Here is a 72089-nt window from a genome sequence, read left to right as displayed (position 1 = left end):
GGCCGGTCTCAAGACCTTTCTCTTTGACCGTGCCTTCAGCTCCCCTCTCGACTCTCTACCCCTCCTCGCTCCCTCCCTTCCCTCTCCTCACCCTGACCATTTCCCCCTTGCTCGCGTCCTGACCCAACTGTACAGCGCCTTGGGACGTCCTCCCGACGTGAAAGGCGCTCTATAAATCGAATCTTATTGTTGTTGTTGTTGTTGTCTACTTTGCCGTGGATACGGACCAAGCTTTCAAGATGTACATGCACCCTTTAACCATTAATTATTGACAGAAATATAAGAGAGTTCACTCAGACTGGGAAGAGTTATGGGTGACAAATAACACATAATTAAACCAAATGTTATCTCCTTAAAAAAAACATCAGAATGGCAGGAGAATTTAATAGAGTTTTTTTATGCTGACCAAACAGTGGCATATTTTCCCCAACTACATTAGGTATATCAGCAGCTATTATAAACACACTGACATTGAAGCCGTAAGCATGTAGCAGCCTCACTGAATTCACACACAACTCCGGCCTGATCCGACAATCTACTCCAAGCCCATGTTTTATGAAGGAGAGAATGTGCGGAACGATAATTGAAGTTTTCAAGATCATTAAAGGGGATTGACAAAGCTGATGTAGGCAAATTGTTCCCGATAACAAAGATTTCACATACCAGGGGATGCAAGTCAAACATTAGAAGGTTAGGATTAAGGAAGGAAGTTAGGCAGAACTCTCTCGTTTTTTTAAAACCATACAAAGGGTAATAGACTTGCAGAATATGTTACCATGACAACCTATTGAAGCAAAACAGTATAAAAAAGGTTCAAAAGACAACTAGGTGAGTTTAGGGAGAGAGAAGAGATTGAGGAATACAGTGAGATAGCAGGTGGGTGGAATCAGGTGGGTGTGGGGTTGCTGACAAGCTTGTCGGCCAAGTGACCTCTTCCTATTGTTGCAGGTCTCATTTGAAAGCCGCTTTGTTTATAGGAAACACCTATATTCCTATTGTAATAATATTCCTTACATTCGCTATAGCAGCTTTTACAGCAGGACACATCAGGAGACATCTCGAAGAGCTTCACAGGGCTTACTTTGGAGTGGCTGTGTATTTGTAGGCAAACAAGGCAGCCATTCACGCACAGCAAAGTCCATGAACAAAAATTAGATTTTAAACGGCTCGGTCTATTCTGTACTCCAATCGAGGAAGAATAACTCTAGCCTCCCCCCACCCACCACACTCCCAAGTTTAAATAGATAGTGCATCTTTTTCAATACAGTAAAGTGAAAAGATAGCATGGCTGAAGACTATGAAGGTTTAAATTTGAGTTCAAATCCACTTGTCAGCAACCACAAAGATTTATTTGAAGACTGCACTATTTAAACCCTTTAAATTCGGTAGTTATTAATGGTACAGCAGACTCACAGCCTAGCACTGTATTTACAACACCCATTGTTGAGTTTATGCTCTCCCCACCAACAAAAACAACAAGATTGCATTTATAGAGCGCCTTTCACGTCGGGAGGATGTCCCAAGGCACTGTACAGTTGGGTCGGGACCCGAGTAGGGGGGAAATGGTCAGGGTGAGGGAAGGGAGGGAGCGAGGAGGGGAGCTGAAGGCATGGTTGAAGAGAAAGGTCTTGAGACCGGCCTTGAAGGAGGAAAGGGAGGAAGCAAGGCGAAGGCACTGGGAGATAGAGTTCCAGAGCCTAGGGGCTGAGAGGCTGAAAGCCCGGCCACCGATGATGAAAATGCATCTTCAATTCCAGCATAAAACACACCCTCCGAATTAGGAAGCTCTCACTCCTGCAACAAGCACTGAAACACTGGGGAAAGCATGATTGAATTACTGACCTTTTCTGAAATCTATCTTTCTTAGTCAGATGCCACAGGAATGTTGTGGCCACATCACAGTTCAACTGTGGCTTCAAAAATGATAAATATCTCCTGAATATGTATTCTAAAGCAAAACTATAATTAACCGTAAGAAATGGCTCCTTCACCCACCATTATCTTGTTGAGTTAGATGAGAATGTCTATTATGAATAGAACTATTCTGCAAGGTATCTCGTACCAATAGTACATTACAGTACTCCTTTGTCTATGTTTCCAAGAGATCCATAATCAGAGTTGCTTCACTGTCACTTTAGTGTCCAAATACACAAAAGACCTTAACCAAGAAAAGAAAATCCACAACAAAAAAAATTAAAATGGTGTTACAACATAAATAAATATTGGGTTAAACCACATACCCACAAGAATGAAAAGAAGTGACATTTAAAATAAAATCATCACCCCTGCAGAAACAATTTGAAACATATACGCTGAATTGGATGATTTCATTGACTCTATTGAACAACATACATTTGGCTCAGGTTGGTGACTGCATTTCAGTTCATCTGCCTTAATTATGAAACAAAGACAAACTGCTTCTGCATTCCCCCACAACATACACACAGTCACTCCACTTTAGAGTATATCCTGTGAAGTGCTTTGAGATATCCTCCTAGCATGAAAGGTGCTATATCAAATATAAGGTTGATTATTATATTTGCAAGAACCATTTGGACTCCAAGATTTATAGGGTGCTATTGTATTTACCTTGAATACTGTGCACCTGATCCTGAATATTAAACGGGCGCAAAATAGCTATTGAATTAAGGGTCAATTTTTTCTCGTGCTTTGTGAACTCACCATTATGTGTGGGCATTTGTCACATGTATGTATTGGCCATTTCCTGCCCCTCCACAGCATTGTTAATGATACATATATTAAACATATTAAATGAGTATGGCGCCTAATGCGGCTGCTTTTGCAATCGCTCCATCATTAGCACACTCTGAGGAATGGCTGCAGGGTGAGTTACAAGAAGTTTCTTTTTTTTGAACAGACTTAAAAATTTACACTAAATAAAACTAATATTTTCAACCCAAAAAAATTGCACTTTTGAGATTGACAGGAGATTGACTCCTTCCTGCCTTAGATCTACTGTAATGGAGTCCACATGCCCTCAAAAACATATTGTGTTCCTATGGCAGAACAAAGAGGCCACTCAACAAAGGGAATACCTGTTCAAAAGAAGCAAGTCTAATTTATGCACTGACTGGCCCCAATTCCGCACACAAGCCACCTCACCCATACCCTTTCAAAAGGTGCTTTACCTCCATATGTACATTGTAGAGAGGGTGTGAGGTGCTTAAGCTATGTGAAAACTGGTCTTGTGTTCAGCTGGGGTGGGGGTGCAAGGAGAAAGGGAATCTATCTGCATTGCCTGCACTTGCTACACTTATAAATACTGCTTTTTTGCACATGTGTTTCAAAAATAAAGGAAAAACATGATTTTCTTCTCTAAATGACACCAGTGTCCATGAGTTTCCAGGGTGCAAATTAACACAGGATGCTGACACTGGTATTATTGCTATTTACATACTTGAAATACACTGGCAAGAATTTGCATAATGTATTGTAGCTATTTACTCCTGGGAGTTGCATTCTAACATATTGGTGCTTAATGAACTCTGAAAAAATTAATTTTCCACAGAGTAAATTAAGGAATGCATTATAGCTGTTAAAGCAATCTTAAGGGAAATCTGACGTTTCCACTGCAACGCCATGCTTGGTAAGTAATAAATTACATGTTATACTTATTTGCCTTAATTCATGCTAATTTTGCCCAATTAATGTATCACAGTAATTCAGAAGCCTGTCACAGGAGAGCTAATTATTTATTGGATTTTTGTGTTCTGCTCCCTGGGATTCTACCAGCAAACAAACTTGGGATTGTCTTTCAGCCAAAGCCACAGTGACATTCCTGTGTGCTCTCCTGTGTCGGTGAATTACTTACTTCCCCTGTTTCAAGCAATTCATACCAGTCTGATTAACCAGACTGAGCTTTGTTTACAAGTCAGTGGTGTAATGCTGGTAGACTGTCATCTAGCCCGGTTTGAGTTTTAATAGCTTTGCTTTGAATTGTGTCTTAAACTACTGTAGATGTTTGTCGCTTCATTGCAAAACGACAATCAAGACCAGAGAGAGAGAGAGAGAGATAGTTCACTTACTCACAATACCTTCACTCTATTGTAGAGTCTGATGTAGCACATGGTCCTTAAAGTAACTCAATTTGTTAATCGACAAAATTACCAGATAAAGTTGAGTTTGATGCTAACTACTCAACATAAAAAAAAGGAATGTAGAAATTTACAATAATAAGTCTTGCATTTGTTATAGTGTCTTTCACTCCAGGAGGATAGTGCTTCACAAGATTTACTATAAAGTGCAATGGCTGTAATTTGTAGGCGAACACGGCAGACACGTTGCACACAACAATGTCTCACAAACAGCTATGAAATGAGGGATGCGTTTTTAACCGAGGATAGCCCATTTGCTGAATTGAGCTCACACTGCCACATTCCTCGGGCCACACACTTCCTTAAATCCCCCTACTCTCTACCAGACCTCTTAATATTTTTAATCAACAAGAATCAATCCAATAATTCAATTAGAACCATTACATATATAGAACTAGAGCACAACTTTGCATGGAAAACTGCCAGGTAGGCAAGAAGTTTCGAAATGTTCAGTACAAAGAAAGAGGCCACTTGGCCCATCATGTCTGTGCCATGTTATGCAAGAAAAAAGAATCAAGAGGAATGCTGACCCCATTTCACTGGAATCCACGTGAATTCCTTTACTGGCTTCATCAGACAGTGCTTAAAATACGGTTCATAAAGTATCTTAAACATTTTATTAAAAAAAAGAATAATAATCCTTACATTTGATAAACTGTTGGAAGGACATTTCAATGTGCGTCGCAGGAATTTTTTTGTAAAGTGTGTATTTTGTAGGCGAACGCACTTTAAGGCACTTCAAAGCAACATTCGACAGACAGATTAACGAGCACTAAATGAGGAAAGGATGGAAATTATTGCCAGTTACACTGGAACAAAATTTAAAAATGCTACATTCATTTTATTTTTTAAAAACAGCAAGAAACAGACTTTGTTAGAAGGCAATAGTTTTGCTTAGTAAACATGTGCAGATTGGTCCAAATTTTTTGCAGCACTTACTCTAGTTATCCCAAGCAGTGCTGCTTTAAGTGAAAGTTTCCTCAGAATGTTGCTGACCAAACAGCCAGGCATCGTTATGACCAGTTTTCTGGTCCCCCATAGAACACAAGCGGTTACAGTCGTACAGAGTCTGATGCACTCGGGCACCAGCCTGACATTCCCGAAATGATATTCACACTCTTCATACTTGTGTGAAATAGGGTAAGGATAGTGCAGGGATTTATTCAGAAGTAGCACTGTGATGCCTCTTCAAACAGGATATTGATAAAGAGCTGGTTTGCTCTCATGCCAAACAAATTAGGGTGACGTTACTACTGAGGCATGGGGCTTAGTCAGTGCAGTTAGACAAGAGAAATAAGCAGTGCAGCCTTTTTGTCAGAGTAATCTATTGTGTTTACTGTAAATAAATTCATGGTGGGGGCAACAAGAACATACATGAGATTCCCATGACAAATCATGGGTTTCAAGTGTCACCATGCTACCGACCCTCATCAAAAGCCAGGTGTTCTTTTCCTCCAGGGAATTACCAACCATAAAGATTCTCAAGTGGCCAACAATCACTATTGATACTTAAAGAGTTGACATGCTCCAAAATTATGCAAGTAGCATCCTATTTATACCGCTATATGCTGGTGCATGTGAATGAATGTGTGCCATATGTGTACCATAATGCTAGCTATATCAGTGACTTGGATGTCACTGCTCCCTGTAAATTTGATCAATGAATCCTAATCTAGTCATCTAAAATATCATCCCATATGTTGAGGGAGAAGGTCCAACATTCTTTGTTTCTGTAGGAAACTATGCATAAAGAACATCACTATGGGGATAATAAGATACAATGAGAATAACTATCCCTATCCCTCCTAGTTGCTGTAATTACCTTGGGGATCAGGGGAAATAGAGAGATGGCACAAGAAACTCCTATTGCCGTAAATGCACTGGGATTGCGTATTCTGTAAAGGCATTGGCACAACAAGGCATTTTCATCAACAACAACAACTTGCATTTATATAGCGCACCTTGTGCGGGGTAGCTTCCTGGAGCGCTTGACAGTGGCGATATCTGACCCCGAGACAGGGGGAGGTGACCGTCAGCACAAGCAAAAAAGTTTTTTAGGTGGGATTTTGAAAGTGGGGAGGGAGGAGGCAAGGCAGAGGGAGAGAGTTCCAGGTTTTGTGGCATGGTGGCTGAAGGCACGGCCACCGATGGTGGAGCGGAGAGGATGAGAGACAAACAGAAGGCTGAAGTCAGACAAGCAGAGGCAGCAGGTAGTGGAATGGGGGGTAAGCAAATTGGATAGTTAGGGAGGGGCGAGGGCATGAAGGGATTTGAATATTCTGTAAAGACATTGGCACAGCGAGGCATTTTCATCAACAATACATCGTGCCCTTCATGCGGGATAGTGGGATCCAAAGAACATGGATATTCCAGCTTTTCTGTTCAGTCATTGAAGCTAATAATAATATAATATTACTACTAATAATAATAAACCCTCTAGAACAAACCTATTCTCTGACTTTTGTTTCAAGAAAATCCACCACCAAGTGAATGGGTGCCTGAGCCTGGGAATCAATTTGACATTGGGACATAAATTCCTTCATGAATAGGCTCAAAATGATAAGAAACACATTATCCGTTAAAAGACCATCATACAAGCTGTTAGTTCAAGGTCAGGTAAGATGCAAGGTGGAACTATAGGCAGGGACAGATTCCAGAGTCCACTGACCCTGCAGTGAAGCACTCCAATGTGAGCCATGTCATCACAGGCTGCAGAGAGTGGCATCCAGAGGTTCATTTTATCCCACAGATTAGCAGAATCCATCTGCTGAACGCTTTGGGCTAACCATGCTGGTAATACCTGGGCAGCAATGGTCTTCAGAGGCTCAGAATCATTCAGGTTTATGAAATGCCATCCACCATTCCTGCCAAGACTGTAAACATGTGGTCAGACTTGAATCTTGTCCTCTGGAAACACTGAAAAGTACCTCTCACCAAATGTAATTCTGTGCTCTGTGGGAGCTGCACCTGAACCTCTGGATACATTTGGAGAGACATTAATTACCTGTACGTTTGCATTTATTTCACCTGGAACTCTGTTTCTTCAATTTCCTCTAGAGCGTGCAGATGCTTCCCCAAAAAGGTGCACAAAAGATCATCGTGGTGCCATTCCAACAGCAGTAAAATGCCAGCAGGCTTCAAATTACAAGGGAGAAACATGTCCTAAAGATTCTGGATGCAAAGACACAAAGGAAAAGAGCAGAACCCGCCAATTACTAGTTATTAAGTGATACAACATAACTGTCCAGTACCTCCTGATGGGTTGATAATGTGCCGTAAATTAAGACGGCTGTTAAGTCAATCACACTGCTTGGATAATCCAGGGCAATTTATGTAGACTCATACAAATGGGGTCGAAGCCTCCAAAGTTGTGGTGTAGCAACAAAGAGCCACATTTAACGCCAGTTTTCCCAAATGCCAGTGTAAAATGTCAAATGGGATCAAGGTGTTTAATCAAGGTGTTAAAATCTCAGTTCACAAAGTCAGCCTGGCTCAGTTGACAGAACTCATGCCTCCGAGTCAGAATGTTATGGGTTCAAGCCCATATCAGGACTTCAAACTTCCCCACAGTCTATGCTGACACTCCAATGAAGTGTGGGGGTGTGCTGCATTGATGGAGGTACTATGTATTGGATGAGACATTAAACTGAAGTCCTGTCTTCCTGTTCAGGTAGATGTTAAAGCTATTCAAAAAGAGAGGGGAATTTCTACTGGTCAACAATCCCCCATATAAAATTGTCTGTTTGTGGGACATTACTGTGTGCAAAATTGGCTGCCACATTCATCAACAAATACACAGTTGCTACTCTATACCTGTAAAATCCTGTGAAGCACTTTGAGATATCCTCCTGATGTGAAAGGTGCTATAACAAATCCAAAGTTTATTCTTATTATTATCTTAAACCCAGTTTATTATTCTTATTATTATCTTAAACTCAGAAAATAAGAGGCATAAAAAAATCTTTCCTGGAACTCAGCATGATGAATCTAGTTTATTTTTTCTTTGTAAACTGAGATCAAAATTATTTTTGGAAAGTTATAAATTGATTCTAGGTTAACAGGTTTGGAGAGCCAAATGGAAAAAATGTATCCAATCCTTATGACTTTTTCCAAAATAAACTACACAAGCCCACTCCCAGGGGATTGTCAACTTTTTTATAAGCACAGAGTACTCTTTCCACCCTCTTTAATACAATGTCTAACTTATATTAATATGTTAATAAGTGAGGAAACTTCTCAGATCTCAGGCCAAGACAAAGATGAAATATTAAGTTGTACATCCTTGAAAATGTTTGAATTCCTATGAATGAGAATCTTGTTTCACCTTTCCCTCAAAAATAGAAAAGGGATTAAATTAAAACCCTGTCCAAAATGAATACTGGATGTGCAAAGTTAATTTGTGCAGAAAGAGCTTTTTTATTGATCAATATTTGAAGCATTACCCATATACACCAACAGAACATTATTCCTTGCAAATAATGTTAACCCTCAACAGGGAAAACTGAATCAAAAGTATACAATTCCACAAAATAAGGCTGTCTGAAGTCCTCCAATCTCTATGGATTTCTCGGCAAGCAGATTGCTGGTGGAATGTTTCTGTTTGCTCTCATGGTTGAAATCAGCAACCTAAATAATATGGGTCAAGAATCTGCCGCTTTGATTTTGGTAAATGAACTGTGTGTGCATCAGTGTTTTGCCACAAATGACATACATTAGCTGGAACTTGTTTTGAAATCAACCACATATCATCTAGTCTGACTCTGACAGAGTCAGGGAACGCTGCATTGTCAGAGGTGCCGCCCTCGGTTGAAACAGTGAACTGAGTTCCCATCTGCCTGCTCAGGTCAGTGTTAAAGATCCCATGGCACTATTTGAAAAGAAAAGAGAGTTTCTTTACTGAATCCCTTTATCATTTTAAACACCTCAATCAGATCACCCCTCAACCTTCTAAACTCAAATGAATGTTGTGGACAACCTTAGCAGCAATCTGAAATCAAGGATACTGCACTTTAAGCAGTGCACTTGGCCTGACAAATAGCCTGTGAATTAATATCCATCACTGTGGATTTTTTAAATCTAACCACCATTTTTAAGTCACTAAAGCAGTATTACCCCCAAGTGTAACTTTTGTGTTCAAATGTAGTTTATGTCACAGATTATTAATAACAAAGTCCAACCTTTTAAAAAATGCATTAATCGGGATAAAATATGGTTACCTTAGTTAGCTTCTCAGCTACAGGTGGTCACATCCTGTTCTTTCAGAACCGAAGCAGCTGTTAGGAGGTTTCCGTGGTCCGAACCTGGTAGCATGGGTTTTGAAACAACTTGACCACCTATAAAGGGAGACTCACAGAAACCAAATGCACTTAAACAATCAAAGTTAGGACTGAAAGCAATGTCTGCATCCTAAGTGAACTTTGGTTATTTAACATCAATTGAAGCAACCTAGAATTATCAGCTAGCAAATCCCCAAGTGTGTTCTGCCATGTACCCTTTAATACACATCCATCGCAAGGTTCCTTGCTGCCCCCATTTTGAAAAGCACTCCTATTTGCAACAGCATACAATTTAAACTGATGTAAGCATTTTTGAACGCACATTAGAAAATAGGACAAAGTTTATTTTTAAAAAATGCAGATAAAACATTTGGCCCAAGCATTGTCACACCCAATTAAAGTCTTGAGGTTGTAATCCCCATTAGGCATTTCGAACCAGCTCACAACTGGGAATCTTAATGGAGGTGCTCCTGGAATAGATTAATTGGGTACGACACCAGATAAGACTCATTGCGAAATGTACCCTGCTGACAACTTGTAATATAAAACTTTCTGAAATAGACATGAATGTCAAACAATTCATTTGAACCTCAAAATAACATGTTTGAGTGAGTTTTTTTTATTATTTTGTCACTCCTACATTGCTAACTGAAAAATAAATTTCATGTTTTTGATGTTGAGCTGATTTTAAATGTCGCTATATTTTACTGCCTTGCTTTCAGCTTTTCTGCCTCCCTCTCTCTGGAACTCCATCCCAGCATTCCTCCGACTCATTCTCTCCCTTCCTTCATTCAGGGCTGGTCTCAGAATGTACCTCTTTTTTATTACGGTTTCGATCAACTTCCTCCTCTCCACCCCAGCTCAGAAGCCCAGCCAGCAATGACAAGCGCTTTGAGACGTCCTCCTGATGTGAAAGGCGCTGTATAAATATAAATTGTAGTTAAGCTGTGCATTCTGACACGTTTCGCAGCTGTGTACACAGGATAATTTCACAACTGGGGAGCAGTCCATCGAAATTCATTATGTTGCAATCTTACACTCTCAGGATTTAAATACCAACCTAATAATGAATCCATTGCAAATGGAAAGTGTGGTTTGCTGCAATTCTGTTGGGAACACTCCCTCTGAATCCACTGCACTCTGATCTGGCAGTCTCAGGGTTTAAAAAACAAATCTAACGAGGATTCCACTGCAAATTCAATGTTGGATTTCTGAAACACTTTCAAACCCAAGCATGGCAACACTTTTATGGATCCAGCAGCTTGAAGGTTTTTTTTAAGAAAAACAGAGATTAATGACTGTGCAAGGAACATTTTCATAAACCATGACAAATTGCAAAATCCACTCACAAAATGAGTAACAAATTCATTCAATAGCAATAACTATCCTTGCATTTTGTACAGTGCCTTTAGCATCATGAACCTCTCAACGTTTTTGTAAAGTGAGTGACTGTACATATATATGTATGTGTGTAACTATATACACACATATATTTGAATACCCGAGTGTCCTATTAGTATGCCTAAGAGTATCAAGAGTATCCAAACCAGGCTGAGTTCTACACACGCATGCCATCTACGCATGGAAATTCCCTTGGATCTGGAATGGCTCAGACACCAGTCTAATAAGACCATCACAGAAGGTTGACTCAATTCCAATTTTCCATTGCTAAGCACATCATCCAGGAGCCAGCACAACCCTAAGAACACTTCATGTATCTCCCTCTCAAGGAGGTTACTTTGCATGTATAGATGAGCTCAGCAGCCAATTTGTGTACATCAATCTCCTACAAACACCTCCGAAGTTATAGGACTATGGTTTAACATCTCAACTGAAGGAAGGCTCTTCCAACAATTCAAGGCTCCCCCCAGCAATGAGCTGCAGTGTCAGCGTAGCTTATGAGCTCAATGCCCCAAGTGGGGCCATTCGTGTACTGTCCCGCACCAGGCTTCGCGATCACATCACTCCCACCCTCGCTCGCCTCCACTGGCTCCCCATCCCCCAGAGGATTGATTTCAAGATCCTCATCCTCACCTACAAGGCCATTCACGGCCTTGCTCCCTCCTACCTCTCCAACCTACTATCCCCCTACCTACCTGCCCGTACCCTCCGTTCCTCTGGCTCCGGTCTGCTCCACGTCCCCCGTCCCAACCGCCCTACCATCGGTGGCCGGGCCTTCAGCCTCTCAGCCCCCAGGCTCTGGAACTCCATCCCCCAGTGCCTTCGCCTTGCTTCCTCCCTTTCCTCCTTCAAGGCCGGTCTCAAAACCTTTCTCTTTGACCGTGCCTTCAGCTCCCCTCTCGACTCTCTTCCTCCTCCTCGCTCCCTCCCTTCCCTCCCCTCACCCTGACCATTTCCTCCCTCCTCTCTCCCTCCCTTCCCTCCCCTCACCCTGACCATTTCCCCCCTGCTCGGGTCATGACCCAACTGTGCAGCGCCTTGGGACGTGAAAGGCGCTCTATAAATGGAATCTTGTTGTTGTTGTTGTTGTTGAACCCACAATCTTCTGACTGAGAGTTCATGATGCTTTAGGTGCTATACTAAATGCATTCCGGCCCCTACCCATCCCTCCCACCACACTTTCAAACTTGCCTACCCCTCCTCTCTCACCACCATTACGACCCATTTGAAACCCACCACCTATTCCTTCGACCCACTGGCACTGTTCCCACCCCCTTAAAACAGCCATCATCACCCCTATCCTCAAAAAACCTTCCCTGAACCCATCTCTGCTCTCAAATTACCACCCCAACTCCAACCGCCCTTTCCTTTCCAAGGTCCTGGATTGAGTCGCTGCTTACCAGCTTTGCTCGTTCTCTCCCACCACTCCTCCTAAGAACTCCTCCAAGCAGGTATCCTTGCCGCCCAGAGCACAGAAACAGCCTTGGCCAAAGTGACAAATGACATTTTGTCCATCTGTGACCAGGGCTCCCTCTGTCTCTTTGTCCTCCTTGACCTCTTTGTTGCCTTCGACACCGTTGACCACTCTACCTTCCTCCACCGCTTCTCCTCTCGCTTCAACCTTCATGGTCCTTGTCCTTGACTGGTTCAGATCCTACCTTTCACACCGTCTCCACTTTGTCTCCACAAACGTCTTCTCCGTCAGTCCCCGCACCATCTCGTCCAGCGTTCCTCAGGGCTCTTTCCTTGATCCTCTCCTCTTCACCTGTACATGATCCCTCTTGGTGTAATCATCCGCAGGTATGGGGTCAACTTCCACATGTATGCGGATGACACCCATCTGGATCTCTCTGCCTCCACCCTTGACTCCAGGACCACTGCTGTCCTGACAGATTGTCTGTCAGACATTGTCCTGGATGAGAGCTAACTTTATCCAGCTGAACGTAAGACACTGGCAGCATCACCATTCAAGGATGCACAATCCACCTTGCTCGGCCAGTCTGGAACTTTGGTGTCTTGCTTCATTACATCGAGGCTCGACTATGCAAACTCACTGCTTGTCGGCCTCCCCAACTCCTCCCTCCACAGGCTGGAGATCATCCAGAACTCTGCAGCTGGTGTCCTCTCCCGCACTAGGCTCCGCGACCCTATCACCCCCATCCTTGCCCAACTGGCTTCCTATCACACAGTTCAAGATCTGTACCCACCCAAACTCCATCCCGCAGTCCCTCAGTCTCGCCCCCTCCCTCGCCACTTTTAAGACCCACCTCAAGACCCTCCTCTTCGACCGTGCTTTCGATCTCCCTGCTTCCCCCCTGCCCTCCCCCCCACCCGACCCTCAGCTCGGGTAAGTAACCCTGTCTCTCCAGCGCCTTGGGACGTCCTCCTGATGTGAAAGGCACTATACAAATGTAATTTTGTTATTGTTGCTTGACCCTTAACTGTCCTTACATCCTGCGACTTCGAAAATCTATTCGCGCCGTGACCTGCTCTGCTTTCCCCTAACTCCGCAACATCGACCGGTTCTACCACTGCCTCTCCCCTCAGGCCAGCGAAACCCTCATCCACGCATGCATTACATCTATCCTCGACTATGCCAACCCCCTGCTTGTTGGTCTTACCAACTCTTCCCTCCACAGGCTGAAGATCATCCAGAACTCTGTAGCACATGTCCACTTCCGCACCAATCTCCGTGACCTTATCAACCCACCCTTGCCTGGCTCCACTGGCTCCTCAGATGATACAGTTGAAAATCTTCGTCCTCACCTTCAAAGCCTTCAACAGCCTTGCTTCTTCCTACCTCTGTGACCTGCTAATCCCACATCGGCCGGTGCACTCCCTACATTCAGCAGGCTCCAGCCAGCTCCACGTCCCCCACCCAGCCCGGCTACTATCTGCACTCAGGCCTTCAGGCTCTCTGCCCCCATCCTTTGGAACTCCCTTCGCCTGGCTCCCTCCCTTGCCTTCTTGAACGTCTCAAGACACTCCTCTTAAGACAGTGCCTTTGGTCACCCTCCTACCCCTACCCTCCTCTCCCTCGATCCCAACCCCTTGCTCAGGTCCAAATCTCTGACTGTCCAGCAGCTTGGGATGTCCTCCCTACGTGAAAGGCACTATACAAATGTAATTTGTTGTTATTGCATGGAGAGTTGTTATTACTATTGAATGCAACCAACTGAGCCCAGCTGATGCCTAGTACATTCCCTTTTCCCATTTCTAGCAGTAATATTTGGATAGAATTTTGGAGGCGCAGGTTGTAAGAGGAAACAATACATTCCATATTATCATATAAGTTTTATTTTGCAGCATGTCCTCACTCTTAATTTTTAAATGGTATGATGAAGGCCACCTAAGCTGTAAAACCACTCATTACATTACCAATGCGATGTGCAAAACTCTGGATTTTTCTTTCCCCCTTCGAATTCATGCTGGGGTCATAATTTTCATATAAATACAGGTTAAAGCAAACAATACTGAATCTCTTGCTTCCTTCTCTTTTCACACATCGCAGTAATTTTCACACGTAAAACTAGTTGTTGGGAACAAATTCAAATTTCATGCACAAAGCAGTGCCAGTGTGAAAGCCTTGCGTTTCTTTTACATGCACTGTGAGCAGTTAAGCCCCTAAATCAAATTCACGTAACTAATTTCTTGCAGCACACTGTTTTGTTATTCATAATCTACACCCATCCCCCCATCAAGCATCAACAGCTTGAACAAATAAAATTCTGTTTGTCTAGCCAAGCTGCCTTGATCACAGACATGCACAGTTTTCAGTTATACTTGCGCCTCATCAGAATATAATCTGCAGAGGGTCACAAAATTTACATTGGAAGACTCAACTGTGGCTGTGTAGCTTCCAACTGACTATATCGAGTGAGATTCCAGTGTGCAACTGCCTTGCGAACAATGGAAAAATGATCTTCAAAGTGACCAGGAAGCAACGAACAGAATTTGATTCAAGTACATCGCACGATCTTCAGCAAAACACAAATGGATTCTAATCGCTTTTATTTTTATTTAGTGTTGATTGGTTTAGTACATGGCATAGACCAGTGCTCTAGCCTGTAAAAATAGAGAAAGTTATTAAAGCTCACTCTCAAGTACAGACACTCACACACACATATATATATGAAATGACTGCTTTGGCTAACTTTGATCAAAACGGAAGTACAAACAATTTTAAGAACACAAACCTGACCTACAAAGTAAGAATCATAACCTTAGTATGTACTGTATTGCCTCAACACCTTTGTTCAATTCATCGTTCAATTCATTGACACCTTCACACAATAAGTTGTTTACAACCAGATAATGCACTATTTTTGGAAGCAAAAATAAAGATTTTAAAGTTTTTAAATTAATGAGATAAATGAGAATATTGAAAGCACCTCCCACTTTCCCCATGCAGAAATGCTTGAGTGGGTTTTCAGTTTGCAGCAAAATATGGGAAAGGGGATAGTTGGGGGCAAAGCAGAGATGAAATATTTGTCCCTATGTTTGGAACACAACAAAGAAATAGTTCCTAAGATTCCAAATACACTTAACAGTAGTTTACAGTAAACGTGCGTGTTGAGATGTCCTCCCGACATGAAAGTCACTATATAACTGCAATTTGTTATTGTACTAATTGTACTAATAACCTAATACAGCATTTGCAATACAACATTACAACATCAAAAAAGCGCTTTTCAAATACTAAGGGGTAGCGCAAGCAAGACAGGAGATTAGGGTGTGTTTGCGTGTGTGTGTGTATGTGAGGGAGGGTGTAGGGGGGAGTGGCTGAAGGCGCAGTCAAAAGTGATAAGTTTTTAAGATGGGTTTTGTAAGTCAAGAGGGAAAGGGGGTGAAGTGGGGGGATTTGGAAAGAGTCAGAGGGCATGAGAAAACTGGCTGAAAGCTAGCTACCAATGGTGGGCCAGAGCAAAGGAAACAACATGAAGCAGGCTTGAGTTGATAGAAAGCAAGGTAATTTCCCCTATTTGATTTCAGAACAAAGAACAAGAGAAAAGTTTACGAAACTCGACTGTAAAATGTGGGTTTTAGCGTATCATCCAATTTTGCTTTTGTAAAAGAAAATATACTCATTTTTAAAAAAAGTTATACAACAAAAGAAACTTGGTCTGCACAGAATAATAAAGCCATATTTGCAAGCTTTGGAATTCCAACACCAGTTACAAAACAAATTGGACTGCGAATTTTCAGAAGGCAAAATGATAAAAGGCACAGTTCAGTTCCCGAGATGAAATCAGTTTCCCCACAGTGACTCTTTCTGTTTTGCAAAAAAGGAAAGTATTCAAAAGTTAAAAAGTGTGCAGTTGCTTTGGTTTAAAATCTCGACACCGTTGAGTAGAGCTATGTTTATAATGCTTCTGAATTTCGGCAGAAGAAAGGGCAGCATCTCCAGTTTTTTTTCAGTAAAAGTCCTGTTCCTTTTTTTAAAAAAAATGATCACGATGGAAAGCAAATCCCGCAACACTCCATGCAGATTTCCAAGCAGTCCGAGGACTCGCAGCAGGCATCCATTATGCCACAGTCCAAGTCACAGGGGCAATTGCAGTCATCCCCAAGGTCTTCTGCCCCACAGCAGCAACAGCAGTTTTCAGGAGTACAGATGCCACAAGAAGCTTGTCCTAGGATAATGTTGCAGAAGGTGATGAACTCACAAAACAGGCAGGCAAGAATGCAGTGCACACAACCATCTTCCAAAGTGTCCCAAAAGTGAAAGTTGTCCCACGTACAGGAGGGTGGAAGATATTGATATTGAGAAGGGAGGGGGGAGGAAACAAAAAGAAAAGTACAACGTCAAGAAAAAAGATCACATCAGTATGAAATATGTTCCACTGAGGAATGATCCTCACCAGAAATACAGTACATTTACCGCTAAACATTTGAAATGAAAAGTGCTATGAAAAGTAATCGAGAAGATCAGTTGTAGTTAACAGCAAGGCTGAGAAGATTTAATATCTCATTTCATTCAGCTAAGTTTACAGTGGAGCAAATCCAACATGATCTGCACTACAAGGTAAATTTAGCAATTTTTTTTACTTCTCTCTTCTCTTTCCTGAAATAAATAGCACCAGGATCATTGTGCAGTACAATGAATATGAGCATGATCCAGGCAACATTCAATTTCTCCTGTGCTTCATCTGAGCAAATGGTGTCCTGTTAACCAGAAATCACTGCAATGCCAGCTTTTTCTTCTCTCAAGTCCTATTGCAATTACAAAGGTTTGCAATATTGCATGTGCCCAGGATCCCAGAATGACTCGTAAAGTAACTCCACGTATTCATGTAATTGTGGTACAAGTTGTCAAACTTGCAGTTTTCAAACTTTCTGTCTTTCAAACTTGTTTTTCTATAAATACTGCTCAAAGTGATCCAGCAAATGTTCTCAACCTTTGTATCTTTGAACGTGCATTATGTGATATATTATGACCATTTCCATCAATTTTTCTTTCTCTCTTCCTCGCTCACTCCGCTTTTCTTTCTTTCTTTCTTTCTTTCTTTCTTTCTTTCTTTCTTTCTTTCTTTCTTTCTTTCTTTCTTTCTTTCTTTCTTTCTTTCTTTCTTTCTTTCTTTCTTTCTTTCTTTCTTTCTTTCTTTCTTTCTCACTCTTTTCTTTATCTTTCTCTCTTTCTTTCTTTATATCTTGAAACCAGTACTCATATACATTGGTAGTAAAGAGTGAAATCATTTAGACAGAACAGCTTGGGATTTTTTAAAAAAAAAGATAATGCATACAAGATGAAGAGAAGTTACTGTATTTCAGAGACTTTATATGTAAAAATAAAAGGTTAACCTTGATTTACTGCTAGTTATATTCCCAGCTCGATTTTCATAGTTTCGGTTTAAATTACATACATAAAACAGACAATATTCTGCAATTAACATATTAATCTTACTTTTCTTACACATCCCTAGAATTTGTACACAGGAGACTTGCATTAAAAATAAGATAGAATGCTATGAAAATAGATGAGGCAAATCCAAAGTTTAAAGACTTGCATATATCTGAATTGCATGGAAGTGGATTTAACTGTACAACTTAAGGACATGAAGCCATTACCTAATGTGATCTATGCACTGTCATTTCTTGCTGAAGCCAACACTATTCAAGATTCATCCTAAGTAGCTAATCTGACAAAAAAATCGTATTTGGTACATTGTTAAACTCGCTCACATGAATGTGGACCTCGATTCAGCTCCATTTTAGCTGGCTCTACTGGCAGAGTTCAGAGCACTCGACACAAATTCAATCGACTCACAGCAAGGATCAAAAGAGGGCACAATTGAAGTCACAGAGATAGTTGAGGTCCTCAGCAGGGGTCTCCTGGAGGCCCCTTACTACAGGCACAGCAATCACAGCAGACATTACACACACAGTGCTGCCCGAAGGAGCAAGGCCAAGGGTGAGCTCAGTGCAATGACAGAAGAGACAGGCCAGAGCCAAAGTAGCACAGAAGCCTGACACGGAACAAGAGGTTGAAATGAGCCAAATACGAGCCAATAAAGCAAGGAAATACAAGGTCAAGGAAAAAAAGCGCATTTACACAAATTCTCTTCCACTTTACACTCGCCATTTACTCCCGGCTTAAAAATTTTTTTAAAAAAAAGTGTTTCACTTTGCAGAAAGACTGTGTCTTACGTAAGTTGTTCAGTCTACAAGAGGGAAATATTCTGGCAATTTTACAGCAAATGCAAAGAAAAGATATAGAAAAGAATGATTGCTCTTGGAAACTGTACTTATATAATCATTGTAACAGGATTAATTGTATAGGGATCAGGACTCAACTGTACCGTATAGTTAGTGTAAGTATAAATATAAGTGTAGTGACTGAAATAACAAGCATACTCTACAGCATGCAATTACTGGACATCAGTAACTGTGACCTACTAACCCAATATTAACCTGTCCGCTCCCTCTGCTCAGCAGGCTCCGGCATGCTCTATGTCACCCGCCCCACCATCGGCGGTCGGATCTTCAGCCTCTCTGCCCCCACCCACATTTCCTTTGCCTCGCTCCTTCCCTTGCCTCCTTCAAGGGACGTCTCAAGACCCTACTCTTCGACCGCACCCTCGACCACCTTCCTATCCCCAACCTGTCCTCCACCCTCCTTGATCTCAAGCCTCTGCTCGGGTCCAAATCCCTGACTGTCCAGCCGCTTGGGACGTCCTCCCAGCATGAAAGGTAATTACATACAAATGTAATTTTGTATCAGCATAAAAATAGCTTGGAATGTACTGGACTTTTATACCAAAAAAATGGAAAATGTGGTCAAAGGCTCATCTATCTCCTCTTTTTAACATTTGCTTCCATCTGCAGGATTTGGGAAATGGTGTTGACTTTGAAATTGTGCAAGTGATAGAGAATTGTGGAGTCCTGTAGCTCAGTGGTTAGAGCACTCGCTTTGCAAGTGAGAGACCTGAGTTCAATTCCAGGCAGGGCGAAACCTTGGGCAAGTTTCCTTGCTCCACACGTCTAATAATAATCCCTCCAAAAAAACAAAAAAACAATAATAAATTGGTCATTTTCAATCTATGACTGTTTGTGGGACATTGCTGTGCACAATTGGCTGCGGCGTTCGCCCACAAATATACAGTCAATTCACTTTACAGTCTATTCTGTGAAGCACTTTGGGACGTCCTCCCGACGTAAAAAGCGCTATATCAAATGCAAGGATTATTATTATTATTATAGAATAGACTCCCCCCACTCCCCCCTCCCCCACATGAAAAATTCTTCACATTTCATGTGCAATATCATTTTCATGGTTAATAGAAAAATATAGTCACACCGACAAACGCGTGTATTAAGATAACGCAAAATACTGCAGTTGCTGGAAATCCGAAACAAAAACAGAAGGCACTGGGAACACTCAGCAGATAATAATAATAATCCTTGCATTTGATATAGCGCTTTTCATGTCTTCTCGACGTCTCAAAGCGCTTCACAGAATATGCTGTAAAACGAATTGACAAACGTATATTTGTGGGCGAAACGCAGCAGCCAATTGTGCACAGCAGTGTCCCACAAACAGTCGTTGATTGAAAATGACCAATTTATTATTGTTTTTTGTTTTGGAGGGATTATTATAGGCGTGTGGAGTAAGGAAACTTGCCCAAGGTTTCGCCCTGCCTGGAATTGAACCCAGGTGTCTCGCTTGCAAGGCGAGTGCTCTAACCACTGAGCTACAGATCAGGCAGCATCTATGGAGAAAGGAAAGTGAGTCAATGTTTCAGGTCCACGTTCTGACGAAGAGTAATGGACCCAAAACGTTGACTCACTTTCCTTTCCCCATAGATGCTGCCTGACCTGCTGAGTGTTCCCAGCCACTTCTGTTTTGTTGCATGTATTAAGATTATTTGTTAGTCTTAACAAGGTAGGAAAATAATGAATTATGTTGCAATATTTCAGCAATTTTTGCAGTTAGCTTGTTTTAGTTGTATTATTGCATTGGTACAACGGTTGAAAAGAAACATCAATTTTTATTTGTTACTTAATCTAGACAATAGATGCTACACTGCCCAGTGCACTACACTTTCAAACGAACGATGGCTTTCCTTAACTAGCATTTATATAGCGCCCTTCACACGGGGTAGTGTCTTGGAGTACTGTACTGTAGGTACAGCAGGACATTCCCTCAACTCTTTTCTTCCATTCCCTCTCCCCAAATTATTTCTCTCTCCTTCAGGCAGGTCCCTGATCAGGAGGCTAGGCAGGTGTCCTGTTTTCAGGCCTGTGGCTATACAGCTCCCAAACCATTAGTCACATAGCTTGACTTGTCCTTTCACCAGGAGAGAGACTTCAACACTGCCTGCCACCTACCTAAGAAGATCCAGCTGACATGAGGAACGCAAGTAAGAATTTGTGCCCCATCACTTTGTGATAGCTGAACTATAGATAGCATTTAGCTTTTTTGTGGGGAGGGGGAGGGGGGGGAGAGAGAGAGAGAGAGAAGGAATTGTAACTACACTCTGGACTATTCTCTGCAAGCCAGACATTGATGCCGCAATTTTTAATATTCCATCATTAATATTCTGCTTTGAATAGAGTCCTCAGCTCACTTCCTCCATGTCTTGCACATCCTGTTTTGATTTCCTGAAAAATCAGTAGCTCCCCAAGCCTATTAATTATCATTAATATAACCGACTGTTACACCCTGAAGGCAGTAACAGTAATTGACTCATCAATTTACCTCCGCTTTCAGGTAGTACCCAAGTTCATGACATTGATTTAAAAAAAATGCTCTTTCTAGATTCAGTACCATAAGTGCTTTATTTGAAAAAACAAAAGCACACCAAGGACAGCAGTTAACTGGTATTTAGTTGGTTAAATAGGAGTGCAGGAAATCTGTATTTCTCATTTGTTCCATTATTAAATGCAAATATGGGACTTGTAAAATAAAGCACTGGCTACGGTTTTAACCGAAGAGGAAAAATACACTTGTGAATAAATCACATTTTTCTTCAATGCAGATCAAAAACCGAACAGACCGGTCGGTATCTGTTTAAATGCGAATCGGAAAGGATGCAACTTTAGCATCTGATTTGATGCCCTGTGAACATTAACCCACTGTAGAGTTTTTCATATATATGCATTGAGATTGTGCCCCAAAACAAATGACTACTTAAGTGAAAATAGAAACAATAAATGAATAACCACCCAGATACAGTTCAAAACATTTCCAAATCACCAACTGACTAATAATTAATGCAGCAGCGTCTCATAGAATTTAGTGTCCAGCTAAAATTACAAGGTATGCAGGGTTAAAATTACAAATTGCTGGGGCACACTTTGAAAGGATGAACAAAGGTTCTTTAAGAGGGGATATAAGAGGCTATATAAATGCAAGTTGTTAGATATTTGAAAGTGATATAACCACAGTAACTTGCAGCACAGAAGAAGTCCATTCGACCCATTGTGTCATTGCTGGCTCTTTTAAGAGCTCTGGGACGCTCCCCGTATGAAGGTCGCAATATAAATGTAAGTTGTTGTTGTTGTATCCTTTCAGTCCTATTTACCTGCCCTTTCCCCAATATCCCTGTACTTACCTCCTTTTTAGGTATTGATCTAGATCCTTAAAGCTGAGGTAATTGACCAGGGGCTGATTTGAAGTGGATATAAATGGAGAGCTCCCCTCAGAGAGAGGGAAGGGTTCCAATGTAGAGGCCAGAAACCAGGCGAGACTTTTATGGAGGAATATTGAACAGTTGATACGAATAGTCTGTAATATCTGAGAAACTAAGGAATACTAACAAGTAATATGTGAGGACTTAGGAAAACAGGCGTTGTTGTATTTTCTTATATCAAGAGGCTGCCAAGATACAGACAGTTCATTCGGAATCATATTTGTGCTCAAAAATTGCTTCCCACAACTGAACAGCTTATCCTCGTACCAGTTACTGAATGCAGTATGGGCTTTGGGATTCCTCTCAATGTTAAAGGCATTTTATAAATGTAAATTGTATTGTTACTTGAACATTCACAGTTAGAATAATAGAACTGAATAATAATAATAGTCTGAAATGCTGTACACTGTCCAGCGCCTTGGGACATCCTCCCAACGTGAAAGGCGCTTTACAAATGTAATCTTATTGTTGTAGTAGAATTTGCTTAAAATATAAAACAACCAATACTCAGGAATCCTGTTCAGAAATATGTAACAGAATCATTCAGAGTGTTTCCTAGAATACAATCTGACATCATGATCCTCTGCTTATAGATTTCTATAACCCCCCCCACACACACACATAATAATAATTTGCTATGCAATCGAGCGATATTGGACACACATTCAGAACAGGTACAGTAGACGTTCCCAGGCCGGGCCGTAGAGAGGAAGGCTTAAGTAGAAGCAAAGGTCGCATTGATAAACTTTTTTTTATTAAATCAAAGAAGGTGAAAGAATTAAGTAACTATTACAGTCCGTTGCTCATTGCAGAACTTCCATATCTATCAGCTTTCTGAGTACCTTCCATCACTGCTCTACCCATTCTCTTTTTTCCCCCACCCCCTCCCCCAAATATTTTTGGAACAAAGACACTGTTTTGTGCTTGTCATATGCAAAACCTCAGTACTTTTCAAAAGAAATCAAAGAATAGAGTTAAAAAGTAAAACTGTCAAATGATATAAATCTGGAATTACACCAGAAAACACAGGAAGCACACAGCAATTCAAACTGCGTCTGAAAAAGAAGATAAGTTAATGCTTTAGGTGTGACCATCCATCAGAACCAAAGGGAGGGACGGATGATAGCAGGACTAGATCAACAAAACACCCTCAGCCTTTGCTGCCTCTCAGAGTTCCTGATCCAACATAGCTATGAGGATAATAATAATAATAAACATTGCATTTGGATTAACGCCTTTCAAGTTGAGGGGATTCCTCAAATGCCTCACATGATTTTCTGTAGAATGTGTTTTATAGATGAATGCAAAGATGTGAATAGTCTTAAACTGAGTGATAGTCAAAACAGTTGTTTTACAGTTGTAAATACCTGCAGCAAATCTCAGAAGTGTCGCGGCAAGTATTGGTTGTTTTATGTTCTGCAACTCCGCTTGGGCAGCGATCAGAAGAGAGATCAGAGTCTGAGCAGAATTCCAGATAGCTGGCTCGAGACACACTCTTGATTACAATTCCCTTTTGGAATCCCACATCTTCAATCCCACATCTTCCACCCCGCCCCCCCACAGACTTGACAGCTGGTAAATTAGACACTGATTCTGAAGCTTGCAATAACCTGTTCTACAGCATTGTAGAGACACGAAAGGTCAAGCAATTGTTAGACAAGCTAGAACGCTTAAAAAAAAGATGACTCAGAGAGGGCCTCATAGAAGTGTAAACATTTTAAATGGGATTGAAAAAGAAACCCTGAACAATATTTTAGGATGGATGCACAAGAAGCAGAACAAGAGGATGTACCTTAAGTTGCAAAGAGCAATTTCAGGACAGACGCCAAGAACTTTTTCTTTACCCAGGGTATATTTAATAATAGGACAGGTTGCCAGGAATATTTACAAAAACACAGCTAGATGCTGTGATAGATTGGCAGGGTGGGCATTTTAGTGGGGTAAGATCAGATAGATGAAGTGCCGTCTTCATCCAAACTAAACATGTGATCTTCTGTAGATCCCACAACTCCACTGTTCAGGCCAGACAGCTGGTGAGACCCCTAGAAAAATTAGACACTGATCCTGAAAATTTGTTATCTTTTCTGCAGCACCGAAGGGAAACCAAGGGAAGACGAGGGGGTGGGCGAGAGGTTAGTGCGAGAGCTAGAGTTGAAGCAACGAGCCAAAGTGAAGTCAGGATCACATCCGCCATAGGCTCAAGGCTATCAAAGTGGTTTTAAACCCACTTGAGGCTGGGTTGAAGGGAGATAAAACTCAGGTGCTTGAGAGAACAGATTGTTCAGTGTCAAAAATGAGCCAGTGGGAGGTAATGCTGGGAAAAAAAATCTCAGTATTAAGTTTCCTTTATATGGTCCCACTACTCTTCACTACAGTTGCAAAGAGACATCTCATCCAATACGTGAACTAAGCTTTTGCTGTCAGATGCTGATTGACCCACTGCATATTTCTGTTTTTTTTAAACATAAAAAAAATCAAATTCCCTGCTTCCCAAGCTCAACGAATGACCTTGAATGAAAATCTGGAATTAACCTCATAAAAGATGCAGTCAGAATTTGTCATTATAAACTCAGAGAGACTAGTAAAGTAGGAGTTCTCATCAGGGATTCGCATTATCTAGGTTTGAACTTCTTTACACACTATAGAAGCTTCTCGCCAGGGTCACATGAGAGAGCGTGTTACGGATCCTATTAATTAGTTTATTAGAAAATACAGTTGGACTACACATTTAGTAAAGCCTATTCTTTATTCACATTGTATTATTGCACCTTAAATACAAACAGTGTGCATCTGTTTGTGCTTCTGTATCAGCCTGGTTCAGTTGGTAGCACTCTTAAGACAGAATTATTAAACCGGAAGGGATTTTGTGCGGGGTTCACAATGACTGAACTGTGTGTGCTATCTTGCACTAGCTTCCCCACCCCCCACACACACTCAAAAGGACAATGTAAATCATGATCCTTGCAGTTGATTATTGCACCTTTCCCATTGGGAGGACATTCAAAAGCAATCCACACTATATAGTGTAAAGTATTGTGATTGGGTATTTTGTGGGTGAATGCGGCAGCCAATTTGCACATAGGAATGTTCCACAAAAATCCGCAAAGTGATTGACCAATTCTATCTGGCCATAATACCTGGGGTCATAACAGTGGGATCTTTAACGACCACTTGAAGAGGCAGACGTGATCTCAGTTTAACGTCTTATCTGAAGGACAGCACCCACAACAATGCAATCCTCTCCAAGAACTGCTTTGGAGTTTCAGCCTTAACTGTATGAAAACGGCTTTTTTTAAAAAAAGTGGCAAGAAGGAGGAGCACTGTAAATTTGTTTGACGATTTGCTTCCAAATTACAGTGAACGCTAACCCATTTTCAAAATTGAAAATGGGGTTCTTGAAAATGTTATTGGAAGTGTCCCCAATATTGAAACAAAAGTAATATGTATTGAAAAGTTTCACGAAACCCAATGATGCATAAGCTAGAGAACAAAGTGTAACCATAGATGTAAACTTGTTGAATGTACACCGCACATACAAAGGTCTCATCTGTATATCACTATGGTGTGTGTACATCTCAAGACACTTGTAATTACAGACTCTTGTTTTCAGGCCCATTGAAAAGGTCATGTCAAAGGTAACCAGAGTATTATACTTAAAATTTCTAAGGAAGATGACACACTCTTAATAGAGAAACATCAACTGGGCGAGATATGTATTAATAACCAGATACAAATTTAAAACTTCTTGCTGAGTGGTCATAAATGTAATGTCAAGCATCATAGCTAGATGCCAGTTTAGTGGACATTCTGCAAAACAGATTCAGCAATCATCCTCAACTTTGTTTCTTGTGCATGTTGAAACAGTTGTACTGTAGTTCACATTCTTAAAACAAAAAAAAGTGCCTGTGAAATCTCATTAAATTTATCTTGGTAAGAATTCAATGCATCCTCAGGAACACTCACTATTGCTGCCTAAATCTATGTGAGATGATCAAAGGCTGCACAGCTTCACTTGTTCTTTGAGGATAGTTTACCTTATCCGTCGCAGGCGAAGCCAAAAATAAAAACAGTCCCATAATTTACCACAGGGTTGGATGTTAAGACAGAAGTTATTATGGGGGTTGTAAGGAATGGTAATAATAATAATAATAATAATCCTTGCATTTGATATAGCGCTTTTCACGTCGGGAGGACGTCCCAAAGCGCTTCACAGAACATACTGCAAAGTGAATTGACTGTATATTTGTGGGCGAACGCAGCAGCCAATTGCGCACAGCAATGTCCCACAAACAGTCGTAGATTGAAAATGACCAATTTATTATTGTTTTGGGTTTTTTGGAGGGATTATTATTAGGCGTGTGGAGTAAGGAAACTTGCCCAAGGTTTCGCCCTGCCTGGAATTGAACTCAGGTCTCTCGCTTGCAAAGCGAGTGCTCTAACCACTGAGCTACAGGAAACGTAATGACCCCAGGTAATGGTGGTGGTGGGAGGGGGAAAAAGAAGAAGAAGAGTAGGATTGGGAAAACAGTAGGACAGAATTATTGGGAAAAAAGTGGGACGGAATTCTGTAGCAACTAAATTCTAGATGAGTGGATGTCCATTAAACAGAACTAGAGGGGAATGAGAGAGAGAGAGAGAGGTGGTGGGGGGGGTGGAGAATGGCACAGGAAAAAGAAAGGGATGAGAGGTAGAGAGAAAGCAAGAGAGAAGGAAAGGAGAAACACATAAAACCAAATTCTTCCAAAATGAGAATGCTTCATTGATTGTGTAACCTACAGGAAACATGCAAGATTTATAAAGAATTATTTTGGTTGTAAAAAGCTAGCCGTTAGCAACATTGCAAAACAAGATCTAAGTATAAAAACAGCTTTTATTGGCCCCTTTTTGCCACACAGGATTGAAACCACCCATTTAGAATGTGGTGACCACAAAAAAGTTGAGCCAAACTCACCCTCTGGTATGGAAGCAGCTCTCTGATAGTTTGTGGAGCTCAACTTGCTTTTCTTGCTGCCATCGCTACTCACAGAGAGGCTGGACTGTAACTTTCTGTGCATCTTCTGGGAGACAGGAGCAGAATGTTTTCTGCAGTCTGAAATCCCATGCGAGACTCCATTGCGGATTGCATTTACGTCAGTTGGACTCGTGTGACCATTTTGCAGCTTTCCAGTTTTGCCCTCAGTCGGTTCCAGTGCTGAAGTAGTTGGCGGAGGCAGTGGTTGAGGTTGAGCTGAACAAACACATGCGGAGAGGTGAAAGAGGCAAAACAAAACGGTCATTTTACACAAGTTGGTGCAACATTGAAATATTTTGCCGGAAAAACTGATGGAATGTAAAAATAAACACAAGATTCATGCACAAATTATAAGTAATAATAATCGTTGCATCTGATATAATGCCTTTCACATCAGGAGGACGTCTCAAAGCACGGCACAGAATGTGCTACGAAGTGTTTTTTGGGAATGCGCCCACCTAGGGATTTAAACTCTTCATCCAAGCTGACACTCCATTGCTATATTGGTGGAGTATATTGGTGGAGCGCTGCATTGTTGAACTGTCCTCCTTGGTCTACCTGTTTCTCAGGTGAAATATAAAAGATCCAATTGATTATTCAACAAAAGACGTAAGCTTCTTCCAGTACACTAGCAAACAGTCTCCAAGATAAGTTGCCTTTTCAACAGGTAGTTGTTTGTGGGATTTTGCTGTGCATAAACATTTGTGCCATTTGCTTACAAAAACAGTCATTACGTTGGACAGCAACTACTGAGACCCAGACTTGGTAAAGCGCTATAAAAATTGCACAAACTTTTTTTTCTTTCCTTTTGAGGAGCTACAGTAATGAGATCATGAAAAAAAAATTCCTAGACCTATTAATTGTGTCCCAAATGATGTCATACACTGAGAATGAACTGTTGTCTGGGAGCTGGAAATAGATTCAAGGTAATAATGAGACACTGAAAGGGTTCCAGTGATGTCAAACCACAGGAGGAAAATTACACTTAGACTTCCATCCAGCACCTCCCCCCAACACTGTTCAACCCTCCCTAGTGCACTTCAGTCTTTTTTTAAAAAATTAAAATATATGCACAGACAGTCTAGCACTGTTCTAATGCTTAGATAATAATCCTTGCACTTTGATACAGCGCCACATCCCATCGCCAAGATGTCTCAAAGCATTTCACAGGATTTTACTGTAAAATGCGATGACTGTGTGATGTGTGGGTGAACTCGATAGCCAACTTGAGAGCACAATAGCCAATTTGCGTCCAACAATATAGCACAAATAGCCATGAAGTGAATGATCAATTTTATTTGGGGATTGTTAGCTAGGAACCCTGGGAGAAAAGCCCTACTCTTTTCAAACTTGCTGCCGTGGGATCCTTAATGTCTACCTGAACATCAAACCTCAGTTTGATGTCTCATTCAAAGGACAGCACATCCCAACAATGTAGAAAATCCCCAGTACTGCATTGGAGTGTCATCCTGGATTTTGAAGTCCTGATGTACGGCTAGGTTATCTAGGCTTTGGAAGGGCAGCGGTAAGACAAAGAACTGCTTCTCAATAATCGCTAACTGTGTAGAATATAGTCTAAAGGCTGAATCATCTTTGACTTGGCAAGCAATGAAGTGTTTTCATCATACAAACCCATATGAGTTTTTGTGGGATTTTCATCCCGTCTACAAAGCAACAAAGGGCTTTTTCTCATATCCAATGAAAGCAGAATTTGTTCCCATTCAAATTCAAGTCCTGGAACTAAACTATAATTGCATGAATCACATAGGATTCAGATGCCTTGTGCAAGAAATTTGCATGTAGTAAGAAACTGATCCGTCTTCATACTGGATAAAAGCAAGATGCGTACCGTCGAGAACACACAGCTTACTCTCATTTCGTAGTACACACTAACATGGCCAACAACCTCACCCCCCGCCCAATTTAAATTGGTCTTGTCTGTTTGCGTGGCACTGTTTTGTGCAAATTAGATGCTGTATTCGCCTAGAAATAGTCATCACACTTGACCATAAAATCTTGGGAAGCGTTTTGTGACACCTTGTCGACATGATAAGGCGCTCTTATCAAATGCAATGATTATTATGGCATTTTATCATCTCAGGAGCTTGACTTTACACAAAGTGACAGATATACATGGCAAAGTAGGAAGGTAGATGAGCTGGAGCAAAGTCAGGTTCAGGCTGCATGTTGTAGTTGATTTACCTGGCTATTGTAGTTCCAGACATGAGGACCCGGTGATGCCAAGCAGGGTCTCCTAATAGATCTTTACCACATTTAACAAAGTATTTACATTCAACGTGATGGAAGCAAGATCTTTATTCTACTGTACTAGTCCTGTCAAGGGCTTGAATTTCAGGAATTCCAAACCTGCTGAGACTTCTTGTTATCTGTCTAAACCAGTTAGATTAATTTCTTCTAAACAAGAGGAATTTTAATGCACTAAGAGTGTCAACTATCAATACTGTTGGCATTCTTGGGTTTCAGTCTTTGAGACAACAGATCCTCCACGTGCTCAGGTAAATGAGCGATTTAACAGAGAGGAAAGAACACAAAGGAAAAAGTTTTGTCTTTAGTTGGGAATAAAACAATTTTTATTATCATTTCTCTTATAATGTGTGTGGAGAAGATGTGCAGAGAGAACACAAAAGAGGGGAAACCATGTAGGATCTTCCCTGCTTTGGATCCATATGGGGGGTGGGGGGGAAGGGGGGGGGGGGCAATTATCTCATTACTAAGCTAATGATTCCTGGAAGTGAGAAGTTACATAGAATTATATTCACTATACACAACTGTTAATATTCTGTTAATACTCAACACAAGCCACCACCCCTCCTATCACCCTCTATTCCCTTCTCACTCACATATGCATCAAGCTTCCTCTTATATGCGCTGATACATTCTACTTTCAGCAGTGAGTTCCACATTCTCGGCACCTGTGTAAAGACGTTTCTCATAAATTCTCTTCTTATGGTTTTATATTTATGCTTCCTTGTTATGAACTCACCAACAAGTGGAAACAGCCTATTTATGATCATCTTATCAAACCCTTTCATATTTGTAAATACTTCTATCAGGTCCCCTCTTAATCTTAACTCCTGTAGCATATTTGTTAGACCTCACAAGTGAGAGCACCTGGGCTCAATTCCGGGGCGGGGCAAAACCATAGGCAAGTTTCCTTACTCCACACACCTCTGTTTACCTAACAGTAAATAGGAAACCAGTTGTTAGTCGATTGCCAGATCGCTTTCTGGGGTAATAATCCCTTCAAAATTAAGTAAATAAATAATAATAATTTGCTACTCAATCCAGGACTGTTTGTGGGACACTGCTGTGCACTATTGGCTGCCACGTTTCACCCACAAAATATATAGTCAATTCACTTTACAGTATATTTTGTGTAGCTCTTTGAGATGTCTCAACGACGTGATAAGACGCTATATCAAATGCAAGGATTATTATTTGCAGATGATCAAAATCTGGACCCTTTCTACTTGTGAGATCTTCAATGCCCTAGCTATAGATTTAGCACTGCAATTCTAGGTTGGACCATGTTTCCTGAGCGCACCTTACCCCATGATTTCTCTCCAATCTTTTAGGGAAGCACCTGCTTGGGAGTGTAAATATAAATCAACATCAAAGAAGACTACCGCTCATTGGAATACATCACCAAGATACCACCTCTGTCTTTTGAATGCTGGTTGAAAAAAGAAAATATCAATGGAAGACTTTCACTTGCAAATTAAATCAGTACAAACAAAAAAGTCTCAGTAAAGTCTGTGGTCTTCAACTTTGATACAGTGTCTAGATATGGGACGTCTCAGCTCACTGATCAGGACCAGCTGACTAAAGCACTAGATTGCCTGGAAAATGATCTCCTGGCTCCAATCTCACTGTTATAAGCCAATTATCATGGCAAAAACAGATGTGCAACTATCAGCTTGCCATTTTGTAAAAACGCTGGAGGTGAGGCACAGGCAAAGCAAAAGAGCAACTCTATTTGTAGCACATGATCGCTAACTCAAACATCAAAAAACTTTTTCCAAGTTCTATGAGATGACCTAAATAGAAGTAGATGCCTCTTAGGTCTATTGTTTCCAGAGTTTCCAAAATCGAATCCAGTAGTCATTATGGCAATACTGAACTCAAGGCAACCCGGTTCAATATCTTTCCACCAAATAGGTGCAGGGTTTAGCTGGTGCTTTCCTGATTAAATCATTAAGGTGAACATAGACTCTTTAAACAGCAGAAGTATAAGACTTTATTCCATCAGTATTATGAGGTAGGTTCATGCCAGAACCACCTACTCTCAACCCACATAAAGTTCTAGTTTTTCATCTAGGGATCTCGACTAAGATGCTTTGTGATTATCGGATTTCTGCATGTGGTTAAAACTACAACGTCTGCAGAATGAAGCTGGATGGAAAACTGTTTGGTTAAAGAAAAGATTGTTTTCCAGCAGTCAACGCAAAGCTTCAACCCGTAACTTGCGATAAAATTAACTTCGCCCAATTAACAATTTTAAAACATTTTTTAAAAGAAGTGATACAAAGCTCCACTGCCTGCATCCTTGCCCCTTCCAAAATCCACAAGCCCTTCACCCCAGTCCCCACCAGGCTCCAATGGATTGGCTACAAGATCCTCGTCCTGAACTATAAAGCCGTTCACACTCCAGAATCACCCTGGCTTTTTTTCTCCTAACTCACTCTTTTGCTCACCCCCTCCTCTCCCAGTTTGGTGCATGTCCCTCTCCCACTCTGCCCTACCATCTAGTGGCTGAGTCTTCAGCAACTGCACTACCATCCTCTGGAACACTCTCCCCCATTTTCCTTGCTCAGCATTTGTATCGTCTCTGTAAAGTTCTCCAAGATGTTTTTCTATGTGAAGGGCACTAAATAGATATTAGACGTTTCGCCCACAAATATACAGTCATTTCACTTTACAGTATATTCTGTGAAGCGCTTTGAGACGTCTAGAAGACGTGAGAAGCGCCTATATCAAATGCAAGGAATATTATTATTAAAGAAAATAAAGAGCTGAAAAGGTTGGCTGGAACGTTTAATATAAGAACAGGAAAAGAGCATTCAGTTGCTTAAATTTTCTTTGCTATTTTTAATCCACTTTGCTTCCTTTTTCTCCAGATTGATTGATAGCCTTACTTCCCATGTATAATAACCTCAATTGTTTTCCCATCCCCCCACCCCCCCGATTCCATACAGTTCTGGTGAGCATAGGGGGCTGCCAGGCTCTAAACCAAAGCAGGCGGGAGCAATGAAAGTGAACTATGAGTAAACGTAGATACTTTCAGACACAGCAACAACTTGCATTAAAACAGTGCCCGTCACACAGAATAGTGTCTTGGAGCACTGCAAATACCATGGAAGTAGGACAAGGGGATAAAGATGCAACACTGTGAAGGCCAATTCCAGTTAGACATCAGGAAATGTTTCTTTACACAGAAGGCAACTAATGAGTGCAATGAGTTACCTGGAGGGGTACTTGGAAGACAGGACATCAGACTCATTTACAAAACAGATTATTACTGTAACAGTTCGATGGTTGGACAGGGTCAAAGGGAGTTCTTCGTCCATTCCTTTTGCTGTTCTTTAGTGATCTGAAGCAACACATTCCATATTCTCCTACCTATTTGTGTGAAGATGACCTTAGTTCACATATAAATATTATGTGCCTTGTTCTTGATTAGTCACCTTACAGATGCTTTGGGAGGGATTCACAATCATCTGCGATGAATAGTTTAAGGGGAAGGATACGCTACAGGAAGTACTTTGAAGGACAAAGACTTCTTGCTTTTATATCTTGGCCAAGTCATTTATGGAAAAAAAATCTCCAATCAACAGAAATATCAGCAGCACCACACTGCAGCCACAAGGAGCTCCAATATTTCAGGATAAGGGTCAAAAGCTTAGCTCAGCACATTGGCGACCACTGTCTTTGTTCATGAATGTTAACTCTAAGGAATAATGATAATAACAAATAATAAGTCTTGCATTTGATATAGTGCCTTATCACATCGTTGAGATGTCTCAAAGCACTTCACATAATATATTGTAAAATGAATTGACTGTGTATTTTGTGGGAGATTCAGTTATAAAATAACTCAGTCAAGGTACTGTTCTGAAGCTGGGGCTAAGGGATATCATCGTTCCAGAGGAAAATAAGTCTTTTCTTCAAAATGCAAAATACTGCAGATGCTGTAGTCTTTTCTTCCCCTCCTTTTCCTGCAGCTGGCCCAAAAAACAGATGACATGAGATTGCTTGCCAACATGGGGTGCCAAGTTTGGGAAATTGTTCCACTGCCCAGCATGGTCATCCACATTCCCTTCAGGAACATACAATTCACCAGGATGTATCCATACACGTGCAGTAATGTACTTGGCCATTACAGACAATGTTGGATCAGTTTCTGGTAATGAAAAGGACACCTCCATGCCTCATTGCTGACTTCGCAAGCCATGTATGTGTTTTCTCAGGGGTATGCGGTGATGCTGGTAATACAATTGTGAACAGACATGACTTTTTACAAGCTATCGGCTCAGTTATTTTAGGGCATGTTTAGCAGAGTTGCCCCAATTCTAAACCTTAATTTCCTATGTGCCAACCTAGTGTTAGCCTACATGAGTGACACTTTATAAATGCAAGTAGCTGCTGCCGTTGTTGACTGTACCACTGACCTAATCCAGAAACACCACAATAACAAAAACCCTCAACGAACTCAAATGTTTGATACCACTGATCGATAACAACAAATTACATTTGTTTAACACCTTTCGCGTCAGGAGGACGTCCCACGACACTGGGAAACAAAAGACAAGCAGAAAAAACTGGGGGCAGATTAGTGCAATTCCCCTTTCACCCTGGAGCTAAAAACTTTTAAACACTTAGATTCAGATCGCCTCTCCCCTCTCACCCACCATCACCCCTCCAGCCTCCAAAAAAGTATCAGACACGATGCATTCCGCACTGTAACTTCACTTTTGATTGTCCGTTCATACGTAAAGTACTGCCAATGAATCACATTTGCCAGGCTGAAGACCACACTGTCTTATGCAACAAATCTCTCCCACTGTACTTATAACCATTAGATTATTCTTCCAATACTCTCATTTCAATTCATTTTTGCAACTTAGTCTTTCCCTCCTCCCTTCCCCCACCTTTTATGGAAAATATATTTTGTAAGTTCCTTTCATTCTTGAACGTTTTAAAAAAAATGTTTGGCACCTAAGCTCAAAGTACATAGCAGGTTTACAGTTCAACTCTCGAAAAACAAAGTTCTGGTTGTTCTATTATTGACACATTTTTCTTTTTATGTTGTTTGATGGTCTCGGGATTCATGACTTCCAAATGTTTTCCAGTTAATGCACTGGCCTTGGTTGCGGATTTAGAAATATTTGCAGTTTGACCAATTTGTGGCTGTACAACACATAACAATGCAAGAATTAATGATTGGAATAGGTTGCTATTAAGGTTGGTTGAGGCCAGGGCACCGAATTCATCTAAAAAGCAGCTTGATGCTGTGAGAGGAGGATGGCAGGATGAGTATTCTTAGGGGATGAGATCAGATGAGCCAAAACACCTTCCTCATCCAAACCAATCTTGTGAATATTGCGAACTTGAGGGTTTTGAAAAGCACAAATTCAATGCATTTTAAACTGCAAACAGATGTGGAAACTGATCTGACCACAGCTGTACTCAATACAAGCCTGCAATAAAATATTTCTCTGGAGGTATGCAATGTCTTCCAAAGTTAACTTGTTCAATGCAGCATTTCTTCATTTAACCCAGAAGAGACTGGCTGTGATTTTCAACCAAAACAAAATTGGTTCAACAGGTTACTCTTCAAAGACATTTGGGTTTAATCCACTTCCCTCAAACAGGTTAAAGTAATAGACAGATATTCAAATGTTCATGGAACTTCAGCATGTCAGAAGGAAACAAATACCTCATTTTGTATAATGCAAAATGGTGTGACTGTGTGGGTGACCACGGCAGCCAATTTACACACAGTGATGTGCTACAAAATAACTATGGAGTGAATGATCAATTTTACTTGCTGGATTGTTGGCCAGGGAGCCATGAGAAACTCCCTTCTCTTTTCGAACAATGTTGTGGGATCTTCAAATGTCCACTTCAATAGGCAGAGAGCACCTTGGTTTAACATTTCATACAAATGGCGATATTTCCAACAATACAGTGCACCCCCAGCACTGCCTAAAGTGCATTTTCAAAGTCATTTTTGATTATAGCTATATTAGGGTATTTTTTCCATTGATGGCAGAGTCAGTGAATAGGGGACATAGTTATTACATAGCGAAAGGAAAATATAGGAGGAATTATCTCACCCAGAGAGCAGTTGGGATTTTAAAAGCCCTGCTGAGTAGGGTAGTGGAGATGGAGTCCGTTGTGGCTTTCAAGAGGGAAATAGATAGGACTATGAGAGAGGCTCTTGAAGGGGTATGGGGATAAGGCAGGCAGTGGAACTGAAGAGATCTTCTTTCTGTGTAAGTCGGTGCAGACTCAATAGGCTGAATGCCCTCTTTCTGCACTGTAGATTTCTTTGTTTCTAAACTGCACATTGATCAGTTCACACAATCTCATAATCTTCAAAGCTGCAGCTGTTAATTCTTGTGCCTCGTGTGAAAATGTGTTTACATGCACAAGGAACCGTGTATTCACACAAAACTAATGTAAACGAACAGTGCAGTCACGTCCTATGCAGCATGCTGCATTGTGTTCAGCATGAATGTTTCTTTGTTTCATTTAATGTTAGTGCAAGGACTGCATTCCCAAAATACCAAGCTCTCATTTTTAATAGGCGCTCCTTCCCCCACCACAAAACAACCCAACAATCTCACACTTACTGTAGCACTGAGCTGCAACTCGTGCGTTAACAAAGACTTCAGTGTCATGTAACACAATGGCAACCCTGATGTGAACTACCATTTTACACATAAAACAAAGAACATTTAAAATCTGTGTCAAACAGTACTGTAGAGGCACCAGGATGAATCATCTGTTGTAGCAGATCTGAATCACTGAAGCTTACTGGATACTGAGTGAGAAGACAGGAAAAGGGCAGAGCCAGCGAAACAATAAGAGAATCCACGACTGAAGGGGGAAAAAAAACACAAATAGATCAAGACAATATGACCCAAAAGAAAATAGGGGAAGGTGTGAGCGAATTCAAGCCAAACAATGCTGCGGCAACAAACACAGGAAAACGAGAAAGGCGCTAAAGAAAGAGCAAAAGCAAAAGGCATGATATTAAATCTTGCATTTGATATAGTGCCTTATCATTTCAGAATGTCTCCAAGTGCTTCACAGAGACATCTGTGAAGTTTAGTGACTGTATTTGGAGGGTAAGATGGAGTTAAGAGCAAACAAACACAAGACTCTGCTTCAAGAAATATCAAGGATTGTAACAGGTTGATGTGTCATGAATGTCACTGGCCTTTTGCTGCTGAATTTGCTTTCTGCCTGGGACACCGATCCATAAAGAAACATCTCAACTGTGCTTGTAACCAGAACAAAGGAGACTTTCACTATGAAAGTAAGTATGAGAGTAAGTACTCTCTAGCACTGTACATACCCTGATTTTACATTTTAATTCATTTAAGACCTCAGCACACTGAAAGTAACTTTCAGATTCACACAAGCTTCCAAGCTAACTCACATACCCCTTTGTGAATGTGATAAACACTAACGATAAAGCTAATGTTTCCAAAAACCTGATCCGAAAGCCTGGACATTTCTAACATTCTTAAAACTACTAAAGTTATCGCTGTATTTGTTTGCAGAGAAATGTGACTGTAGGCATTAGCTGAGCAGGTTCTGTACTTCACAGCATCATTCTAACTCAAATAAACAAGCTGCAGCATTAAATGTAGACAATTTACACAGAATAGGCTTCTCTGAACATAAGGGCAAACATGGACTGCTGTTGGCTGAATCATAACTACTTTTTTTAAAAAAAACATTGCTTCAAACACGTATTTCTTCACCTTTAAAGAACAACACAGGAAGAGCATTGAGTACATCCGATCCTCCTACATAAATAAACTGAGGGACATACCCCTAGTATGGAAAGCAGCCCATTTGTGTTCTTGCTCACGCAAATCAGATGCTCCAATAGCACTGGTTACAGGTATGCCAGTGAATGATTCCATAAGGAAAGTCATCATAGGGGTCAATCAGAGAAAGTCCTGAGCCAGCAAATTACATTAGAATACATTAGAATATACAGCACAGAAGCAGGTCATTCAGCCCAACTGGTCTACGCTGGTGGTTATGCTCCAAATGAGCCTCCTCTTGCCTTCCTCAACTAAGCCTTCAAGCATAACCTTCTATTTCTTTCTCCCTCATGTACCTATCTAGCTTTCCCTTAAATACATCTATGCTATTTGCCTCAACAACTCCTTGTAGTAGCATGTTCCATGTTCCCACTACTCTCTGTGTGAAGAAATTTCTTCTAACTTCCTTATTTGATCTATTTGTGACTATTTTATATTGATGGCCCCTGGTTTTGGTCTCCCCCACAAGTGGAAACATCTTCCCTATGTCTATCCTATCAAAACCTTTCATCATTTTAAAGACTTCCATCAGGTCACCCCTTACCCTCCTCTTTTCAAGAAAAGAGTCCCAAGTATGTTCAGCCTTTCCTGATAGGTATAACTCTCAGTTCTGGGATCATCCTTGTGAATCTTCTTTTCACCTTCTCCAGTGCCTCTACATCCCTCCTATAATGTGGGGACCAGAACTCCACACAGTATTCTAAGTGTGGTCTAACCAAAGTTCTATAGAGGTTTACCATAACTTCCCTGCTTTTCATTTCTGACTTCCTTGCTTTTCATTTCTAATTGTTCACATTACAAACTATAATCATCCAATGCATCAGCAACCTTTGTGTTTTGAGACGTCCTCCCATTATAATAGTAATAATAATAAATTGGTCACTCAATCCACGACTGTTTGTGAGACACTGCTGTGCGTAATTGGCTGCCGAGTTTCGTCCTCAAGATATACAAACAATTCACTTTACAGTATGTTCTGCGAAGCACTTTGAGACGTCTCGAAGTGTGACTAGGCGCAATATCAAATGCAAGGATTAATATTATTATTGTTGTGAAAGGCGCTATACCAAATGTAAGGATTATTATAATCTGAATCAGTGAGACCAATACCCTAAAGAACAAATCACAGAAAGAAAGCCATCAATAGGTCTCTTTCAATCCTCATCAGTACTTTTCTGCAAAAAACGGTAAATTTCATGACATTTGTTAGTTTGGCTCAGTTGATAAAACTCTTAGCTCTGGGTCAGAAGGTTGAGGGTTAAAGCCCCAAATCAGATTTTGAGCTGATAACAAAGCTGATAAAAGCAATGCTACAGGAGTGCTGTAATGTGGGAGGTGCTGTCTATCAACAACAACAACAAAATTACATTTGTGTAGCGCCTTTCACGTTGGGAGGACGTCCCAAGGCGCTGGACAGACAGAGTTACAGACCCGAGCTGGGGGTCAGATGAGAATGTAAGATCCTGTCCGTTGAGTTTTATTCAAAAGAACCAGTTTTTTATGGCATCCTGCCAACAATCTTCCAGATTAAATGGCAAATCCCATCACAGTTGTTTGTGTTTGGTGCAAATGGCAATCGCATTTGCAAAAAAAGTCACTAAACTGAACTGTAATTTAGAGCAATTCACTTTAAAGACATTCTCACAGTAAGCAGCCACGAAAAAANCATATATTCTTTCTTACTAAGCTTGGTTGCTGGTCTAAATAACGCCAGAGCTACAGAAAAGAATTCAGCAAACAAACGTATCCTCACAGTGGAGGAATTTATCCAGACATATGCAGCAGCTCCTGCAAGGCAAAGATGGGTAGAGGCAGTAGTCAAATCCCTTGTTGTTCATTTGAGAAGATCCATAGTTTTGTGGCTTCTAACGAAAGTCATGTCAACATTGAGATTTAAGTAAACATATTGAAGCCAGACTCTGGACCAGTTTGCAGTCAGCCAGTAATCTACCTAAATTTACCTATACCAGGGAAGCCCATAGCTGCCTTTAAACTTCTACACATTTGGCTTTTTTTCCTTAATCACCTGCTGCATAGATCTGTGGAACCTGTATGCTTGCACATATATAGTCACTATACTTTACTGAAAATCATGTGAAGCACTTTGAGACATCCTGTGGAGTCCTGTAGCTCAGTGGTTAGAGCACTCGCTTTGCAAGCGAGAGACCTGAGTTCAATTCCAGGCCGGGTGAAACCTTGGGAAAGTTTCCTTACTCCACACGCCTAATAATAATCCCTCCAGAAACCAAAAACAATAATTAAATTGGTCATTTTCAATCTACGACTGTTTGTGGGACATTGCTGTGCGTAATTGGCTGCCATGTTCGCCCACAAATATACAGTCAATTCACATTACAGTGTGTTCTGTGAAGTGCTTTGGGAGTCCTCCCGACGTGAAAAGCGCTATATCAAATGCAAGGATTATTATTATTATTATTATTATATCCTCCCAACATGAAAGGCTCTGTACCAAATGTAAGGGTTATTATTGTAATCATTATTATTAAGCCCAAATCTTGTGACTGTAGGCACGGTCGAAGAGAGAGGTCTTCAAACACGATATGAAGGTGGGGAACAAGGGGCAAAGGCAAAGGAATAGCGGAAGGGTGTTCCAGAGTTTTAGGGCATAGTGGCTGAAAGCGTGGCCACCGATGGTAGAACCAAGGGATAAGCAGGAGGCCGAAACCAGTCGAGCGGAGGAAGCGGGTAATGGATTGGGAAGTAAGCAAGGTCTGAAAGATAGGGAGGTGCGAGAGCATGAAGGGCTTTGAAGGATCTTGAAATTGATTCATTCAGTGATAGGGAGCCAGGGGAGCCTGATTAGAACTGGTGTGATGGGGGTAGGCAATTTAGTGTGGGTGAGTATCCGGGTGGCAGAGTTTTGGATTAAACCTCTACACTTCTTCACCCTAGAGACTAACTTCAGTAGAGTCAAAGACCTAAACATGCTTTAATTCAGCAGCTCATCTAATCTCCTTTGGGCTAACCCCACTATATACTCAAGACACCAATCCTGAATGTCATTCGGTTGTGAGCTCAAACCCCTCATGGGCACTTTTTGAGTTCATAGCCAGCTAACACTACAGTTTCAGGGAGCACAGTATTGTCGGAGGTGCCATTCTTTTCATCCAAATTTAACTCAGTTGGCTACTCATCTCATTGTTAATTATGGGATGTTGCCAGGTGCACATTGGCTGTTGTGTTTGCCTATTTAACATTCACTATCATTTCTAATTATACTTTGCAAATAGCTACGGGACGGTATACAAATGCAAGCAGTTATTATGGATCCAAATTACTATCGTTAGTATAAAGGTAGATGTTGGTTAAGATGCAAGTCTAGTTACTGGGATTCATTTGAGAAACGGCTCAATACAATTTACATAGTGCCATTCAGATCAGGAAGATGTCTCAAAGCTATTGCTACCTAGGAGACAAAGAGGATGGGGAAGAGAAACATGACCGAAAGTGCGGTCAAAGGGGTAAGCCTTGTGGTGGGCTTTAAACGTGGGTAGGGAGGTTGCGAGTCGGAGGGAGTCCAGGTTGGATTTCCAGAGAGTGAGGGCAGAATGGCTGAAAGCTTGTCCGCTGCTGGAAGGGTGGATGGGGAGGGTACACGAAGCAGGCCAGTGTTTGTTGTATTATGATTAGACAAGGTGAGAAAGAGAGATCAAATAAGTCTTCCTCACTGTAACTGTCTTGTCATCGGGTGAAATGTACATTTGTTGAGCTGCGTAAATCTGCAAGCACAAATTGCACCGTGCCAGTCACCGGAGTATAAAAATAGCTTTCTAAACTATATTTTGTCATTTCCTACTTCCCCTTTAATTATTTTAGGATATTCAAGGGCCAGTCATACTTGGTTTTCAGTTCTGGGCAGCCAAACCAGACAGCTCCAGAAACCCAGCGAACTTTCCCAGGTTCAAGCCCACTGCAGGAACCTACACCAGAGTTAACGTAAATACAATATCCTCTCCTGTAACTCACCATCACCAAAAGTACAGTGTAATATTGCCAACTCTGCAAACATCAGGCTGATTGGGAAATATAGACTTTCACAATGTTATGATTGAATGCAAAAAAAAATTACAATTTCATATCAGGAGGATGTCCCACATGTTTGACACTGCTGGCTGAGCACCCAACCAGAGAGGGGTGGGGGCATACCAGTGAGGGGAAGATGGCCGAAGGCACTATTAAAGACAGATCTTGATGACTCATTGTTTTGTCCAACTGGTATGCAGCCTTTTTCACGCTTCCATGAATATTGAACTGTTAAAAGTTGAAAGAAATAAAACTCAGCTGGCTTTACTGTACTGTACTATATTCAATCTGAAGTCAATGTAAATGAAATCATTAAAATGGAGCTCACTATTTTATTTGTTTTTTTTTGCAGTTCTTGCAAATTGGACCGGCACAGCTGTTAGTTTGTTAAACTCCAAGCAGTACCCCAGTGCGCTCTCTGGGGTACCCCAATCCTTGACTTGCATCTAATGGTCTCTGAAATTAGGTAAGCAGAGTGTGTCCCTCCTGGGAGAGAGTATACATTCCATTCAGAACATGAGCATTTCCGTGCATGGGTGGCATACATATGTGAAACCTTCAGTCTGGTTTAGATACCCTTGAAGATAGTAATGGATTTCGCCTGTGTCAAACACCCAGATGAGCAAAAAAAAAGTGGCTGTTAAAAATGCACCAATAATAACTAGACACTTAAGTTTGACACTATCGTTCTCTGGCATAAGGCTTGAGCCTCCAGACATGGAACTCAAACACAGCAGAACTTGCAGCTCATGAAGTTAATGATCCACAGTAAATAACGCTGAAATCAAACCAAAACGCCACTTATCTGAACTTATGCAGTAATTGCAAACAAACATTTGCTTTTCACAACCATTACGCAAGAAGCTTCATGCCCATCAGACAGAGGTACAAAAGGGTTTCATAGGTGGATGCTAATAGGTTGTTTCCACTGTTGGCAAATGCAAAACTAGAAGGCATAAATATAAGATAGCTGGTGGTGGATCTAAAAGGGAGTTCTGGAAGTCATTTCAAATGTGTCCTGGTCTTTCATCCCATTTTACTTCAGGTGTTCTCTGCGCTCTCAGACTCATAGAATAATATTACTTTGAGTTCTTTAACAGTGGATTGTGAAGGGAGCCTCCTGCCACAGTTTCTCAAGATTGGTGAAAAACCACAACTCTCACATCCTTATGAAGCTTTGAAGCATTTTATTTCTTCAATTGCCATGTCAATTCTCCCCTACCCCCCACCCCCTCCCAAGTTTAAACATCTAATCTCCTGCCTCCGATTTCATTATACTTTAGACATTCAGGCTGAGCTGTTGCCACACAGTTTATAAATTAATAAAGTTTACAAGAGGAAATAGACACCGATGTTGGTAATGAAGATTAATAATCCTTACATTTCATATAGTGCCTGATCACGTATTTGAGAGGTCTCAAAGCGCTTCACAGAATATACTGTAAAGTGAATTGAATGCATATTTTATGAGTTAAACATGGCACCCAATTACGCACAGCAGTGTCCCACAAAGAGTCGTGGATTGAGTGACCAAATTTTTTTTTTTTAAATAGATTATTGCCCCCAAGAAAGCAATCTGCCAAATGACTAATAACCAGGTTCAACAACAACAACAAAATTACATTTTATAGCGCCGTTCACGTCGGGAGGATGTCCCAAGGCTTCGGACCTGAGCTGAAGGTCGGATTGGGGAGAGTGGAGGCCAGGGGGGGAAGGAGGGGGATTGAACGCACGGTCAAACAGGAAGGTCTTGAGATGGGTCTTGAAGGAGGCAAGGGAGGGGGTGAGGCGGAGGGACTGCGGCATAGAGTTCCAGAGGGTGGGGGCAGAGTGGCTGAAGGCTTGCCCGCCAATGGTGGGGCAGACGAGGCGGGGACGTGATGCAGGCTGGAGCCCGCTGAGTGGAGGTAGCGGTCAGGACGTTAGGGGGTTAAGAGGTCGCAGGGGTAGGGGGGAGCAGAATCTTGAACTGTAATCTCTGTGTGATGGGAAGCCAGTGGAGTCGGGTGAGGATGAGAGTGATGGAGTCTGGTGTGGGAGAAGACATAAGCTGCAGAGTTCTGGATGATCTGCAGCCTACGGAGGGAGGAGTTGGGGAGGCCGACAAGCAGGGACTTTACATAGTCAAGCCTGGATGTTATGAATGCGTGTATGAGCGTTTTGGCAGCCTGCGGTGTGAGATAATGGCGGAGCTGTTGCGGATGTGGGGGAAGGCAGAGCGGGTCATGGCACGGATGTGGGCTGAAAGGATAGTTGAGCGTCAAACAAGATGTCAAGGTTCCGGATTGGCTTAGCAAGATGGAGTGTGCATCTTTGGATGGTGATGCTGTCAGCGCCTGAGGTGTGGAGGCGCTGACAGGAGCCAATCAGGAGAACCTCGGTCTTGTTGGTTCAACTGAAGAAAGTTAGCTCTCGTCCAGGACTTGATGTCTGACAGACATTCTGTCAGGACGCCAGTGGTCCTGGAGTCAAGGGTGGAGGCAGAGAGATAGAGTTGGGTGTCATCTGCATACATGTGGAAGTTGACTCCATGTCTGAGGATGAAGTCACCAAGAAGGAGCATATAGATAGATATTGAAGAGGAGGGGATCAAGGACAGAGCTCTGAGGAACACCGCACCAGACGGTGCGAAGGCTAGAAGACAAACAATTTGTGGCGATAAAGTGGAGACGGGTTCCTACTTACTGCTAGGTAAACGAGGCATGTGGAATAAAGAAACTTGCTTTGCATTTTGCCCTGCCTGGGAATCAAAGCCAGATCTTCTCACTTGCGAGGTGAGTGCAATATGCTACAGGGCTCCATAATGGCTCATCCACTGCTGCACATACACAAGGAGTTGAGCGGGTGCTGGTGTCAAAGAGGTACTTTTCAAGACATGAGCAAAGAAGCGAGATGGGTGAACTCCTGGACATGCCAGCTACAAGTACCACCTACATGTTTCTGTCTGTAGCAATGCCATTAGGTTGGAAGGCAATACTAATAACAATAATACTTGCATTTCATATTATGCCTGATCACGTAGTTGAGATGTCTCAAAGTGCTTCACCGAATATACTGTAAAGTGAATTGACTGTATGTTTTGTGGGCGAAACACAGCAGCAGTGTCCCACAAACAGTCATGGATTGAGTGACCAAATTATTATTTTTTAGAAAGAAGAATGAAGTTCATAAGAAAAAAAGTGTTATAAAGTAAACTGACTGTGGCTTGTCCAGATTTCCCCTCCCATCCCACACCACAATCAGATCTGGACAACAATAAACATGCACCAGAACAATTCCACCAATTATAATAACAGCTCTGTTTGCTTCTCAAAACCAAGGCATCAGAGGACAGATGTACTGCCAGATGTGTAAAGACATGGAGAACCAAGACTAGTCATGGACCATGAACTATTTACAAGTCTGGCGATATGCATAGCAATAACAAAGAGCAATTCTTCCTCGGCATTCCTCTTTTTGTGGCGGTTTCACACACTGTTAATATACTTTGACAGCCATCATTCTGTTAAAGCAATTCCGTTGACTCGTGTTACTTTACTGACATTATCACTTTTGACATAAGCTAACTGCATGTCAATATTGTCAGTATCTGTAATTGTGCTATTATTGTAATACTGGCAGACAGCAATTTGTTCCAGAATGCACTACATTTGTCAAAAGACCTTCCATGGACTTACTTCTGATGAGGTCAGTACTGGTGTCATTCACCAGGTTTGATGGATTCTGCACATCTTGATGTATGGCCCAGTTATCTGACGAAGGTGAAGTCTCCTTCTGCTGTGCACATTCTCTTCCTTCATCACATTTACCAGTGTCTGAAAAGTAAAGCACTCAGTCATTGCCCCATCCAGATCTCCATCGATAACCCACACTTAACGTTTACAATTTCATCAGAACGTTACAATTGGCACTGGACTTGGATTTTTACTTTATTTTGGCTGTCCAGGTTTAAACAAGTTTTTTTTNAAATAGACTTTCACAGAACAACTGCTGGAATGAAATCATACAATAATAACCCTTCCATTTGGTATCAAGTCAGGAAGATGTCTCAAAGTGGATTTACTGTGAAGTGTAGTGACTGTGTACTTTGTAGGCAAACGCAGCAGTCAATTATTGTACAGCACATAAACGGCCATTAAATGAATGACACAATTAAATGGGAGATTGGTGGCCAGGACACCGAGTGAAACTCTTTTCGAAATAGTTCCTTGTGATCCTTAACGGCCACTTGAACAGGCAGGCGAGACCTCAATTTAATGTCTCATCTGAAGGACAGCATCTCCAAACTCCTCCAGTAGTGCATATGCAGTGTCTGCTTAGACTTAAGTTCAAAATCCCAACATGCGGATTAAACCCACAACCTTCTGATTCAAGAGGTGAGAGTGCTACCAATTGAGACAGACTGACACTGGACTTATCATCAGCCCTTTTCTGGAAACGAACATATTTCACTCTTCGTGCATTATGTATTATTGGCACAAGAACAGAATGATGTCTGAGACAACTGATAATGACACCTACTTCACAAGTTACTTTGTTGAGTCAAGCTTCAAGCTACACCACTGTTAAGTGCTCCAAGATGCTACCTGCGTGAAGGATGCTATATAACTGCAAGTTGTTGTTGTTACAAAACTGACTGAGAAAGAGTCACATAAACATGAGGCAAGCGAATACTCCATGAAAGAATTTTTGGATTCCATTGGCAATTTAAGTTCTGTAGACACAAACCTCACATTAAATCGCCCACAAAAACCCTCAATCACTTCACTTAAAATATCCTGCGAAGCATTTTTAGATTGATGTGAATGGCGCTATACCAAATCCCTGTAACACATGTCAGACTCCAGCACTTGTGAAATGGCCACAGAATCATAGAGATTTGCAGGGCAGAAGGATGGACTCAAATCAGTCCATCGAGTCTGCACCAGCTCTCAGAGCAAGCTTTTCATTCGATCCCACTGCTTGCCTTATCCCCATAATCCTTCTAGCCTTTATCTTTCATCTATTTCCTCTCGAAACCCACAATGAACTCTGCCCGACCACTTTACATAGCAGGGTATTCCACATCCCAACACCTCTGTGAAAAGTGAATTGTGAATGCTGTCTGTGCATTGTTCATTTCAACAATGAGTTAACACTTCCATGAGGCATAAGACGGCACGTGCTAGAAGCATGTGAACTAAATATGATTCAGCAGCTTTCTAAACATGGCATCTCCAGACTGAAAAGAGCTGCTTGATCCATCCATTGCCTCTTCCATTCAGTCGCTCAAAATAGCCGGAGCAAGAGTGAAGGAGACCATTCCGGCGTTTGCTTCAAAGAGTTGGAAGTGCACCAGCAGCAGCTGCAGTCATTGTGCTCAGACTACAAGGGATGCCAAGAAACATGCACCTCCGAGAGCTGACCATGCTGAGGTCACCAGATCCTCACCAGAAACGCTGCATTGTACTTTTGGGGCCAGTACAACATACTCGCAGCCACCTCACCCCCACCCCTCTAAAGAGACAATAAATGCAACACGGGATATTAAAAAAAACTAAAATATCGGTTGTCCACAGTGACCCCACCTTAATTTTCCACTGTAAACCACGAAGGATATGAGAGATACGTCTGTTCCAGCTGCAAAAACAGGCTTATCAGTGCCGTGGCTCTGACCTGGCTGTTCATATAAAACTGCCCCGACAAAGGTTCGAAAAGGGAAACAGCGGTGCACCTGCATTGGTCGTCATAATGTGTGTTGCTCTGCGCAATTTTGTTTTTTTAAGAAAAAAATATATTTGGTCAAAAGAGCAATTAGTCCCATGCGAACCAAACCAGCAACTGCTTTGATCTTGGTCAGGCTCCAGCCAGCAGGTCGCACTGCATTTTCTTCATGTTGGTGAAGCCAACCCAACATGTGAACCGCAAGTCATGTCAGTGCTCTATCTCCCACACCCTCTGAGATAACAACATTTGTATTTATTTGGCATTCTTCATTCAGGACATCATCTTGCAGCATTGCACAATGGCAGGACTGGACGCTGACCAAGGGAGAAGGGAGAGGAGGGGGCAACCATAGGCACTGTTGAAGAGGTAGGTCTTAAAGTGGAACTCAAAGAGATAAAAGGAGGTGGAGGGATCAAGCGGGAACTCCAGAAGTTAGGGGCATTGAGGCTGAATACACGGTCATCGATGGTGGGCATGGAGGAGTCAGGGGAAACCGCAGAAGACTTGAGCGAAGGGGAGGCAGAGAAGTGGGCTATGAGCAGGTCAGAGAGGTGCTAAGGCTTGAAAGAGACTTGTATTTGAGGGCAAGGAATTTGGGAGAATTCTTTACACCCCATATTACTTTGAACTACTTTAAAGTTATAGGACGTTTCTCCATCAGCGTGCCAGAAAACACTAAAGCTTGGTTTTAATTTGCAATCCTACATGTCTACATGGACAGTCTTGTAACCACAGCTGGCTTCACTGAGAGAGAAGAGAAATAAACCACTTTCACCCAATTCTCAGCAGCTACTGTTCACTGACAGAGCGTGAGGTCTCTGAACACGGCAACCCCAAGTCCTCTCATATGAGGAAACAAAGGGGTTTGAAAAGATCTGAAAATTATATAATGCTGTGGCCAGGCTGCACCTAGTGTACTTCGGAAGTTCTTGTCCTACAGGCAAGGTAGAAGAGAGCAATGAGGATGATCCCAGTTTAACAGGGATGAGCTATGAACAACGAATAAACAAGCTTGCGCTCTTCAGGCTTGAAATAAGACATCTCAGATGGGGGCCTTTTAGAGTTATATAACATTTTAAATGAGACTGAGAAAATTTATTCTGACTGTAAAAGAACAAGACATTAGAACAAGAGGACATAATAATAATAATAATAATAATAATAATAATAATAATAATAATAATAATAATCCTTGCATTTGATATAGTGCTTTTCACGTCTTCTAGACGTCTCAAAGCGCTTCACAGAATATACTGTTAATTGAATTGATTGTATATTTTGTGAACGAAACGCAGCAGCCAATTGCGCACAGCAGTGTCCCACAAACAGTCGTGGATTGAGTGACCAAATCATTATTGCTTTTTTTCTTGAGGAATTCTTATCAGGCATGTATACACACAGCCTCTCCCATTGTCTCTCCCTGTATACACACAGCTTTTCCTGATGATGATCATGATCATGATGAAGATGAGATGCGATGTGTGGGCACGAAACCCTCAATAGCCAGCAGGAGCCCCGACCATCCTAATCTCTAATTTTTAATTAATTTTAATTTAATCTCTAAGACTTAGACAAGCAGGATCTTGGGTTAGCCTCACACTCAAAATATGGCACCCCTGACAATACAGCCCTTGCCCCAAGCCCTGCACTGGAGTCAGACAGCCAGGTCTGTGAGCTCAAAGTCAACACTTGATTCCATAACTAACTGGAAATGTTAATGACCAAAACAAGATAACAGCTGAGATGGTAACTCTGAAAACTGTCTTAGTCACCACAAATATCTCAATTAAAATGACTGGAACAGGAGTGAATAACCCTGACCAATTTCAAAAACAGCTTGATGCTTTGATGGGTGGGTGTTCTGGAAGGATGAAAGAGCTTTTGTCATCCGAACCAATCTTGTGTACTGTGATTTGAAGTCTACCTTGCAGGATTTCTCCTCAATCTTACTACTCGCCGATACCTGGACTTCCCTGTTTAAAGAGTAGTAAAGAGACAGTGGACAGAGCGTTCATGCATTTTCAGCAGGGGAATACTCCGGAAAGCAAACTGCAATTCTGCAGAGGCTTCTATTAACAACAGAGCAAATGCAGCTCAGTGTTGTGCAGTTTCGGAAAGGGCAGATCCCCCAAATATCCCAACAGCAGCAGGAGGTCAGATTTCAGCAATCACAGTCACACCTAAATGTGGTTCAGTTAATAACAAGAGGATTCTTCCTCCCTGTAAATCCAATTTTATTGACGTTTTGGGAGGGGAGAGGCAGGGGACACACTGTTTAAAACAAAGTTTGCCAGAGGTTGGGAGAAAGCAGCTCCAGGATTGATCTGACAGTGTTTCTCCCTGGCACATCATCAGAAAACAGTGGTTTCAACACTTCAGTCTCAGTAGACCAGAAGTCTACAACTATATTAATATACTTAGATTTCACCAGTTAAACATTTGCCACTCACAAGACGTAGAAGCAGTGAGTGTTACTGTGGAACGAAAGTCTCACAACACAGCTTACACTCTGCCGTTTACTATATACTACAGTCCATGATGTGAAATTCACTTTCTACCAGGAAATACAATGCAGACAAAAGACAATTTAAAGGTAATTGTAGATGGGAAATAAATACTGCTTGAAAAGCCCTCAAAAGAGTGGTTAACATGCTCTTGAAAGAGAGATATTGCTTATGCCAAATACGAAAAATAACCTTTCATGGAAGTTGCTAACAATCTGGCTTTGGGTGCGAATGTTTCATTCAAATGATTACAGACATACAGTATTTGCACTGAATCTAGTGCTTCTAGAATCACAATGAAATTCAGACAATAAAGGGCTTCACACAGCAGTAGTATATTCCAAAAGGTTTCTACCACGCCAGAAATGGAAGAAAGTCAGTTCGTTGAATCCAGCTTCAGTCAAGTACACGGGCAATTCAAAAGAATTAACTATTTGCCATAAAAGCATAACTGCAATACACAGTCAAGGTCTGTTCCAACACGCAATAGCCTCTGGTTCTGAATTACATCACCCCAGCAATGGAAAAAGGATGATATCACTTGCGAACCCAGCCACCACTAAATTACTTCGACAACCAATTAAATGAAACATTGCATTCTCGAGATGACATTTGCCAGAAGCCAGGTGGTTTGGAAGTTGCAAGAATGTGGTGCATTTCGCACCAGATGGGGAGATACACGTACACACGTGACATACATAGTAATTATAAAACAATAATAGTTCTTACATTTGGTATAGTGCCTTATCACGTTGTCGAGACGTCTCAAAACATTCTACAGGCGTTTTACTGTAAAGTAGTGACTGTATATTTTGTAGGAGAATGGGGCAATCAATTTGCGCAATTTGAGCAATATCCTACAGACATGCATGGAGTGAATGATTTATTTTATCAGGGGATTATTGGCCAGGACAGCAGGAGAAACTCCCTTCTCTTTTCAAATGGAGACATGGAATCTTTGACATCCACCTGAGCAAGCAGGCATGATCTCAGTTTAATGTGTCATCCAAAGTCCGGCACCTTGGACAATGCAGCGCACATCAGTACTACACACCTTGGCACTGCAATGTGTTGTCAGCCTAGCTTGAGCTGAAAGCTCCGAGGTTGGGTTTGAACCCACAACCTTCTGACTCAGAGGCGAGATTTGATATAGTGCAGCCGAACCAGGCAGACACTTCCTTCTCCAAGGTCTGCAATTATTTGCTACCATGCATGCCATCAGGCACGTGACTGCAGTACACGATCAAGGTCTGTTCCAACACATAGTAGCCTCTGGTTCTGAATGCCCCCAAAATATACAGTCAATTCACTTTACAGTCTATTCTGAGAAGTGCTTTGAGACGTCTCAAAGACGTGATAAGGCGCTATATCAAATGCAAGAATTATTATTATTATTTATTATAACGTGGAACCGCGTACAAACTCCAACTGTTAATATTCTCCGGGACCACAGGGTCAGGAGAGCGTGCATATTCCAGCAGGTTCGGGATCCAAAACCTACATTGCTGCACGTCAACAAATTCCTAAAGCACAATGGGGCAGTATACTCCATCCCTGGCTTTAAAGTTTGGAAACCTTGAACTTTACAGCTCCTTATACATCAAAACATCTCAAGCTGCTTTTGAGTCATTAAATTGTGATTTCTGGTAGCTATTGCACCACCTAAAGTATAATGGGCACACATAGAAACCAATATCATCCCCCAGATTAACCACAGAAAGCGACTGATAGCACAACACACAAAGAACATACCGGCCGCTAATTCTTTCCGTGCCTTGGCCTGCACAGGCTGCAATTCCAGCTGAGGGTACAACTCCAACCAGTCTTATGCAAAGAACCTCTGGACTACTTCCCCCAGAAAGGTTAATTTGTTGCAAAGACAATTTTGTCACACGTGTCCTATGTAGGATTTATCAAAACACCTACAAACACACACCTACGAAATTGACAACGATTCTACTTTACAGTACTTCCTGTGAAGCGCTTTAAGAAAGACGTTCTCCCGACGTGAAAGGCGCTATATCGAATATAAGCAGTATTGTTACTTTAAACGTGTCCTAAAGAAAGCACGACTCAGAAAGTTTGGCACAGCTTCTAGAGTCAGCCTAACTATGAAACAAAGTCTTCAATATTACCCCTTTACAGTCGGAAACTAATGCAACATATAAACCATTTTAATGATGTTTTTACTTAAAGCTTTCTTCCGAGTCAGTTTACGCAGAACCCGTTCTCAGCTAACATGAGGCTAATGCCTGAAGAAAAAAAACACTTCAATTTCTTGAAGCGCTGAAAACAAGTAAATTGCAGCAACAAAGGAACAATAGTTTGATGCTGCAACGGGAGACAACAAGTTTACTGGAAGGAAGAGATCAACGGGATGAATTGGTCCCGTGAATTGACCATATGAATAGCTGTGTGTAAATCATGCATCAAGAGTCAGGACTCCTCACATACGCTACAGTGCTGCCACCAGAGTTTGATGCCCCTTTGCCTCTCCTGCACGTCCCTCCTCTCACCTCTGAACTTTATTTCACTTCTGCTGCTCTCCACATACATGTGTGGATAAGCTCCGTTTGGGCCAATAGCCACCTGCCTTCCTTAAGCAACAAGCTGAGTGGCATCCAAAAAACAATTTAGCTGCAGGGTGTATTTCTGAGTTTAGTGAGGAATGCCACGAATGTAAAGCTTGTGCATTTCAATACCACAAATTCGTCACTGTAGTGGAGTCAGCTTCCACTACTTGCCTCAATAATGTGTCACCACCCGTTGCAGGAATGTGTGATAATTCACGTACAAGCCAAACACGAAGCCTGAAACTGAAATGTTTCTACCTAATCAGGAGCAGGATGTATTCTTTTGCTGTGAGACCCTGTGAGCAGAACCTGGGTTGAGATTCTTCGAAATACAAGTCCACGGTGGTTTTGAAACCAGGTCTCAGAAGTGAAAGGATAGTATGTTCAACCAGAGTGGACAAAACACAATAAAAGCAATTATTTAATGTTGGCTTATTTGTAGACTGGAAAAAAAAGACACTGATAATAATGGGGGGTAACAAAAGTGGCCAAAAAGGATGGCCAACACTTAAACCAATACTTAAACCCCAAACTCTACAATACCATTGGAATATTAGTAACATATGTGTTAGCAAAGTTATAATGTCACAGGAAATACCTGCTTTTGGATGATTTTGTAACATTCCATGAATGAATTGGTTATAATAATAACCCCTACATTTGATATAGCGCCTTATCACATCTTTTGATGTCTCAAAACACTTCACAGAATATACAGTAAAGTGAATTGACTGTGTATTTTATGGGTGAAACATAGCAGCCTATTGCACATATCAGTGTCTCACAAACAATCGTGGATTTAGTGACCACATTATTATTATTTATAATTTATATGCAAAGTAACATTGGGCAAAAACAATAAGTGAAGAGAAAAATAAACTTGAAATGGCACATCATTGATTTATTTTTGTTTCGCCTTAGACAATACTCTGCAATCAGAGTATTATTGCTGCAGAAGGTCCCTGTGATCTCACAGAGCCTGACAATGCTATCTACCTCGCTCTTTTGTTTGAAATGGGACACAGTGAGCCACAGTTGTATTTTTAGTCTTATCACAGCTTGCTGATAAATTCAACTCCCTAATTTCATTTCAGTGCCCGTTTCATAAACATTGTGCTGTTGCTGACATCACAAGAAACAGCGCTTCTATCGCTGTGGGTGTCAACCTGTCTTAGCTGGTAGCACTCTCGCCTCTGAGTTAAAAGGTTGTGGGTTCAAGCCCCACATCAGGACGTGGAACTCATGTAGTCTAGGCTGACACTCCAATGCATTAATGGGGGCGTGCTGCATTGTTGGAGATGTCATCCTTTGGATAAGATGTTAAACCAAGGTCCTGTATGTCTACCCAGGTGGACGTTAAAAGATCTCACAGCACTATTTGAAAAGAGAAGGGAGTTTCTCCAGGTGTCCTGGCCAACAATCCCTAAATAAAGTTGGTCATCCACTCCATTGATGTTTGTGGGATATTGCCGCATGCAAACTGATTGCCACATTCACTCAGGAAACATACATCAACACCACACTACAGTATATTCTGTGAAACACTTGGACATGTCTCGATGACTAGATAAGGCGCTACATCAAATGCAAGAATTATTATTATTATTATTACCAATTTATTCCTTTCAGGCTGCAGTAGCAAAAAGGTTGGCCTTGCGATTCTAACAGAACTATTATCGAATAAATGATCCGCTCCCCAGTTGCACAAATGGAAATCAAGACATGCAGAGGGGTAAAGCTCTGTTATTAGCTCTAGCACAAAACCAAACCGAAAACAAAGCCAGGGAGAGGAAACACATGCCTATGCTATTGACAAATGTCTTACGCGCATACATATATGCTGACTGCCAAGGTTTAGCTCCTAACACTGAGCAGGTGACACACCCAAACTCATGTATCCAAAATACTATTGCTTTTGTATCAACCCAACAGGACTTTAGCTTTCGTTTTATCATAAACTGCAACTATGCGACTTTACTTTTGAGTCATCCAGAAGTTGTTTATTGATTTCTAGCAAATTTAAGCTTTGAAAACATCAAGATACTTAAGCTTCTCAGCACCATTATCTTCAAACATGCTTCAGAAACGAGGCAAAGCACGAGTTTCATAGAGCACATAATTGGATTGGATTTTCAAAAGAAAAAANTGATGCAACCAATTTTCGAAGTAGATCAAGAACTTCTCCAAACTGCAGTAACTGCTAGTTAAATATATGTAATGATAATAATCCTTGCATTTGACATAATGCCTCATCCCGATCCATCTCAAGGCGCTTCACAGGACTTTACTGTGAAGTGTAGTGACTGTATTTTGCAAGCGAACATAGCAGCCAATTTGTGCACAGGGATGTTCCACAAAGAGCCATAAAGTGAATGATCAATTTCATTTAATGATGATTTGATTTTTCTTCGGGTTTCATTTTTTAAGCAAAATGGATTTTTGAAAAAAGGATACTTGTTGCAGTTAATTGAAGGTGTACTGTAGCTCAGTGGTTAGAGCACTCGCTTTGCAAGTGAGAGACCCGAGTTCAATTCCAGGCAGAGGGCGAAACCTTGGGCAAGTTTCTTTATTCCACACTCCTAATAATAATCCCTCCAAAAAAAAACAATAATAAATTGGTCATTTTCAATCTACGACTGTTTGTGGGACACTGCTGTGCGCAATTGGCTCCCGCGTTCACCCACAAATATACAGTCAATTCATTTTACAGTATATTCTGTGAAGCGCTTTGGGACGTCTAGAAGACGTGAAAAGCTCTATATCAAATGCAAGGACTATTATTATTATTATTACCTACCACCAGCTGATTTGGGAATCAAATTGAGTTTGTGAAAACTTCAGCACATCAGGTCACTAAACACTTTCCGAATTAGATCAGCAACAAGTGAAGGCGTTTCAATGTAATCAAACTTTGAATCCTCCCAAAAGACTTAAGTTTGATGATAGATTTTTACAGCTTTTAAACTGATTCTGATCAATTCTTCACCGTTGTACCTTCTCGGACATGATCAAAAGTTTGTTTGATTAAAAGGCTTGCCAATACCCAGCAGTTTATCCCAATGTGTAATCTCCAAGTAAAGCATTAGTGGGGGACGGAATAAAGTATTATACGTCAGCTTGAAAATCTCACAACTTATTCAATGAACTCACCAAAGTTAGTTCTCCTTCTGCAATGGTTTTTGTAGCTTGCATTTAACTTTTTGCAACTTACCTAGCATCCGGAGGTTGTATCAGAGCACCATTTGTTGGGAGTTTGCCTGAACCTTCTCAAAAGTAGGGATAGCGAACCTTTTTCTTTGTGCATATATTAATAATAATAATAATAAGAAGAAGAATGTCTCTTACCATCTGTATGGAGCAAAACACTGTTCTCTGTGAAAGTGTTCTCTTCTGGCCCCCCAGGCCCTAGAGGCTCTTCCACCTGGGACATCTGCCAAGCGGCTCAGCTCACTCTCAAGGCACTTCAGACCCTAAAAACCGAAGCAGCTGAAAAGCTGCTAAAAAGCCCAACCGTGAAAAACTCCCGAGTTTTTAAAAGAGAGAAACAAAAACTAAGCCGTTCCATGTAGCAAAGTGGAGCCATAAGAAAGATTATGATGATAATGATGAGATTACTTTTGCGCTGCAGGCAATTTCTGACACGCCAAGAGCTGTCCGCGAATTGCAACTGATGCACACATTCACAGTCACTTACACGCGCGCTTGCACACTTACACCCACGCGCACCTACACACTCACTCACTCACACTCACTTACACATGCACTCACTCACACACACTCACTCACTTACACACGCACTCACTCACTCATTCACACACACACTCATTTACACACACTCACTCACTTACACACGCACTCACTCACTCATTCACACACACACTCATTTACACACACTCACTCACTCATTCACACACACACTCATTCACACACACACACTCACTTAGACACACACTCACTTACACTCACTCACTTACACACACTCACACACTCACTCACACACACTCACTGACTCACTCACACTCACTGACTCACTCACTCACTGACTCACTCACACAAACTCACTCACTGACTGACTGACTGACTCACTCACTCACACACACTCACACACACACACACTCACGTCTCGGGGCAGAACTTTTCAGCCAAGTTTCGGCCAAACCTTAGATTGCGGGGAAGCGCAACAGGCAACAGCGAACGGGGTTAAAAGTTACGCTCAGAGAGAGAGAGAGAGAGAGTGAGAGAGTGAGAGAAAAGAAAGAAAAGAAAAAGAGAGAAAGCGCTGCACACTTTCCGCCACAGTCGGTCGTCGTTCCAGTACCTGAAAGACATCCCAGTTTTCCCCCTCTCTCTCTCTCTCTCTCTCTCTCTCTCACTCTCTCTCTCTCTCTCCCCCTTTTTTTTTTGGCTGCGCGTCGACTTATAAAACTTTTATATATTGATATATAATTTTTTTTCTGAGGGGAAGAGCAAGAAAATGTTACAGAGATTCCCGGAAAACAATCGGTTATTTCTTCTTCTTCTTCTTCTTCTCCTCCTTCTTCTTCTCCTTTTTTTTTCCTGTGATTCAAGTTCCTTTTTTTATATATATATATAATTTGGGTTCTCTCCTGAGGGTCGGACAGAGCGCGAGACAACCAGATTCCCTGCACTGCTCCTCCTCCTCCTCCTCCTTCACATTATATTCTCTCCAAACTCTTCTTCACAGACTCTTTTTTTTTTGTGTGTGTGTGTGACTTTTTTTTTCTCTCTCTTTCTCTGCAATTTTCATCATTTCCGGATTCCGACAGTAATATCCAGAACTGGAGCTCAGCCACAGAGAGAGAGAGAGAGAGAGGGAGTGAGGGGGAGGGAGGGAGGGAGTGAGAGAGAGGGAGTGAGTGAGAGAGAGGGAGTGAGAATGAGGGAGAGAGAGGGAGTGAGGAGAGGGAGTGAGTGAGAGAGAGAGAGAGAGAGAGAGGGAGTGAGGGAGAGAGAGGGAGTGAGAGAGAGAGAGGGAGTGAGTGAGAGAGAGAGAGAGAGGGGGGGAGAGAGCAGGAATAATAATAATAATAATCCTTGCATTTGATATAGCGCTTTTCACGTCGGGAGGACGTCCCAAAGCGCTTCACAGAACACACTGTAAAGTGAATTGACTGTATATTTGTGGGCGAACGCGGCAGCCAATTGCGCACAGCAATGTCCCACAAACAGTCGTAGATTGAAAATGACCAATTTATTATTGTTTTTGGTTTTGGAGGATTAATAGGGCTGTGGAGTAAGGAAACTTACCCAAGGTTTCGCCCTGCCTGGAATTGAACTCAGGTCTCTCACTTGCAAAGCGAGTGCTCTAACCACTGAGCTAAAGGACTCCAAATAGGACAGGACAGTGACAGGACTCCGAATAGTCACTGGGTCTCTCCGCCTGTCTTAAGTTCTTCACTGGCCCCCAACAGGAGCTGTTGAACTTGGCTCCAGGTTCGCTCCACCACCTCTCGTGGTGTTTCAGAGTCTTGACGCCCTGTTCGTCTCAAGCCCTTGCTTTTTGGAAGCCGGCGCTCCCGGTGGATCTTCTCCCGAAACCCAAGGCCCCCTCGAAGTGACGACACCGACGAGTTGCGTTTACGCAGTGCCCCGTTTCACGTAGGGTGATGTCCGGGAGCGTTGGGGTTCGATGCCGAGCGAGGGAGAAAGGGGGAAGCGACCGTAGATAGATAGGCGTAGTTGAAGAGAGTTACCCAGCTGGGATTTCAAGATAGTGATAGAGAGGGCTTAAGGTGGAGGGATTTGCAGAGATAAGGGGTGTATTTTGACTGCATTTAAGCATTTGTTCAATTCTGAACAGCTCAAAGCCCTTCGCAGGATTTTACTTTAAAGTGGAGTGACTGCGTATTTTGTAGGCAAGCAACATTAAATGAAAAAAAATTAAAGCAATACCCACCTAAGTTACTTAAAAAGCTGCTTCAAAAATCTTAAACGTTGAAAAAGTGCAAACCCAATTAGGGTTTTATAATACTGTACTTAGTTGAAAAAACAAACTTTAGCTGATTCATTGTAGAGTCATACTGATGTGATGTTAGCATTGTTTGGTTTTTAATCTGCATGTTGCACTGACATCATAGGACACCAGGATGGACCGCAGAAAGAAAAGGCACCTTTGCCATATCAAAAAAAAGTATGCAGTGCCACACCTAATGTGTGGCATCAAAGATTGTGGTCAACGATCAACAGCAATATAATTGTTAATACTGCACTTCAACAAACACGAATTGCTATTTTATAATAAATAATAATAATATACATTTGATGTAGCACTCTTTACATTGGCACTTTACAAAGCACTTCGCAAGATACACTGTAACATCTAGACCCTAGATTGTGTATTTTGAAGGAAAATACGGCAGCCAATTTGCCAACAGCAATGTCCCTGAAACAGCCATGAAACGAATGACCAATCTTTTCTGGGCAATTCCCGGTGAGGATATTAGGAGAAACTCCCATCTCTTTCTGAGTTATGCCAGGGGCTATTTAACATCCACTTGAACAGGCAGATGGGAAACTGTATAATGCCTCATCCAAAGAATGGCATCTCCATTAATGCAGTGTGCCCACAGTACTACATTGGAGTGTCAGCCTAGACCATATGAGCCAAAGTCACAAAGTCTCATAAAGGGGAAGTGATTCGGGTTTCTATAATTAAGAGGCAAAGGGGTCAGTCAAACATAAGCAATAAACAGTCGAATCCTAGAAGCAACCTGTGACTGAATTAATTGGGTTGTTTCTTGTTACACCATCTATACTCAGCTGAGACGACTCATCTCTGTCAGGGCTGTGGTGTGACTCAAATGCAGGATTACAGTGTTTTGACAGAAGCACCTTGTTTTCTATGCTGCCAAAGAACAAAACTGACAATGGAACTGTAAGCTGTCAGCGACAACGTTAATTCCACGCATGGACTTTATTTCCTTGACATATCCACTTCTCAACAGTACATAACCTAACTGTGCCAAGTCCAGCCGATAAGAATTGGATAGTTAGGAGCTATCTTAATGTTTCCTTAACAATACCACCTGTCAAGCTCTCCGAAATACACACCATCCTGTGTTGACAATGTCTTCGAAATTGAAGAAGAAAATTAATTGTAGAGTAGAGCTTCTCAAAAAAAACTTGAATCGCAAGTTGGGTAAAATCAGTTTCAAAATCACTGAATCTAAAGTACCCCATTCCTTGCCAAGCTCCACTCGTTCCACGGCTCCTGGCCGATGTCCCACAAATATGGAGTGAATGACCCATTTTTTTTTATTGTGGGGGATTGCTGGCTACAACACCAGGAGAAACTTCGTTCTCTTTTCGAAGGCAGATGGGTCCTAGGTTTAAAATCTTATCCGAAGGCCAGCATCTCAGTCTTTCCAGCATTGTATTGGAATGTCAGCTTAGATGACGTGACTCCAAGTCCCAACTTGGGGCTTGAACGCACAACTTTTTGACTCAGACGCAAGAGTGCTACCACTGAGCCAGGCTGATACCATTGGTGGCAGGGCCTTCATTTCCTACCTTCTTACCCTCTGGAACTCCCACGATCCCTCTGGCTTGGCCCCTCTCTTTCTGTCTTCAAATCCCACCTCAAATCCTACCTTTTTGAATGTGCTTATGGCCACCTCAGTCCACACCCATTTGCTCAGCGACAAACCTTTCCTTGTGAAACACTCCAGGAACTCACACAACACACAAACACAAGCTGTTGTGGTTGTAACATAAGACATTTCATTCACTGGTCTCTCCGATTCCAAAACTCTCATTAGAGACCTTACTGACAGAGCAACAACACGGGAAAAGATTATTATTTTTAATTATTATTAAAATTAGACACTGAAAGTTTGAAGAGTGTAGGAAAAGGGTTAAAGTCACAGGACACAGGTGGATTACCCTTCTTATAAATCTTCTGCAACAAGGAGCGAATGCAATTTGTTTATAATTTATCAACACAATGTAATGGTGTGAAAATGTAAATGAAGCATATTCCATTCTGTAGAAATGTGAATTAACACCCTAAAAATAAGTTTGTGATTTTAACACCAGAAGTTTTAGCAAAATAATGACAAAGGATTAAATACACTGTAACATGTGACAAACACATGCGTACATCTCTGGGAAGGGTAGAAACATGAAGTCAGGAAAATGAGTCACAGAATGAAGCATGAAATGACTCAGACAAGTAACTTGTGTTGATGAGTGGAGGAATGAACAAATTATGTTGGCTGTATTCCAAATGGTTTGGATCCTATAACATTCAATGCTTTTCTGTGTTTTTTGGACATATCGCATACTCTAATTACATTTTTTTTAAAAACATTTCTTTTTAATTAAAAAAATGTCCTTCACGGGACTTTACCGTGAATTGTCGTGATTGTGTATTTCAATTTTTGGACACAGGAATGACCCACAAACAGTTATGAAATCATCCACCTAGGTAGCAAAAACAGTAGAGCGGGTTATTTTTTAGAAGGGGAGAGATTGGAATGTGTTAGCGTCCAGAGGGACTTGGATGTCCTTGTATATCAATCACAGAAAGTTAGTCTGCAGGTGCAGCAGCAATTAGGAAGGCGAATGGTATGTTAGCATTCATTATGAAAGGATTAGAGTATAAGAGTAGGGAAGTCTTGCTGCAATTGTATAGGGCCCTGGTGAGACCACACCTGGAATACTGTATGCAGTTTTGGTCTCCTTATTTAAGGAAGGATGTACTTGCCTTGGAGAGGGTGCAGCGTAGATTTACTAGGTTAGTACAAGGGATGAAGGGGATGAGTTACAAGGATAGGCTGACCAATTTGGGCCTATATTCCCTAGAATATAGACGAATTAGAGGGGAATAAGATCATCAAAGGGCATGATAGAGTAGATAGTGGGAGATTGTTTCCCCTGGTTGGAGAAACTAAAACCAGGGGTCACAACCTTAAAATCAGAGGCAGCCCTTTCGCACTGAGTTGAGGGAGAACTTCTTCACTCAAAGGGTGGTGAATGTATGGAACTCACTACCCAAAGGGCTGTTGACGCTCAGTCCTTGAACATATTCAAGACTGAGATAGATTCCTTATTGCAAAAGGGATTAAGGGATATGGGGATAAGGCAGGGTCAGGTTATTAGCTGGAGTTAGATTAGAAGATCAGCCATGATTGAATGGCGGGGCAGGCTCGAAGGGCCGAATGGCCTACTCTTGCTCCTACCTACATGTTATGTTGTGTTATGTTATGAAGTGAATGACCAATTTCATTTGGTGGTTTGTTGGCCAGAACCCTGGGAGGAACACCATCTCTTTTCAAATAGTGCAGCAGTTCGGGGATCTTTAATGCCCACCTGAACAAGCAGACAATACCTTGTTTTAATGTCTTATCAGAAGGATGACACCTCCAGCAATGCTGCACACCCCCGGGAACTGCATTGGAGTGTCAGCTTGGACTCTGAGTTCCAAGTTCCAATGTGGGGCTTGATTTCACAATCTTCTGACTCTTCTGACTTCTTTCTGAGGAAAGATTGCCACCAACGGAGCCAGACTGACACATACACTGAAGTTGTTGCTGATCCAACAACTTAAGTTGTTAAGTTGATCCAAACAATGTTGTACTGTTTTGTCATCATCCAACAACAACTTGCATTTATAAAACGCCCTTCACGCCGGACGGCGTATTGGAGGGTTTAATCCCTCTGATGGATATCAGAAATGTAGTTGTTGATTTCTGACACACAGGCAGACAGACAAAATAGTAAACCATTCCCCTCTGAACACGTTCCGATGTGCTCCATCACGCCATGTGTGCCCCCATTCCTTTTTTTCCCCGCTACCAGCTCATTTTCCCAGTTAAATGCAGCATTTGTTTTGTGTTGCACAGTTTCAAAAAAATATCCCTCCAAACCCTTTTCCTACCACGAAGTATGACTTGTCTGGAACTTGATTCTATCCCATGTATCTCTTCCTTTTCCAAAATATTTTTTCATTGGCTGATGGTATTTCCTATCTTCATCTGCTACACAACCTTCACTTCACAGAGAGTACCATAGCAGAAAAACAAGTAGCTGCACAGGGTTAGCATTGACTGACCACTATTCTTATCTCCTGAGGGAGAATGAGACTGTTGATGGATATCAGAAATGTAGTTGTTGATTTCTGACACACAAGCACACAGACAAAATAGTAAACCAGTTTAATAGGGTTTATGCATTTCAATCACTACTTTAGTACTAAATATTTGCCATTCATTTCACTTTGCCTTAACTGAACTTTAATCTTCTCTGTTGCACATGCGCCAAAAGATAATGAATGAGAACATCAAATACTACTTTGTTAAATTATAGCTTCCTTTTTCTGAACTCAGCAGCAGTAAATTGTCCAATTTCAGAAAAGCAGTAGAAATTGACCAATTTCTCCCACGGAATCATCCTTTGCATTTTATTACTGTGCCCTTAAATGTTCTGTCTCAGATGGCAATTATGGGACAAGAGATTTTTCTGCCAAAGTGAATGGTGCTATGGCTGTATTGAGACAACTCATTGCAATGCAAATCACGCTTGTGAAAACTTGGCTGAAAATGTCCAAGTTTTAGCAAGCAGTCACTTTATCCTTAATGTCTGAATAATAGTAAACAATAGGAACAGGAGTAGGTTCTTGAAGCCTGTTCCACTATTTTATTAGATCAATAATGCTAATAATTATCCTTACATTTGATATTGTGCTTTTTACATCAGGGGAACGTCTCTAAGAGCTTCACAGGATTTACTGTAGTGTAGTGGCTGTATATTTTGCAGCTGAATGTGGCAGCCAATTTGCACATAGCAATGTCTTGCAAACAGTCATGAAGTGAGTGATCAATTTTATTTAGAGAATTTATTAGTCAGGACTCCAGAAGAAATTCCTTTCTCTTTTCAAATACTGCCATGGGATATTTAACGTCCACCTGAAATGGCAGTTAGGACCTTGGTTGAACATAAACCTTTCTGACGTGAAGGGTGCTATACAAGTGTAATTTGTTGTTGTTGTTAATGTATCATCTGAAAAGTGGCATCTCCAACAATTCAGCCTGAAATATGGGGCTTGAACCCACAACCTTCTGACTCAGAGGAGAGTGTGTTACCAACTGAGCCAGGCTGACACACAAAGAAGATCAGCATTAATCTTTTAACCTCATTTGCCCATCTTTTCTCCCTAAATTCTCTTATTTCCCATCTATCCATCTCCTTTTTAAACAGCTCAATTTATTCTACATTTTTGAAGTCCTCAAAGCGGTGATGGGTCAAGACCGTGATTCCCGCGATTCAATGCAGCCGGCCAGGAAGTGCACATGCGTCAATGGGTCATTTCCCGTGATACAATGCAGCCGGTAAGTGTGGGAGGAATGGAGGGGATCACTGTTTGAGTTAGGAGGCAATTTGTTTATAAGATATGGCTAGTGCAAAGAAATCTAAGTGGTTTTGATAGGAAACTGAATGGGACTCAGGTGCATATATGACTTCGGCGATTATACAATAAGATTTAATCAAGTTTTACTGTATGTTGCTAAAGAAGAAACTCAAAGACATTTTAAAAATGCTCAAACATTTTCTCACCACTCAGTTGGGTTTAGAATTAATATGAGCCGATCACACTGCAGAAAGGAATTCATATGGAGATCTTTGTGGAACGGATAGAGTATCATATGCTCTAAATGAAACAACTAAAAAAAATTCTATGGAAGCATATGTGCAACCTTTCAACATGTATGATTGTGGTGCATTGTAGTCTTAACAATGACAAACTATAAAAAGCATCAAATCATTCGACAGAGAGTAGTGTGGGAGGCAGGTTTGTCAAATCAAACACTGAAAGTGCCTCAATTCTAGTGACATTTTTTAAACAGAATTTGACATCAATGAGATGAACAGTCTACTGAGCTACAAAGTAACGCAAAGTTAGTTTAATATCCTAGACATCCTGTGCCAGCCCCCAAATCAAGTGCAGTTCCATCCTATGTTCAACTGCACTAAAATTGTCATTTTCTTATTGACCATAGTTCAGAGAAAATTATGATTCACATTTTATTTGACTGGTAGGAAGAAGACGTTTCAGAACGGCTAAATTGCATTTCTCCCATTGCAAAATCTGTTTTGTGCCCCCCAATTAACTACTTCACAATTCTTGTACAATATATGCAGAGACATACGGGTAGATACTTGGATGACGGAATAGTTTCCATCAAAGATAGTTTTTAATATTACATTTCGCTATGAGGAAGAAGCCAAAAATTGAAGGAGTTGATGACAAACATTGGTGTTTCCAGTCACAATCACTGCTGCCAGCTTTAGCCACCTGCTTCGCCTCCCCCTCACACACCACCCCCTCACAATCCCCCCCCTCACAATCCCCCCAGTCACAAACCTCCCACTCACCAACCCTCCCACTCACCAACCCCTCCACCCCCCACACACTTACCATGGTTCCTGGTCTACCTGACATGTATTTCAACCTGTGCATATTGAACCACAGAAATTTACAGCACTGAAGAGGGCCACTCTGCCCACTGTGCCAGTGCTGGCTCTATTGAAAGCATCGCTTTCAGTCCCACTTACCTGTCTTTTCCCCATACCCCTGCAGTTGACCACTTTTCATGTACCTTTGTGCAATTAACTACAGCATAAATCAACAGCCCCCTCCCCCCACCAGCAACAAAAGTAAATTGAGCTCAATTTCTGTTGATAAGCAAAGGGATACAAGATTTGGTGTATCTGTGACAGCTGAACACATTAACGTAGAATATAATGGCCGGTAAGTAAGTGTTCTGTAGCATCAAAGTACAGTGTAAATCTATAGGAATTTTCAGACCAAAATGAAATGAGCAGCATGAGGGTTTTTATAAGCCTAGTTTGTATCTTTATATTTAAATATGTATCAATAAAGCCCACAAATAAATGTTAGCATAATGAAGTCATAATGTAGTTAACTCAGCTCTTGGGAAACTGGAGTCTTTTGCAAAATAACTTGATTTATACTGAAAGTGGATTCACTGGTGCAAGTGCATAGTAGGTCTGGATGGTCCCTATTTGTCATCACTAACTACTCCTGTTGTGTAATTCTTTTGCTGCACATTTCCACTCCCCACCCCACCACCTCAACTCCTTGCAGCAATTACACTAATGGGGGGAGGAGCTGCTGTTTCCAATTAAGAGTATGGGAGGCACAGATAGGTCACAACCTAAATGTGGCACGAAACCTAATTTCTGAGATCAAGAGAAACATGTTTAATGCATTGACCATGATGTGCCAAACAGATGAAAAAGCCCATCAGCCAATCTGATCTCATCTCTCCAGAATTTCCACCCTACCATTCTCCGATCACAGCAACAAGCTGTTTTCTCAATGAGTCCAGTGTGCTGGCCTCAACCATCGGTCCTGTTCCAGTCATTAATTACCCTCTGGATAAAGAAAAGCTTTCTGTTATCCGTCCTGAAATTGCGCTTTGCAATTCTAAACCTATGTTCTCTTGTTCTACTGCCTTTGTCATCCTAAATTGTATTGCTCTGGGTTTACTTTTTCAATAGCATTTAAAATGTTATACACCTCTATAAGTTGTCAAAAAGCCTTTTTTTCAATCATCTCATGTGATTTCAAAAGCTCAAGAGGTTGGAGGGTTTGTCTGGTGATGATGGGGGAGCAGCGATTATGGTTTGAGCAGACAACTGGGGACTGCACTTCTGAATCCTTGTATTCCTGATAGGAAGTGTAATATTCAGACACACAAGCACACTCAGTGTGTGACTGAACTGACCTTAGGCATGGTCAAAATGTGATTAAGGTGCCTTGGCCAATCCAGAAGCAGACTACAATAAGGTATATCAGTTTTCTATAGACTGATGTCTATTTGGCAAAATTGCCACTTACAAGGAATATCATGTTGCTCACCTGATAAATGTGTTTTTTTAAGGCTGCAGAGTTATATTAGGTGCCTTTAGCGTATCGTTCCAACCAGGATAAAAAAAATATACTCAGAAGATCTAAATCAATAATACGTTTGAATTGTGGCAACATTGAAGCAGTGTTACTGACATAGCCTAATACAAAATCTGCACAGGTTGTAGGTTAAGAAATTCTAATGCTCCACATATTTGACTAGCAAATCTGTAACGCATCTTCCCTTTGAAGATACCTGAAGTTTGAAACAAAGCTTCCTTTGCTTAGAGACAGGAAACCCAGATCGCCACCATGGTCACTCTCCGTGGGACATGTACCACAGTGGACAAAATAAGTGGACCTTGTGGTAGCACAGGACCATCAAGTATTATAACGACAATAACAACAACTTGCATTGATATAGCATCCTTCACACAGAGCAGCGACCTATAATACAATACAATCTACATTTATGTTGTGCTTTCACATCGGAAGCACCACCCAAAATGCATTCAGAGTGCAGGATGAACATCCGAGTTGGGGTGAGAGCTGAGGTGGGTGAGAAGGGGAAAGATGACCAAAAGTGTGGTCAGGTACATTTTGAAATGTGCCTTGAAAGATGGGAGGGTGGACGGCAGGGAGAGAGCAAGGGAGGGAATATCTGACAAGTGTTGTGTGACTCCAGAGCAATGCTTAACTTGGGGTTGGACAGAGGTAAAGCAATTAGAGTCTTTGCACCAGTTTCATTTTGAAGAGTGCAGTGTGATTTGGGCATCAAATAACACAGCTTGTCACCTCATTTAGACTACACAATAGACACAACTTCACACACAGCATCGGAGAGATCTGGATTGGGACCCTGCGAGTTCCAAAATTCCCTGTTATTAAATCAGGTGTTACATTTTACGCCAGGAGAAATCACCCTAATTGCTTCTGTATCAAAAAAACATGTTCCCCCAACCCCCCCACTGTATCACCAATACATAATTCTCCATATCACTGTAACGTGTTCATCCACAGCTTGCTTGAGCTGCCATTTTACACTGCTTGTTGCAAACGCCACTATTACGCCATATCATTTGCATGGGTGCAAAGAGCTTGTTTGCACCTGTTAAAGGGGTGCAAATCTAAATAATGTCAACTTGCTTCTGACTAAGTGTCCTAATGTACTGCTGTCAGTAAGTTAAATACCAGTCGAACGAATTGGGGCATAACTGGTTGGGCAGTGACCATACGTGGTTACCGCCACATACCTTGCTAATGTGCTTTGACGTCCTACAGTCTGAAAACGAAAACCAAGATCTGCTTGTTGGCATGACAAGCCATGGTTCACCTCTTCATACGACGGTAGAACTAACTTGATATAATGAGGAAATTCAGAGACACCGAAGGCAGTTGAAAAGATAATCCTATCTCAACAAATTAATTTACTATGCAGAGCAACGGCTCGGTTCATTTCAGTGTTCGGTTATTACAATTGACAAGGTGTTACTTTAGTTTCTGAATAAAACTGAATGAAAAGGCGTAGCAGAACACTCCACATCAACATATACTTAATCAGTGGTCATACATAGCAATTTCAAACAAGCATCCAACCAGTGTTTAATCAGTAAGGGAAATAAAGACTACTTTGTGCCAAACAATCAAATACATTCACGTCAGACTGTACAGATACCTCCACATGTCAGACTGTACAGATACCTCCACATGTCAGACTGCAGAGATACCTCCACAGTTCAGACTGTACAGATACCTCAAACACATCAGTGGTAAGTTCTGGTGGAACATACCCCCCGAGTTAAGGTTAACCCTGCTGATACATTTGTACCATATGTCCAAGGAGCAATTTTGAACAAAGTAAATTTGCTTTATGATATCAAACACATACATTAAGGCTACATTTAAGAATGTGTCAAACTCTGAATTCTTTGAGTTGCTACTCCCCGATGGAATTTCTATCCCCTACGTTTTCATTATCATTAAAAAAGTTGCAGTTGTTGCAACCAGTATTGAGAAACATTGCCGGCAAATGCAAATTTATCAGTGTTAGGAACAACAGGAGGCTACTTGTTTGGCCCATCGAGCCTGTTTGTCAATTTATTACTCCACAGTGGATATTTGAATCCCATTTCCCCGCCTTTTCTCCAATATTTCATCAATTATAATACTCACAAAATGTTTTACATCACATAACCAGTTATACTCACGTGTGATACTATTAATGATAATAATCCTCAAAGTTGGCTTCTCATTTCAGGAGAACTTCTCAAATAGCTTCACAGGATTTACTGTAAAGTTATAAGACTGTATATTTTGTAGGCGAACCACGGCAGCCAATTTGTGAACAGCAATGTTCCACAAACAACCATTAAGTGAGTGACCAATTTTATCTGGGAGATTTTTGGCCAGAAGACTGGGAGAAACTCATTTCTCTTTTTGAATCATGCCACAGGATCTTTAACCTACATTTAAACAGGCTGACTACAACAATGCAACACACTCCCAGCACTGCACTGGACTGTCAGCCTGGACTACGTGAGTTCAAAGTCTCGAAGTATTTAATATTTAAATATTAAATATTTCTGTGAAACATTTAATGAACTTTGCGTCATTGGAAATAAAAAGGAAACACAAAAAATGCTGAAAATCAGAAATCAGCATAGTGTGTGTTGGACACTATGGAGGCACTAGATACAACAACAAACTGCATTTACATTGCACCTTTCATGCAATTTTTGAACAACATGCATTTGATCTATGATATCAAATAAGTACAAATTAAATGATATCTGCAATCCAGGGCCACACACACACATTATAAAACCCCTTATAGTTTCCATTCAAGCAAATTCATCGCAACATCTGCCGGCTTTCTCTGTGCTGGATATCTGCCATGTTTAACTAAACACCATGCAATATCATTTATTTATCTTCATGCCTAAGGGATATAAATGTTTTCCCCGGTTTGCTCATTTAATGCCTGGCTTAGAAAGACATTAAATCCTAACATGAGTTACAATTAAATATTTAAATCATGAAGTGCAAGAATCTATAATTTTTAAAGTATGAGTTTTAATTTACCTCATACAGTGAATCTCTCTAGTCACCTGCAGCGTTGTGTTGCTTAAAACTTTGCCTAATGCATAATTTCTGAATGAGGCTGTGCATACAGCGAAAATAAATGAACACAATTTACTGAACATCAGTCAAATATTTAATCAGTTGATGAAGCACACTTGATCCATTCTTCCGAAAGACAATTAAAGACAACCTTGTAAAACGCCAAGGCAACATCTGCATTTAAAATACAATCCAGTTTGAGCAACGTGAACAATTTAAATCCCCCCTGTCTGTTGCATGGCCCTGATTATTTTTTTTTACCCTCATTGCAGATACAGAGATTTCGTTCCCTCAATGAATAGTGTTGCCTGTTAGAATAAAATATCCCCCAGCCCTTCAAAAATGCCATCAGATTGAAGAGGGATATTTTCCATGCACGTTTACATTAATGCTCTGAAATACAAGTGGATGCAACTATATGCCCTGAGCATTTTACCGAACAATGATTTGGGTGATAGCCATTCCACGCAACTTTCAGGCCACAGACCTATAAAGTTCCCCATGTAAGGCCACACTGGCCACAGCTCCTATCTCTTTTAAGCAGTCAATGACATGAGGAAAGCAGGTCATCGCCTAGTCAGAGCTGCTTCCTGTGTTTTCCACATGAATGTCACTCAGAACAACAAGCTCCTTTCATGGCGCTCTATTTGGTGAGCAAAAACAAGCCTGTATCGTGCTCCACCCCCTCCGCATAAACTTGTGGATTTAATTCATTTTGGTGCAATATCTTCAAAGTTTAAATCTGTTAAATTTAAAAGTTTAAATTTGCTGGTTGTGCTAACAATGTGCAAATGCGTGTGTAAAGGGGGAATCACACATGCGCTTAATTAATGAGTAGCCAATGAAATTGATTACAAAATTACTCGTAATCTCCTCTGTTCGCATGTTACACATGGTCAGCACAACCAGCAAATTAGACCTCACTGTCACAAATAAATAGATGGAGAGTTTCTCTACGTCTTTGGAATCTGATGTATTCTTTAATCAGGGCTACTTTTACGCATGGCTTCATCTAATGAAACTCATCCCCATCAAATCACTGGAGCTAGAAACAGACAGGCTCATAAATGCTATATTTGCAATCGTACAGGTAGATCAAAAAACTGTAGAGGGATATGTACATCTGTACACCTACATCTGTATTCCTACCACATGATTTGTCAGATCAGCCAAGCACAGCTGGAAACATATGTTAAACACCAACAATATACAAAATCTCGCCCGATTTCAGAAGACGTCAAAGCAAGCTGTAGGACTCAGTGAAAGTATAGTATTTGCATATATCTCATATAGCTCATATTTTTAATAATCAATTGGTTGCATGTTTGCACTTTAAGAATGCATACAAGTTGCTTTCTTCATTTTGTTTAGAGTTCGCATTGGAGACACTTGTGAATCTTTATGCTTCAAACCACTTGCACAACTTCAGGATTCAACAGTCCAGTTAGGTTATTTCTTATAATTGCATGATGCCATTATAAGAACTAAACTGACTGGACTTTGGGCACTTTACACAAGTTTAGCACAACCCACAAAATGAGGAAATTACAAGTGAATCTGTAATCAGTTTCATTTCATGTTCATTAATTAAGCACACTTCTGATAGCCATCCATACTGGCTACTGACTTAAAATTACTCAATTCACAACATATGTCTAACTCTGTTACCGATATCAATGTGATATCGATATCAGAGGTAGCTCACTGATATCACTAATAATGGTACATTTTTTTTGTCATGTAGGTTTGGTGAAGGGAAGACAGTATCATGGAAATGGTTATCACAAATAGCCAAGGGAAAGTGAGTTATGTACTTTTTAGTAAATGAAGTACAGAACATATATAATTCAATGTTCTAAGTGCAGTGCACAAAAGCAAGATTTCTCATCACACAGGCAAAAGTAGCTTTTCAACCCCTATGAACAAACTTCAGCACAAAAGCTTAATCGTAACAAAAATGTAAAATTGCACCAGAAACATTTTCCAAAAAACTGACTAGATCAGATCCACCCCAAAACCTTTCCAAAATGACCTGTCTGTGAATCTGGTTGCTGGATTCAAAGCACGTAAATACACGGCTTTACAATTAGCAGGACTGGTGCCAGATTTAGTCTAACTAATTAACAAGGGTAAAATTTGAAAAGATTTGAAGTCATAAATTTTTAACACTGTGTGGGAGTTATATACAAATGTACATCTGACTGCAATGATTCAAAGTAAATATGGAGTTTGATTAAAGAACCTATTGACCAGAGTAATAAGTGTTTGAATTTTCAAGCAGATCTCATTGACATGCCTGTCCTAGTGCAAAGCCAAGTGTTTAAAAGTACAGTGCATCAGTGATGCTTTAGCACCAGATATAGGAAACGGCATAAAAAGAGGTACCCAGGAGCAAGGGAGCAGAAATCAGATCCAATTTTTCCAGGTTACTGCTGCCACTTCTAATATTGCCATCCTTCCATGTATAAAATACTTTCAGTGAAAATTGGCCACGTTAGTTTTTGAATGGGGCTCAAATGAGGCTCTACAGAATGACTTTAAAATTCCAATCTATTTATTTATTTGATGAAAGAATTAAAACATTTTTTTAATTACGAAACAAATTATAACTACCGACCTGCCTACTAACCGTAGCTGACACCATAATCCATGTTTTGCTGGTCTGTCCGAGCAAAAGTAAATTAAGTACCGATGAAAATCCTTTTCGGGAAAGAAAAAAGGACAAAATGGAAATGATCTCAGTGATGTGTCAACAGCCTGATGCAGGCAAATTGTAACATTTCCTATTCCAATTAACACATCACATGATCTGGCTTTGATCACTGAACCACTTTCAATTACACCTAAAATTTCAGGACGCTAAGTTTACAAGTTCCTTCCTTCCAGTCTGAACAATTCAATCTGTACAAGTGATGTGTTGTTGTTATAGCAGAACAATACGGTCAGGCAATAGTCCTCCTGAGTGCTCTGAGACCTCATGAGTGCTTAAGCGAAACCTTCCCTGTGTTCTCCAGGCACAGGTAAGTGGCACTTGTGTTCTCTGGGGACGAATTGCACAGTCAGCAAATGGTTGCACAAATAGAGACCCTGCTTCTGTGAATCTACAGTAACTGGAACTGAAAATTCTTAAGCAAGGCAAGCAGGTTTTGCCCATGTCAGATGTGCAGCTGAGCAAATACACACATCAGTTAAACCTTGTGCGCATGAGTACATAACTAGTTGGACAGAATA

The 72089-nt window shown here is 41.2% G+C and overlaps 1 protein-coding gene across 2 annotated transcripts; it reads right to left on the bottom strand.

The window, feature by feature from the left end:
- Positions 1-14786: 14786 nt before the first annotated feature.
- Positions 14787-56665, bottom strand: mdfic (MyoD family inhibitor domain containing). Of its 2 annotated transcripts, none has more exons than XM_007894575.2 (5): positions 56166-56665; positions 55193-55344; positions 44742-44879; positions 26876-27151; positions 14787-16494 (listed from the first exon to the last, which is right to left on the bottom strand). In XM_007894575.2, exons 2-5 carry the CDS (start codon positions 55275-55277, stop codon positions 16244-16246), a joined length of 750 nt encoding a protein of 249 aa, XP_007892766.1. In that variant the 5' UTR covers positions 55278-55344; positions 56166-56665; the 3' UTR covers positions 14787-16243. The 2 variants fall into 2 exon arrangements, with proteins under 2 accessions (XP_007892766.1, XP_007892765.1); XM_007894574.2 differs by having other exon boundaries at positions 55193-55341.
- Positions 56666-72089: the final 15424 nt, after the last annotated feature.

This window comes from Callorhinchus milii, unplaced genomic scaffold, assembly GCF_018977255.1.
Source record: "Callorhinchus milii isolate IMCB2004 unplaced genomic scaffold, IMCB_Cmil_1.0 Scaffold5, whole genome shotgun sequence".
Taxonomy (NCBI): domain Eukaryota; kingdom Metazoa; phylum Chordata; class Chondrichthyes; order Chimaeriformes; family Callorhinchidae; genus Callorhinchus; species Callorhinchus milii.
This window is presented reverse-complemented; position numbering and strand designations above follow the sequence as displayed.

What these genes read in the sequence shown, in the direction of transcription:
- mdfic (XM_007894575.2), bottom strand. Translation starts at nt 55,277, where the DNA reads ATGTCCCAGGTGGAAGAGCCTCTAGGGCCTGGGGGGCCAGAAGAGAAC. An exon ending in TGTTTTGCTCCATACAGATG is followed by an intron (nt 44,880 to 55,192) that starts GTAAGAGACATT and finishes TTTACTTTTCAG; the next exon opens with ACACTGGTAAATGTGATGAA. An exon ending in CAGTACTGACCTCATCAGAA is followed by an intron (nt 27,152 to 44,741) that starts GTAAGTCCATGG and finishes GTGTTTGTTCAG; the next exon opens with CTCAACCTCAACCACTGCCT.